Genomic DNA, 72,089 nt, shown 5'->3' on the forward strand with positions numbered 1-72,089 from the left:
GCAGTCTCGTGCTGTCTGCTGTCTGACACACACGTGCGCACAAGCCATTCTTTTTTTCGTGTCCTGTTACACACTCAAACTGTCAATGCTTTCTTTTTACAGAAAGAATGTGAAACACAAATGAAAATACTTTTTAAATATTTTTTTTTAAATATAATTTAAATAGATTTTACACACTTAAAGCAATATCGTATCGAATATCGCATTATTTAACAAGGATATCGCATTTTTCTTCAATATCGCACAGCCCTAATATAAACCATGTTCATGCTGTCATTCACTGCGAAGTCTTGTATGTTGTCTCACTGCATTTCTGAGCATTCTCCTTGGTTTCGTGTCTCTTGGTTTTGGATTACTCACCCGTTCCGTGGATTACCCTTTTGCCTGTCTCTCCTGTCTTGTTTGCTTGTTTGGACTGCTTGCCTGTGTATGACCTTTTGCCTGTTTTTGACTACGAGTGGGGATTACCCTTCATAAAGCTGCATTTGGATTCTCAACCTTTGTCTCTCGGAGCAGTACGTTACAGGTGGAGAAGATGCTTATATACCCCTGAAAAGGTGACAAGCTCCTCCCAACTTGCGTCATGAATTTCATATGATGCTATTGCAAGGTTGGTACAAGTTGGAATTGAGGTATGAGTTGACTTCTTTTTATTCTTTTCTTTTTTTGGTAATCAATTTGTATAATAATGATTATATTATATAATAATTATGTAATCCATAGACTGGTATATTTAATCTGATGTGAATGAAAACAGGTGCAACTTTTGCATACCATGGTGACTGTGTCAACTGAATAAAATAAATGTGGAATTTAATCTCAGTAAACTAGATCAGTTAACTCAGCTATAAACTGTTAATATATGAGTACTAGTCTTCAAAGGCAATGATTCTTGTAAGTGAAGCTAAAATACATTTGACTGTTGTAGCCCTAGAGCAGGGGGGGCGAACGTTGGTCCTGGAGAGCCAAAGTCCTGCATAGTTTTGCTTCAACCCTAATCAAACACACCTGAACAAGCTAATCATGGTCTGAAGGGTTACTAAAAAGCTACAGGCAGGTGAGTTTTTTCAGGGTTGGAGCTGAACTCTGCAGGACTGAGGCTCTCCAGGACCAACATTCGCCACCCCTGCCCTAGAGGATTAAAGTGTACCAGTTAAGAGGAGACAGCATGCATATGTTCACAGTCGTCTTGCTGCTTTTATGGTTCTTTTTGGTCAATTCATTTATTTTCTTCCTATTCCATTTAGGACAATTATGAAAATAGCTCCAACACACTCTCAGCTTCCGGTTTTCCATGTATTGGCCGAGCCAAAGATGAAACTCCGCATCTTCAAGCAACATACAGTAGTGGCATTCCTGACTGAATCAGTTGGGTGAATGATTCAGTGAATCACTTATAACGAAAGTCACTTGTATGAATGAATCCTGAATCCTGAATGAATCAGTGTCGCTTTTCTGCAGCCTTGATGACATATGCGGCCGACAAATGCAACCTCATTTAGACTCTTGTTTTGTTACTGAATGAATAAGAGTTTCTTAACTAATCTGTTGAATACTTGATTTAATGACTAATGATTTAAGACACCAACTACTACTGTAATGATGCAACCTGCAGAAAGAGTGACTGAAAAAACCCACAACTAGACTGACATCCTGTCTAGATCGCGAGTGAAAAAAATTATAAATATCAGTAGCAACACTTGGAATGATGCTTAAACAAATTCAACAAAACTAGCTTGTTCTTGTTCTTTTTACATTGTAAAAAAATTCTGAAGAAGATTATTATTAGAGTACCTTTTACAAGAAAATACTGTTTCAGTCTTTTTACATACAGTATATGCCTGATGAAGGTCATGAGACTGAAACGTTGCTAATAAAGATATTTTTGATACCTTTGTAAGTAGATAGTGTGCAGGTTTTGATAGAGTGTGATAGAACCAAAAAAGTAAACAAACAAAAAAACTTTCTCCTACACACCTATCCATTACCTGCAGGTGTGTGAGGGTAATTGTTAATTAATAGTCTTTTTACTTGATTCTGTTGTTTTTCTCTTTTTACCAATTTTTCTCTATAAAAGTACAATAAGAAAGCTGCCGCAGCATGGTTCACACGGCCATAACATTTGGAACAAAATGTGAAAATGTTATAACAGCAATACATGGAAAATCTCAGTGGTGCTTTTCTATCTACACACCAGCCTCCACAATCACCTGTGACATCATGGCATTATTATTATCACTCAGTGAAGCAGAGCGGGGTGGAGCATTCCCTAGCTTCACATAATCATGATGGATGCAGTGGGGCAATGCACCCGATAGCTCCCTTCTCCCATCAGCACACATTCCCTTAATCACTTCAGACACCAAGATGCTCAAGCCAGTCACGTCTAATAACCCAACTAGAAATAGATGATGCAATGTTGCCGCTCTCTCTCTTCTGTGAGCGAGTGTCAAGAAGTAATTGCTGTATGAGGTAGGAAAAGTCATGCAGCTTTTCCTCAGCTTGGATTCGGTCACGTTCTTATGGCAGTCGTTGGCGCAATAGGTCACAGTCCATTGCAGTGCAGCAATGTCATTGCTATAACCCAGCAGAACTCACAGCTGCCCTCCTTGTCTACACTCCACTCCTCTGCATGCATATGCAGCTATCTAAACCTGGATGATTTTTATGGGTTATGTCTGAGTTTAATTCAATTAACCTTCAGAAGCTGCATGCAGGCAGGCTAATGCCAACAGACTTTCAGTTAACCCTTATGATAGTGTGCAGGCATTCAGACAAGGAAAGGTTAATCTAAGCCTCAGGACTGAACCTGCCAGAGCTTCAAATGGATAGATGATAGCAAGAAAAATACATCAGTGTTTCATTCATCTGAAGTTCACTCTTGTTGCTAACCCATTTCCTTTAAGTATTATCTTTGAGCTAACAGTTTGCGCAGTACAGTACTGTTAAACATTTTTCCTGGCCAATACAGAGATCTCTCAAATTCTGTTTGGGTCTCAGAGACTTCGAGGTCCTTTAGATTTGGAAATAGCTTGGAAAAAGCAACATTGCATCAGGTTGGATCAAGTATGAGGATGGCACTTTATTACTTTATTTCCTAATCTATCTTTTCCTATTTTTTTTATTCCTGTTATCTAGTCTTTATTATTATGTATGTATTTAAAGGTGCCCTAGAATGAAAAATTGAATTAACCTTGGCATAGTTCAGTACATGGACATCACAAACACCATTGCTTCCTCCTTCATATGTAAATCTCGTGCGTGAAAAAACACCACGGAAAAATAGGTGAATCTAATTCTGTCACTGTTGGGATCATTAATATGTACGCCCCCAACATTTGCATGTTCAAGGCCAGGCGGAACTGCACAGCCGAATCATCGGAAGTTCTGCAGGTATTGTGATGAGTTAGGTATGAGTTGACTTCTTTTTTTTTGGTAATCAATTTGTATAATAATGATTATATTATATAATAATTACGAAATCCATATATTTAATCTGATGTGAATGAAAACAGGTGCAACTTTTGCATACCATGGTGACTGTGTCAACTGAATAAGAAAAACAAATGTGGAATTTAATCTCAGTAAACTAGATCAGTTAACTCAGCTATAAACTGTTAATATATGAGTACTAGTCTCCAAAGGCAATGATTCTTGTAAGTGAAGCTGAATGACATTTGACTGTTGTAGCCCTAGAGGATTAAAGTATACCAGTTTAGAGGAGACAGCATGCATATGTTCACAGGCGTCTTGCTTCTTTTATGGTTCTTTTTGGTCAATTCATTTATTCATATATGAAAAAACACCACGGAAAAATAGGTGAATCTCAACATAACACCAACTGTTACGCAACAGTCGGGATCATTAATATGTACGCCCCCAACATTTGCATGTTCAAGGCCAGGCAGTACTGCACAGCCGAATCATCGGAAGTTCTGCAGGTATTGTGAACAAGCGTCACGCGAGGATAGCGAAAATAGCAGATAATGGAAATAAATGTTATGTTCCAGGCTGTGCAGGGGATGTGAGGACTTTTCATACGCTTCTCACAGAAAAAAACTGTCAACAGGCATGGTTGATGTTTATCTATAACCATACCGCACCAATTTAATTTAAAGATGTTCGTTTGCTCGACCCATTTTACCACAGACAGTTTTTCTAACCTGGGACAATATCAAACAGGCTTTGCTCAGCGTCTGTTACTGGAGAAGGGGGCAATTCCAACAATATTCCCGCAAGCAGTAAGTAGTGATTTTATCCACTTATTGACTGTCTAGTAATTCTATTAAATAAGCATTAAATAAGTTATTATTATTATTATTATTGTATTGCTTTAATTTGAATTTCAGCTTGATAGCATGCTTCAACCATCCATAGAAATGTTACATTATTATATGTATACCCCATTTATACTAAATTGAATTAATCATACATTTGTAAAAATCGGAATGGTGAAGACAATAGAGCTACACTAAACTTCTGCCCTTTTATTGTGTTCTTCTAGAATGTTTCCCCCCCCCCCATATCAAATTTACCCCAAATGAAACAATGTTTCTCTAATAAATACATCAGATTTTCAGTAAAGTGCTTGCCAATACTTTGTGGTAAAACACAAATACTGCATACTTCATTTTGATTAGGCCAGAGGAATTTATAATAATTTGAATGAGAAATAAGATTAATGAGATTATTTCAAAGTGACTCTCTGCGTCAATCAGAATAATGAGGGTTGATTATTATTGACCTGGATTTTCCTTGCTTTACTTGACATCACAGAATATTCAAGGCGCTCAAAGATAATATAAGCGCTTAATGCAGCATCGGACATTTTTCAATTCTATACACTTTTCAGACTTCTTTTCCATCACGATCAATAACTGCATGAAAGCAGTGGGTGGCTGAATATGTTTTAGCAGATGTGATGCATTTAGGCTTTACTGTTTTTGTGTAACAATAAGACAGACACTAAGTGGTATTATGTCCTTGGTACATGTGGGGCCAATGCCAGTAAATCCCAGAGAACACATTTTGTTTCTTTCTGGCAGCCCGTACAATGTTTGTGCTGGTCGGAGATAGATTACTCCCCTCTCTCTTCTTTCTCCACGCTCTCACACAGAATCAAAATGCTTGACCAGCAAAAAACGGCAATCATCCTCTCTCTCTCTCCCTTTCTTTTCGTAAGGCTTTATACATGTTGTTAATAATGTTTTTAATTACATTTCTGTTGATATTTTCCAATTGAATCACATAATGCTTTTGTGTTGCTGATGAGCTTGTCTCACTCATTATTTTTAATGAACCAAAAGTCTCTCGAGACCATCGGTTTCTCAACTCCAGCGCTGCAGCACCAATTAAACAGTGCAATCTGTGAGTATGTCAAGAGATTGGGCAAAGTGGCCTCCACTGCTTCGGGTCACTATTGGAAACAAGAAACTGAAAAAGAAAAGGAGTGACGAAGAAAAAGAAAGAAAGAGAGGGAGGGAGGTCGTCCTAGATTAGTTCATGCTGTACAGCAGTTTGCCCTCTGAGTGCATGGCAACCTTTCCCGACGGCTTTGTTACAGGCTTTTTGTTCTGTACCACAGGGAATCTCACCTCAGTTGTTTTTCTATTACCCACACTCTTATAACAGAGCTTTTTGCTCATGAGAAAAGAACTACAATCCCCCTGGATTACTCACTGCCAGCCCAGGCTGCTTTACCACTCGGAGTGTTGTGTGTGATTGTGCAAGCATGTGCGTACGGGCCTATCCATCCATTTTCCAAACCACTAGGATCGTGTGATGTGTGCACGGTATGGTGTATAAGCAACGTTTGGAGATCATCATTATAGACTGAGAAAACAACGGCAAATCTAAGCAAATACCACCCATTTTTATTTCTCTCTGGTTTTCTCCTTGATATGGCTGGTCACTTGTTTATATTTAGAAAGATAAATCGTGTTTAAGGTGATGAAAGGTGTTTTTTTTTCCTCCTCCATTTCAGAGTTTGGGTTCCTTGCCACTGTCGCCTTTGGCTTGTTTAGCTGGGGTTTAAAAGACACTTAATATTCAGTAATATTATTGACACTGTGACACTATCAGATGTGAACATAACTCGAACTGAACTGAGCTGGATGATGAGCTGCTTATCAAATTTGTTTCATAATTGTTGAATTTCACAACATTGACACTGTTATTGAAATGAATTGAATCAACAATGAACTGAAGGTAACACTTTATTTTAAAGTGTCCATGTTACATCTACTTACCATAGTAATAACAGTAAATGATGCATAATTACATGCAACTAACCCTCAACCAAACTGAAATCTGAAAAAAGAAACAGAGTTATCAAGCTGAACTGAATCAACACTGAACTAATTTGAGCCGTATTGTTGATTTTGTTATTTCCCTGTGAAGCTGCATGAAAGAAGACTCGAGACAAAACTCCTCTTAAAATGGGCACATTTTACTGTAAAACAGATTAGGAAACATGTCCAGCGTTCACTGCTGTGAAGAGGTTGTACAATGAAAAAGAGAACAGTTTTAGAGCAAACTACCTTCCTGAATACAACGTATCATTGTAAATACTGTGAACACTGACCTAAAGAGATAGAAACTATGAGCTTATTGCTCGGTCATTTAAAGTAGCAAAATGACAAGATGAGCTCATTTGCTTAAGAAATATTGACCATTTATCTGAACTAAACACTATATATCGTGTCATGTTTTTGGCTATGTAGCCAGACTAAGAAAACCAAGTGTTCATGTTTACTGTCAGCACTCTTTTTTAGAAATTGTAATAGGCTATATTAAAAGTATTATCATTGCTACTGACAATGCTTTAAAGTGATTCGTTTCACCAGCTAGGCTTTGCAGAAAATAAAAGACATTGCAAGACTTAAAAAAAAAAAAAATGCATTTCTCTTAAAACTACCATGAGGCAAAGAGTCTAACGGTGCAATCATGTTGTTGTCAATCATTCAGAATTTAATCTAAATCAACTACTCCATATCAAACAGCAGGGCAAGAGACACAAGAATACATTTAAAGCGGTGTAATAAAAAAAAGGATATTTTTATATTCTGTTACACTTTATTTTAAGGTGCCCTTGTTACAGTGAATTTATACAATTAAGTTAATTAACAACACATGCTTATTATATAATTAGGGTTAGGATTTGGTTTAGGGTTAGTTGCATATAACTATGCATGATTTACTGATGTTAGTAGCTACATGTAAAACGTGTAACAGGGACACTGTAAAATGAAGTGTTATCTAATATTCTTCACATATTAGGTCAAAAATTCTCCTGGAGGAATTTTCTCTTCCCCAAACGGGTAGCACATCAAATCCACACCAGAACCATATGAACATTCTGCAATATTTTTCAAATTCTCTTTAAATCTCAACATATCAGGCTTTCAGGCTTTGCTCCACAAAGTCCAAAGGGAACTATTAGTAATATTGAGTTTTCATTAAACATATTATTCATCTCAGTGCCTATTAGCATCAAAACTAACCATTTTGTTTAATTGCTTTATATATTGGAATCATGAATAATTTGTACAGTCAACAGAGAAAAAACTTCCCGAAGCCTTTAAAAATGAGTGCCCGAAGCTCAATAACTCTCTTCATTATGCTGCAAAGCCATTGGCTGTGGTAAAAATAAAACGGATGCTGTTGGAAACATAAACAGCATCCAAAAGATATCCAGACAACCGTGGCCTAGAATCAGCACAGTCTGTCCTAGAAACAATACAGCTCATGTTACAATGTCTATTGCTACTGAAAATAGTTTAGAGATGCACGGTTGGATTTATTAGGAATGAGACACATGCATCTTTTAAAATGCGTTCTTCCACCAAACTCTCTTTTCAATTTCCTAAATCCCACCTAACACGACATAATGACTATATGAGCTTTCTGATGCATGATACAATCAACATGAGGCCATATACGGCATACACTTATTGCAAGAGTAGGGAGGTCTTCACACATCATGTTTCACACCTGACTTGCCATAGACCTTCAGCAAATCCAAATGGCTCCATGATCCTCAGAGCTCTTGTAGAGTTCTTATGGTTCTCATGTGCCATTGGCTTAATCAGAGACAACACACAATAAATCAAATTCTATGTTCTATTGCACCCAAAGATCATAACTATCTATTTTACTCTCTATTATGGTATATTATAGCATACAATGACTTTGGTAAAAAGGATTATATGAGTTTGGAAACCAAAATACAAATCCATATCAAGACATGCAATAGTCTAAACGTATCCTCAGTAAAGAAGCGGTCGGGCTGTTTTGATTTGATCTAATCCAAACACTCCGTTCCCCCGATGGTCCTACAGATACACAGGTTTTGTGCTTTATTTGATTTTCGGGCCGTCTGCATGAGTGGTCCGAGATGAAAAGAGATGTGATGGATCAACACAAGGACAACAGATATGCATCCTCAGTTGACAACCCAGTGCTCCTGTCCACACCTTCAAAGCTAAAACTCACTCACAAACACAGACATGGATATACGTGTAATTCTGCACATATACTCTCCACGGCTTTAAACTCTTAATATAGCGATATTAGGGATGTTTTCCCTGTTTGCTTCCATTGGATATTGCAAACGTTATTACACCAGTAAGACTAACCACATTGTACTTTTTTATCTGGCAGCTTTTGATGAGATGCTTTGGACTGTCTATTCTATTGCACCAGCTGCTGCTGTTTTGCACTTGAACATCCACTCGTGATGATTAAAGATTACAACTATCTACCGTTTTATCGGTTTGGTGCATCCAAAACACACCTACGCACCAACTACAGAGATTCGAGAACATTTTTCTCCACAGAAAACCACTTTAAAGGCTAAATGTACTATCCAGTATACTAGGAAAAAAGTAACCTTCAGTACCACTTACTATTGAACAGAGAAATACTGCAGATACAATTGCACTTTGACTTGTCAGAAACGGTAAATGATAAGTTATCCTTTACCTACAAAGAAAACATCACAAAACAGAGTGTGAACATCACGTCAAATACATACAGACGCTTATGACAAACAAAGAGACAGAGAAATACACAAATGTGTCACGATTTGAGCGTGAATTCACTAACTGTCTTACATTGTCTATATTTATTCAAATGTAATCAATTTTAAAATCGTATTCAATGTTTTCTTAAGATGCTAGAAATTTTTGAAAAACGTTGAAGGTAAAAGACAAAATCTGCTGATCTATAATGAGCTTTATCTACACATGCCTTAATGTTACACATACAGTGTGTAATTTTATGGAAATTTAAGGCAATGAATCTCTAAGTCTATAGAATTCTAAAACGTCTAAATGCACACAAAGCCCCTGATACAGATTTCAAGTGTTATTTCAACCCTACTCAGCTAGCTCAATCCTTTGGATTGAACAACTTCCTATTGGATTTTTTATAAAAGTTTCTCTTTCGTCTCCTCTCTCTATCTAAAGATGGTACAGTACAGAGGGAGGTCAGTTAAACGATTAAAACCTGAGTTATATTCCCTCTCATGAATCCTAAACAAAAAACACCATACTTTAACAACCAAAACAGTGCAATATTATGCTGAAAGATAAATTACAGTAGTTATTTTAGAGTTAGAGGGAATATGTACATACAACATTAATGTAGTTCCACGGTTTATCCTGCACCTGTAGATAGTAAATAACATAAGAACCTCTAGTCCTGTTTAGTAAATGGCCTTGTTTCACTGTCCCTGCTAGTTCACCACAAAAACAGCTACTCAAATACTAAAAAAAAATCTGTTCTTATTTTTCCTTCTTATCACAGCTTTTTCAATTCTCAGAGAAATTGAACATTATTTTCTAGAATTCTCACACAGGCTAAAAGATAAGACCTGCTGATATCTACTAAATGTTTCTCTTTCAGGCTGATAGCTCAAATGGATGGGGTGAACACAAAGCACCTACAGTAACAGTAATGGCTGCTTCCCATCTTGTTACGTCTGAGGGCAGAGAATTTGAACGTCTTCTCAATGTCATCCATCCTCATCCTCAACCTCATCCTCCTCCTCCACCTCAGGGCTTTTCCACCCAGGCTCTCTCTCTCTCAGGAGGGAACGTTGCCGCGTGGGCACTAAAGTAAGCTACCTGCCCCTTGGGCTGCTTAAACCAATGACACAATGTCACAGAAGGTCATCGTAGTCGAGAAGTTTGGAGTGCTGGCGGCTCTTCCACAAGCGGTAGAGGCGGAAGTCGAAGTACATTTCGATCATCTCCTTACCTAAGAGTGGAGAGAGAGCACAACATTTTTAGCTCTCCTTTAAATATCAGACCATAAAATCACAGGCAGCACATCACACATCTACTGTACCATCCGCTGTGTAAAATAGGTCTACATTAGGAAGCCTTTATAGTCATTTGTGGGTGTTTTAAATACAGTTCTCTATTTAAAACAGTGGTAATTATCCTCAACAGTGCAAATCAAGCTGTGTAGAGTCCATAGGGGACAAAGGAAGACAGAAGAGGAGGGAGGGGAGCAAGTGGGCCTCCTGAGTCCAGGGAGGAGACAGAAACAGTAGGAGAAGATAATGAGGATTTAATTAGGGAATAATTACTGTCAAATGTCAAATCAATAGCAGTGGCATGGATGAAAGTTGGGGTCAGAGTTCATGTGGCACACAGAACTCTCCATAATGTATGTGATCTGCCATGCAAGTGTTTATTTCACGGACCACCAAAGCCACATGTACAGATAACATTTACATTATTGTATTTTTTTTTTTTTCAAATGCATGTTTCATAGTTTGTTTATCGCATGTGTGTCAGAATATGTGAGTGGTCCCCTCTGTTGTGTGTGTGTGTGTGTGTACAGTACACTCACCCTGAGCTGACAGCTCCAGAGGAGACTTAAATTCAATAGCATGAGGTTTCATCAGTCTCTTGAGGTTTTGAAAAAGCTGAGGATGAAAGAAAATGTTGCCGTTTCACTACTTATCACTTTTCACAATCGTTAAAGGGATAGCTCATACAAAAATGAAAATGTTGTCATCATTTACTAACCCTCACGTTGTTCCAAACCTGTATGAGTTTTTTTTTTTTTTTTGAACACAAAAGAAGATATTTTGAAGAATGATGGTAACCAGAAAGTTGACGGTAGCCACTGACTTCCATTTTTTTCCCCTTCTATGGCAGTCAATGGCTACCGTCAGCAGTCTGGTTACCAACATTCTTCAAAATATCTTATTTTGTGTTCAACAGAAGAAAGAAACTCATACAGGTTTGGAACAACTTGAGGGTGAGTAAGTGATGAGACATTTTTTTGGATGAACTATCCCTTTAAATCCACAAATTTTCAAAAGACCTTTGGTATTACTCACAATATTCCCAATAAAGACTATTACAGATATATTTTTCAATGATGATGCAATATTCAGGGAGCAGGGAGGTTGATTACAATATAATACAGATATAATATATAAATAATTTACAACCCCAAATCAGAAAAAGTTGGGACAGTATGGAAAACGCAAATAAAAAACAAAGAAGTGATTTCTCAATTTACTTTGACTTGTATTTCATTGCAGACAATATGAACACAAAATATTTCATGTTTTGTCTGGTCAACTTCATGTCATTTGTAAATATGCATCCTTTCCTGTCATTCAGACCTGCAACACATTTCAAAAAAAGTTGGGACAGGAGCAATTTAGGCCTAGTAATGAGGTAAAATGGTTAAATAATGATGTGATTTGAAACAGGTGATGTCAACAGGTGATTGTAATTATGATTTGGTACAAAAGCAGCATCCAAGAAAGGTCTAATCCTTTAGGAGCAAAGATGGGCCGAGGATCGCCAGTTTGCCAACAAATACGTGAGAAAAGTATTGAAATGTTTAAAAACAATGTTCCTCAAAGAAAGATAGGAAGAGATTTGGATATTTCACATTCAACAGTGCATAACATAATTAAAAGATTCAAGGAATCTGGAGGAATTTCAGTGCGTAAAGGACAAGAGCGCAAGCCTAAGCTGAACAACCATGATCTCCGATCCCTCAGGCGGCACTGCATCAAGAATCGTCATTCATCTATAAGCGATATCACCACATGGGCTCAGGACTACTTTGGCAAACCTTTGTCAAGTACCACAATACGTAGTTACATCCACAAATGCCAGTTAAAACTGTACTGTGCCAAAAGGAAGCCCTATGTTAACAGTGTCCAGAAGCGCCGTCGACTTCTCTGGGCTCGGAGGCATCTGGGATGGACCATCACACAGTGGAAACGTGTACTGTGGTCAGATGAATCAGTATTTGAGGTATTTATTGGGAGGAATGGACGCCGTGTGCTCCGGACCAAAGAAGAAAAGGATCATCCAGACTGTTACCAGCAACAAGTCCAAAAGCCAGGGTCTGTCATGGGGTATGGGGTTGTGTCAGTGCCCTTGGCAAAGGTAACTTGCACTTCTGTGAAGGCACCATTAATGCTGAAAAGTACATAGAGATTTTGGAGCATAATATGCTGCCTTCAAGAAGACATCTTTTCCAGGGACGTCCATGCATATTTCAACAAGACAATGCAAAACCACATTCTGCACACATTACAAAGTCCTGGCTGTGGAGGAAGAGGGTACGGGTACTTGACTGGCCTGCCTGCAGTCCCGACCTGTCTCCAATAGAGAATGTGTGGTGCATTTTGAAGCGCAAAATGCGACAACGAAGACCCCGTACTGTTGCCCACCTTAAGACTTGTTTGCAGGAAGAATGGGACAAAATTACACCTGAAACACTTCATCACTTGGTGTCTTCAGTCCCTAAACGTCTTTTAAGTGTTGTGAAAAGGAATGGCAACATTACAAAGTGGTAAATGCGTTACTGTCCCAACTTTTTTTGAAATGCGTTGCAGGTCTGAATGACAGGAAAGGATGCATATTTACAAATGACATGAAGTTGACCAGACAAAACATGAAATATTGTTTGTTCATATTGTCTGCAACGAAATACAAGTCAAAGTAAATTTAGAAATCTTTTTTTTTTTTTGCGTTTTCCATACTGTCCCAACTTTTTCTGATTTGGGGTTGTATTTGATAATTTAGTGAATGCAAATGAGAGATTATCAGATTTTTTTACATAATAATTTAGTATATTATATAGTGTGTATATTTAATTTGTATTATTCTTATTATTACTATTATTTAATACTTGTTATTTTTATTGTATTCACACAAAAATGTATAATAATTATAATTAATAATAATAGTAATTATTATTAGTATTGGCTTACAAAATAAATAATAGTTTCTAAAAAGTTTCCAATAATAATAAAAAAATTTTAATAATAACAACAACAACAACAACAACGTGTTATTTTAATACAAAATAATATTTTATTATTAATAAAACTTTACTGATTAACTATTATTATTATTAGTAGTATTATTATTATTACCCATTTACTCACTTATAATAAATTAGTATTGGCTTATATAACAACAATAACAACAACTATTCAACAACAACAACAACAACAACAGCAAAGCAGTAATATATTAAAATAATACAATTATATTAAAGTAATACATTATTATCATTAATATTACCCATGTACTCAAACTTAAAAAAATAAATAAAAAATAAATAAATTTAGTTTTAACTAACTAGGCTGTCTGTACATTTCAAAATGGCCAGTCCATAACTGCTATAAAATTCTGTAACTACTAAAAGCTAACCAAAATCCTAATCTTAATCTAATCCTTTACTCTGGTCGAATTGATAATTTCACTGCACAGGCTGCTAATAAACTAGAGGAAGCTGAACAGGGCAACTGGTAGAGTGTTAAACTGTGTGTTCTGCCATGCTGTGATCGACCTCGGCTGGAGGGGGGTCTGGTAGTGTCAATGAGAATCCTTCATATCAGGACAAAGCCTGTCAGAGTGCATTAATTGCCTCCTGCTATTCTCCTCCCAATCCTTCAAACTTCTGTTTCTCTGCTTGCTGTCAGCATAATCTCTCATCTGGGCATCTTTTCTGAGAGCTATTCCTCACCTCTCTGAATCGATCATGAAAGCCACAGAAAGCCTCATGAATCCAGGCTCAGCTAATCAATCTCTTTCCATTGTAGTGAAGGCCAGGCCATTTCTATGACGTTACTAAACCACAGTGCTCACATTAAGAATCCTCTTTCATCAGCATATACAAATATGACTCATAAAGCAATATCAACAGCTCAAAATCAAACAATAAACAGCAAAAACAGGACACACGAGGAACTGGCTCAAAGCTCATGGTTATAATGATGCTGCGTAAATTAAGCCCTTCCTTTATCCAGTGCAACATTACATGTGCTCAGGCAGTCGTTACAACCTTATTAGCTTTCTGATATTGAACACTCAAGACATATGGCTGGCTGCTGCCGCCTTGGCATGGCTAATAGAAAACAAATCACAGAGACAGTGTGCGTTATCTGATGCTAACACTACATCAAAAGCACAAAGGCAGGAGTTTAAAGGCGCAGTTCACCCAAAAATGATCTCTCATCATCATGCCGTTCCAAACCTGTATGATTTTCTTCTGTGAATCACAAAAGCAGATATTTTGGTAACACTTTACAATAAGGTTTATTAATGTATTAACTAACATGAACTAACCATGAGCAGTACATTTGTTACTGTATTAGTTAACGTTAGTTAATACAAATATAGCTGTTCATGGTTTGTTCATGTTAGTTCACAGTGCATTAACTAATGTTAACAAGATTTTAATAAAGTATTAGTAAATGTTGAAATTAACATTAACAAAGATTAATAAACGCTTTATAAGTGCAGTTCATTATTAGTTCATGTTAACTAATGTAGTTAACTAATGTTAACTAATGAAACCTTATTGTACAGTGTTACCAATATTTTTAATAACACGCTGGTTGCTCTTTTCCATGGAATTAGCTTCTAAGGCTCAAAAGGGACACAAAAGCTACAAAGTATCTTTAAACAGTCCATACGCCTTGTGCATGCTATTCCAGATCACTCTTTAGAATTATCTCTTAAATTAATTTGATATGGTTCATAAAACGTATCTGAATGATTTTTTCATGGATCAAACTGATCTGGTTCTCAACTCGTTGACTCATAACCTGTATGGCCTACTCATATGACACTTTTATGGAACTTTTGAGTCTTTTTTTGATTAATTGTAATTGCATGGAAAAGAGCAATGCGTAAAACAATACAATTTCATACAAGTTTGGAATAATATGAGGGTGAGTAAACGATGACGGCATTTTAAATTGAGGGGGACTATTCCCTTAAAAACAGAGAGAATGAATAGAGCTGTTGGGTTGCTTTCTGCACCTGGTCAGAATCTATATATAGCAAGTTCGCTGAAGCTTGTTCTTTCCCCTTCAGAAGAAGCAGTACACTGCTGAGAGGACCATGGGGGGAAATTGCTAAATGCAGCGAAAAAGCCTCCATGTTTCTTTTTTCCCCTTTACTTCAGCTATATTCTCTCTGTAGACCTACGTCAGAAACGACTGGATGAAATGCTCATGTGGCAAATTTTTGTGAGACTCTAGTTTCGTGCATGGTTATGTGCACTTCAATCAGGGACTGTGTGTACTTCAATCAGGAGACTGCATCCAAATTTGTTTACCAAGTGTCTGTCATACAGGTGCACCATGGCGTTGTCAAATCTCAGCATAGTGGTGTTGCAGAGCACTAACTATGCTTAAAAAGATCTGTGTGATTTGCAGGAATACTTTGCATAGAGATCTGGAAAAATAGGACAAAAAAAGCGTTTGCCTCCGTGGTTTAAAACTCAGACATGCGTGTCAGAGACCATTACACTTCATTCACCATTACAACATTTAGACACATTTGTTTGCACGCCTGTGATTTATTTATGATCTCACAGTCAGTCATGCAGCATCCCAAATTACAATAGCGACTTAAAATCTGATCTGACCCTTCAGACTTCATATTTCCAAAAAACAGATTTTTTTGTTTTTGGCTAGTTTTGAGTAGCAATTGGGCGGGTTTTGTTATAAAAACTTGGCAACCCTGTCTGCACGCATGCTGGAATAACTTACGTTAGAAGAAAAAGATGAGTGTAAAGGATCTTTGCCGGTGTTGTAAAAAAAAGAATTTAAGGATACACAGAGTACTTCCCAACACGATCATCATTTCTGAGAGAAATAGTAAAGGTGAATGCATATACGAACAAGTTCGTTTAGGATTAGAACTAATTCAACCCAAGCGCCTTTGATGACGTGGATGATTACGTTACTGTTTATCATCTGTCCATCATCGTCTAAAGCCCGCCCTGACAATTTCATTGGTCCCGAACAGTTTCTGTTCGGGCATAATTACTTCTCTATGGAGAAAGTCCAGACCGAACTGCCCGAGCACAATTGTTGTGGGCGGGGCTAAGTTTGGCTGGCATCCAGGCTAGATATTTTCAATAGATAACCAAATTACAAGCAATAGCACAAATACAATAAAACAAAGACGCAAATGAAATCAATCAGTGCTTTTCAAGTTTTTTAGGTAGGTTTAAGAAGTTTTCAGGAACAGACATTTAAAAAAGCAAGTGTATAATAACACTGCATAGTCTTCACTGTATAAATTAAATATACATTTATAATATTACAGTTATAAAAGTTATTTAGTTAAGAGAAGTGAGAGATTTTCTCCTTGTCTTTTGCTGTTAGATTAATGACAGACAGTAGCAGGTTTTTTAGGCTGCTGTCACTTTAAGAGCAAATGCACTGATCCATGAATATACTGATACACATGCATTTTCTGTCAAGCCCAGGTGAGTTTACCTGGCTAATGCGTGCACACATTTAATGCATAGATGGACATTGCGCAAATATGTGGAGAGTGTCAAATAATGGTGTCTCTTTAAAAAAAAAGGTATCATTTTTTTACCCGTTGCATTGATACATCGTATCGTTAGTCATTTAATCAATATATCGATCCATATCGATGTATTGTTACACTCCTAGTAAATACCATGGTAATTATTCAGTGCCATCTGATACTGTGGTATCGCCACAGCACTTTTCTGAAAGCGTGTATCATTATAAACCTACATCTAGCTTGGCACAACCGAATACATGTCCAGAGCTGTGGTGGCCAGAGGCAACTGTCAGTATGTGCCACTGATAGACTGCGTGTGTGTACATGTTGGAGTGTGTGTGCGTGTGTGAGAGTATATGAGGCAGAGAAGTACGAGGGTGGAGGGGTGACAGACTGTCTATCTGTCAGTCACAGAGCAGTTGCTTGTCAATCCGACACCCTCATCTCCTGCCATCATATCCCTGCCTCACCCTGAACACACTTCCAACTGTCTTCCTCTATTTCTCATGCACACACCTGCCACAGCATTAACGTACATGAAAGTATGAGGCTATACAGTAGCGGCAGCTCTGCAAGGGTACTGAAACTCATGAATTAGTATGAATATAAAGAGTATGACTGTATATACAGACCCATCTTTCCCTCATAATTTCCTGTCTTGTCTTTATGACAAAAATCCTTTGGCATGAAACAGTGGTTAAAACACACAGGTTGGTGAGTAGATATTATCTACCTTTTCTCCATTAGCATTGCCGAGCACATAGCAGCCCATAATGTGGATGAGGTTGGGCTCAGGATTTAATAAACTCATGAATCTGCCGAGTCTCTTCCAGAACCTGCACACAAAAGGCTCAGAATGATTAGAAATTAGGGCTACACGGTTCACGTTTGATTATTTATCTTGATATTGTTATCACAGAGAGTGATCAATTTCTTTTTATTGAATTCACATTAAAAATGTATTCAGTGCAGGGAAACAGAATGTCATCTTCAAGTAAGCCACACATACAAAATAAACTGAGCTGTGATCTTCAATTATTAATCAGTAAATAATGAGGTCCTCTTTGCAGCATGAAAAACAATCATTCAAATTTTGAATGAATTATACACAGTGCACAACGTGATATTAAACATGCAATAATCAATGAAGTCATTGCATGTTTACATAGCTTCACGTAACTATTAGCGCAAGCTCATTGACAGTCACTGACCATTATATTTAATTAATTGGTCTACAATGAACAATAAATTGTGGCTTGTTGATTGTAATGGGAGCATTCTAGTTTTGTCGCACACTGTAAATAGAAAACTTTGACGGTACAGGAGTGGACCAAAAGCCCATTTTTCACATTTAATTAACATGGATGCAAACTTATCAATGGTAAAAAGGTGACAAAGATGTCCTTTTTTGTTTTGATCTTATTTATTTTATTACACTTTATTTTGATGGCCCCCCAACAGACATTACTGCCTATAAAGCCCTTTTCACACAGAGATTACAGAAAATACACTGATAATGTGTCCCAGGACAGTTTGACTCTGGTCAATTCACACTGCCAGTGATTTTCTGGAATCTATGTATGTGTTCACACACATCCCGTAAAGACATCGATGTGATGTATAATGTCTCTGCAGCGTCTTAGGTTTGCTTATGATCTGTGATTTCTCTCTTGAGAATCTACACTCCTGCATTGTTTTTCTGACATTGATCATTTCACAAGCTGGCGAATGATCTCAGCTTCAGCATCATCACTACGGCACAGCCCTTTACGACATTGATCCTGCCTTTTGATCACACAGAGCGCATCCCGGGACAGAATCAATCGCGGGACGTGTTTGCGTTCACACAGAAGGCAGTGTCAACTTATTCTACTAACCTGAACCCTAACACCTCACCCTAACCAAACAGTCTTCTAATAGTTAGTTAACATGTAGTTGTAAAGTTACTTATAGTTAGTAGAGTGTATAAAGTGGACCAACGAAACCAAATATATTACTTCTAATACTAATAAATATACTAAAACTTATATTCATCTTTTGTTTTTTATGTTAAACCACGTTTTTTTGTGTGGTGGAAATACTGAAGAGAGACCTTAAAGTTTTGTTTTTGTTGACAACAGGTTTGGGAAATCTGGGAAATTTGTTGCACGTGTTGCATTTTCAAATTTTAAGCCTAACTCACAGCGCTCGCAGAGATGCGTTTTGTGTGGAGAAGCATTTACTGCGAACTGAGTAAAAGCTTGCTTGTAAAAGCTCATTGGATCTACATGACTCACACAAATGACCTACAGTATTTTGGAATCAATTTGGCGATTTTTGCATCGGGAGCCACCATTGTAATCTTTTTGTTTTGTTTATTAATTGTGCAGAGCTATTTGCATTCACAAAACTGGTCTGTATCGTTTTGTTCTATTTGTAACACTCACTGTATCATGTCCTCCTCCTTCTCTACTTTAGCAAATGTGGCCACTTTGTTCTTCAGAAGGTAGAGATGACCTGGACCTCCCTGGAGAATACAGACAGCCAATTACACAGTGAAAAATAACATGCACATAAATACTCCACAATCACACTCGTGAAAAAGCAAGATATGCAAATAATCACACACATATTTTTCCAACCTGACAGAAGATGAGCATGTTCCAGATTTTGCAGCCTTTTCTGTAGGCGGTGAGTTTCTTTTCAATCTCCTCTGAAGAAGAGAGAGATGAGAGATGAGAGAAGACAGATAGCAGAGAGGTGGAGAGGAAGGCAGCAAGGGAATCATATGAAATTACAGCCCAGCTTTTTCATAGTAAACAAACAGCAGGAGTAAACATTAGGCATTCTGGAGAAGAAAAAAAAAACCTTTTTGGGCAATTAACACGTACCTAGTATATCATCGAAGGTGGCGTGTTCATGGTCCTGAGGGCAGAAAACAGGGCAAGCTTAAACAACAACAAAAAAAAGCTGCACAAATGTAAGATAGGAATTATCAGTTGCTAAATATTACGTGGCGTTTTTCTTTTAACATAATTTAAGCATAATATATGCACTAAATCACTAGCTTGGCATTACAAAGCAATTATCAGCAATCTCGAACAATGATGATTTGCACTACTAAAACTGGCACGCGAGAGCTGACTAGCAGACATCATTAGTGTTGCTTAACACAAGGGGCTTTATACTGATGATCAAAACTTTGATTCTCTTTGATCCGGTGTATGACTGCATCATTAACTATACTCACATAGAGAATGGGGATTATGGAGGGGTCATCCCTGCGGATGATGTTGGGAACGTACTCTGCCTTTGGTACTTTTGATGAAATTAGCTGTTCAAAAACAAGGATGAATAAAACACACTCGTATTAATGCACCCATTGATGATCAAAAAGCTTTATTTTACATTTAATGAGAAAATGATGATGACTTCACAAGAAGGCAGTTGGCCTGTGTCAAAATGGATGTGGGTGATGCACGTACCATGATTTTTGGTGGGATGAAGTCATCGTCCTCACAGGCTGCTCTTTCCGATTCTCTCTCTTCCTCCCAGTCGACATCATCACAGTCTTCTTCATCCAGATTGCCAGACGACGCCTGGAGGTCTCCACCTGGGGAAAAGGTAAATTGCAAATACACAGAAACAACACAAGCACATAAATGACAGATGAAATGACAGGTCCTGTCAACAAGCATTCTGTTGTTCATGTCGGAGAGGTTGGCCTTTCTAACATGACCTCTCCTGCTTGTCTGTGAGGAGAAGGTCTTACAAAGCAAGGCATTTAGTGCCATATAGGACACCTATAGACCGCAGAGTATATCTGTGGTAAACAGACATTTTACACATGCACAGAAATGCTGATGTGTGTGAGATATGAATAGCACGATTTACGAATCTTGTTCAATGCACAAATGAAGCCTCTGAAGAACATGTCCATTTCATATTTAAGATTTCTTTTTTTATTTAAGACATTAAATTACAATCTCATAATATTAACAAAATCTAATTGTTATTACTGTAAATGTAATAAATAAATAAAAAACACTACAAATGTTTGGGTTAACAGTAAAGACATTTAAACTTTTACAAAAGATTTCTATTTTAAATAAATGCTGTTCATTTGAAATCTTTCTATTCATCAAAGTATCCTAAATAAATAAATCATCCTGAAAAATCAATAAAATTTGGTTTGCACCAAAACAGTAAGCAGCACAACGGTTTTCAACATTGATGATAATAATAAATGTTTTTTGCAGCATCAAATCAGCATATTAGAATGATTTCTGTAGGATCGTGTGACACTGAAGACTGGAGGAATGATGCTGAAAATTCAGCTTTGCCATCACAGAAATATAATACATTTTAAAATATATTCAAATAGTAAACAGTTATTTTAAATTATAATAATATTTCACAATATTACTGTTTTTACTGTATTTTTAATCATATAAATGTAGCATTGTATTGGTGAGCATCATGAGACAGTCAAAAACATTTAAAAAAATAAAAACTTTACAGACCCCAAACTTTTGAACGTTAGTGTATTTAAAAACATAATCATGATAGTAACTGTTGTACTTCCTTTAATCAAAGTTCCTTTCAAGGCAAGTCAGTCCAACTCCTATTCACTTCAGATGGCAAAAAGTCAGTCCAACTCCTATTCACTTCAGATGGCAAAGACAGAAATCTCAAACAAGCTTAAATAAGACTAGGACATGATCTTGACAGGCATCATAAGATTTGTGTATGAATGCTTTGTGTGGGTGACAAATCATGTACTACATGTACTGAAATCAGAAAAATAGACAACATGGCTGTGCGTTGTGTGTGTGGACTCACTGTCTCTGGAGTCATGGAGAGAGTCAGGCTTGACGGGTGTGGGGTCACTCCAGGAGCGGCTGAAACTCTTCGCTTTGCGATCAGCAAATGCTAATAACGAAGCGTAGGAGGAAAGCATCACACACACTGCTCTTCAACACACGCACACACACACACACTCTGGGCTCTTGTCTGAGGTTGGGATGTGACATGTTTGAGGATTTCTCTGCTTTAGGCTGACTACCTCTAAATATTAGAATCCATTTCACTCTGTATACTGTAATGTTTATTAATTAGAGAGAGGCAAGGTGTTCAGAAACTAAGTCACATTGCGAGTTGTATATCAGACAAGATCATCGTTTTCAGCCTTTTTACGAGATTCTTGAAGCATCTGTAATCCCTGAAAATAATCACTGACACCATAATCTGACACCATGAATTATTGTCAAGTAATGGCATGTTCACATATTTGCATTGAAAAATTGCACAAATATACAGATGAAATCAGACAAACATACTGACAACATACACACAATCGTACAAAAGCAGTAACAAACTCACACATACACACACAGACGTCTACAAACAACTCACTCTGGGTCTTCACCCTCCTGCTGCCCACCATCCTCAAATGTTTCCGGAAATTTCTGGGATAGAAAGGATTTGCAGAAGCACAGTGGATTGGAAAGAGGTATAAAACGGGGGGGGGGGGGGGGGGGGGGGGGGAATAACAAGAAGAATGGGAGATGGAGGAAGAGGAGACAAAAATGGAAATGTTAAACACACTTTCAAACGATCCATTTATACATGGTAGCATTAGCATGGCAGATTATGGACAGGGATGAGTGTTTGAAGTTATACAACAAGCTCAATGCACTCCAAACAAATCTCCAGCCCTTACAGTTCCTCTGCAAAAAAAAAAAAAAAAAAAGGCAAGAATAAACAGTTTGTCCCAGTTTGACACTGCTTCAGGCTTCAGAAACACATTTACTCATCTATGTAACTGCATTTACAGATATTTTAGCACACGGTCCGAGCTTTTAGGTTAAAGTCACCAAGAACATTTCTTATATTTTATGGACTATTGCAGTGTTTATTATACCAGATTATTTATCTGTGGACATATTTTTTTAAAGTGATGTGACTTCTTTAATCAAAATTTGCAACAACAACTCTTCTCTGACTCTTCAGGACAATAATTTCTCCATTCCATCAAACTGTCACTCACATGAGATCACGGCCATTAGCAAACAACAACAATATGAACCAATCAATTCCCAATGGACAAAATCAAGTCCCGTCCAACATCTTTTCTCAATCGAGAAACCGCTTCACTCGGATATATGTCACTATAGGGAAGATCGCAACTTCAGTTTCATAAAGACTAGAATAGAAAACTGAAATGTTCAAACTTAAATGTGCTATGAGCCTTTTTTCCACCAAAGTGTTTTACAACTCCATAAATAAATAGTACTTTTAAATATACTTAAAATTATGAATATAAACGTGTTAAAAGGAGAAATTACTTTAGTAAAATCAGTGGCAAGTTTTATTCTACATAAGACAGGTGGCCGCCTCATGGAGGCTGACATTTTGTGAGATTACATGATCTGTGAAATACTACTCTACTTTATGGGTGAAAAAAAAAATGGGTAAATAAGATATTTTTACAACAGCATTGGTAACCAAAAACATTTGATTTTGTGTGATGTAACATCCACACATATGGAATGATTATCAATTTGTGCACACATATGTTGTGACATAACGGAAACACAAATGTAATGTAATTGCAAATACAATTTGCAATTGTTTTTGAAAATTGTCCAGAATATCATTCCATACACACAGATAGATGTCAGTATAAACACTGTATTGGCCTGCGAAACAAATGACCTACACTATATAGTAAGTGAGTAGTATATCTGAATTCTTAGTATTCATAAAATTGTCGGTGAAAGTACCTGGATGACCTACTGTACTACCTTTGGCGAGATTCTAAAGTGCACATCCGATGGACACTTTACTATCCCATGAGGCCACGGAAGAGGTGAATGACAGTAAAGCAACCCACGGCGTAGATCACATGACAGTGATAACACGGCAGATATAGTATGTCTGAATTTCATTCATACTACACACTCTCATACTATATAGAACATCATTTTGAAACAGTCGTGACGTAAGTTTCAAATGTAGTACATTCTATACAGTATGTGATTTCGGACGCAACCTTAAATTTGCCTGTGTGTACGTGTTAGTGCAGTAAATCTTTCTACCAATATGAATAACTTGATAGAAAGTGCAAAATACAAATGTTTTCAATGTTCTCATTACGGAGTTCTGGTGACTCTCAAACCAGAAAATCGCTCACAGAAAATTGACTACTACAAACTGCCTCATCAGAGAATGAAAGCAAGTTCAGTTGACCCACTCGTTCAACTGACAGCCTCCCTTATCGTTAGCACTCTACACTTGTTCTCCATGCATCATGTCACCATGGTTACACCGTAGCATAGTATTATAGAGTGTGGAGAGGTAGGTGGTCTTTCCTCATTTGCAGCCATAGAGCAGCTCACACACTCAATGTGGAGCCTTTAAAATAAAGGAGAGCTGGGCCAGGGATGAAATAATGAGGCAATTTGGCTTGTACAAAAAACAGGATCAAAACCGCCACAGTGTAGAGTAAGCATTTTGTTTCTGCAGGCATGATGCAGTTACACAGCACCACAATATTAGAGAGAAGCACTGCTGCCTAAGCCAGTAAAATATACTGCGGGAAAAAACTAATATTCCTGAGTGATGCACAGCAGAGGACATTTTTACAGCATGTACTGTAGCTGTGCCACTATGAGCCTCTAATCAAATCCACCAACGTGAACATTTTACAAAAAAGAAAAGAGCTTTTTTTTAATATCGCTGTTAAATTTGAGATGGCTATAAAGAGTGCGGTGACAATGCATCTGTATAGTTGTCAGATCTGCTTTTCTCCTTATGTCCATCTTGCTGACAACCTTCTAAACTGCTGTCAAAGTCAATGTGCCGGCTGACAGGAAAAGAGCGCAGATCTTCATCAAGTTTCAAAAATAGTAGCGCATATCAAGAGAATTATGTCTTTTCAGCAGCATTTTTAATTAGACGCTCTAATGATCTTAATCCTCATTTGTGAGCGTGCTGAAAATAGAGTGATCAGTCAGATCGCCCAAGTGTGACATGTTGATCCTCACAGATATATATATATCCATTGCTTTTTATGCCTAGAATATAACATCACACATTTCTTAAAAAGCACAGCCATTCAAATGGGAACAACAGAAAGTTTAAATAAAACAACTCAACAGTGCCAGAAGATTTAGTGCATGTTCTACGTTTTTATCAGATAAAGAAACCCAGCACAATTAAAAATACTATGAGCTTCAAGGGATCGTTCACTCAAAAAAATGAAAATCCTGTCATAATTTACTCCCCCTGATGTTGTTCCAAACCCATATGACTTTATTTATTTTATGGAACATATAAAAGTGCTTTTGAAGAAAATATTGGCCACTTATTTCAAAAATGAGGACTGGGGCTGTCAAGCTCCAAAATGGAAAAAAAAAAGAAGGCCTGCCCTACGTCTCTTTGATGTGTTCACGAGAAGTATAGAGATATCGGATTTGTGAATGAATAGATCAACTGAATCAGTTCACAAATCAGAACTGTGTGTTGTTCACTAATTGAACTATTCCAATTCAACTGTGAAGTCAACTCACTGACACAGTTATTCGGTTAAGAGTAATATAATTAGTTATAATCAGCTTAAATGTTGGTCTGTTCACACAAAGCTACTGTATTAATCATACTTCAAAAGACTTACAGCACACAAATCATATAGAAATGAATTTGTCACCATTGATTGTGATTGCATGGAAACAAAGGACCAAGTTATTATCATTATAATAAAACTGTTCATTTTGTGTTTGATGGAAGAAAGAACTCATAAGGGTTTTGAAAGACATAAAAGTGAGTGAATGATGGCAGAATTTTCATTTTTGAGTGAACTAAACATTTCATGTGCAGTTGTTTTGTAATCCTAATGGATGCAAACGATTATCTGCAACCTTCCAGTCAGAGGACAGAGACAGGCATCTACAGTAATGTTGTTGAGCAGCATCATGGGACCTCTGGAGAACACTAAAAGCTACGTTCACATTCTGCTCTCTTTTTTTTTTTGTTACACCTCTGCTGGGAAGATGAGAACCAAATATGTTCTTTCAATTTTCCTTCAGTGCACTGCATATTAGTTCTCTCTAGCAATTCTGTATCATGCTGGAAGACTTTTTTGATGATCAGCCAGCAGGCCAATTAGGTTTTACTGGGCCAACAAATGTTTTTATATATGTAAGCCAATTTGGCCAGGTGGAATGAGATTGGCTGTTGTTAGTGTGATGCGTGACACAAGACTGATAAGTGAACCTCTGAAAGTGTTCAGTTGTCAGCTGTATCGATTAACACACTCTGACCTATTGATCCAAGCAGCCAAACATAGACAGACACACACAAATACCCAGGTGCTTTGTGTGTGTGTGTGTGTCAGGTTTTGCTTTCAATCAAGAGCAGTAAACCTGAAATCACTTATATTGGGGGGGACCAGCAAATAGCTTAATAAACAACAACATTTTAAAAATTTAAATCCACAGAGGTTTGTGTGAGGGTTAGGTTGAGGGGTTTGGTGATAGAAAATATCACTAGCTCTGCATAAAAATGGAAACTCCATCATTGGGGAGGTTTTTATAATGTTTTTGGGGAAAAGTCTCTTATGCTCACCAAGGGTGCATTTATTTGAACAAAATAAATACAGTAATACAGTAATATTGTGAAATATTATTACAATTTAAAATAAAAAAGCTGTGCTGCTTAATATTTCTGTGGAAACCTTTTTCTAAGATTCTTTGATTAATTGAAAGTTTAAAAGAAAAACATTTATTTGAAATAGAAATATCTAAGTCTTCACTGTCATTTTTTATACCAATTTAATGCTTTCTTGTTTCTATATATCTAACCATTGTTATTTACTGTACAGTAACTGGTTTTATTTTTTTACTGTAACGTGGAAACAGGCTTCTGCAGAAAATTCTAGGTTTAGATCAATAAAACTGCTTCTGGCTTTCTGCTTGGTAAGCCTAGCCTGACAACTCCACAGGGAAGTGTGCAATGAAGGAAACAGTTCTTCATGTGTAGTATTCAGGATTGGAGTGTGGATTTTAAAAAGATCTGAGGCGATACACACACACACACAACACTACAGTAACACAGTACAACACAAAACACCATCTCACCACTGTCTCACTCTACGTGTGAGTGTGTTTGGGGAAAGGCTTTGACACATGGCATTAGGGTCAGTAGACAGTACCTCTCCATCAGTGCGGTGGCCTCTTGCTCTCTTTTTCTCCTCTTTCTCTCTGCAATTCCACGGAACGCCCTGCTGGGACCGGTCACAGTGTTATAGGCTGTGGGTGTAGGTGTGTGTACAGGGGGCAGTGCAAAGGGAAAAGTCTAGAGTGGCCACAGGACAGTTCAAACCACAACAGGTGCTGATCACCACCCACAGGTCAACAGGACACGACCACACGCACGTACACAAACTATACATTACGACCACAGCAAAGTCAAGTGTAACAGACACTCAGTCACCAACCAGCACAGAGGATAACTTCACAGAGTGGTCCTCTTATCTAGCATGCTTTCTATTGTTTTTGACAGGGTGACAGAAGATATAGCCATCATCATTGACAGCTTATGTTAAATCAAACTCCTGTCCTCAGCGGATGAGGTTAATGACAGCCCAGAAGCTACTTTCTGACATTGTGTGTGTGTGTGCATTTATTGCATGTGGGTGTATCCTGAAATCCTTCAGAGCCTTGACAGACTGGCGATGGTCTTGGAACTCTGCGTGGAAATCTTGAGATGAGTGACTTTTCTGGGGTATACCCGGGCTATATTTAGTTATTCTGTGTGCAATATTCAACAGTGATGGCAGCAATCGCCATATTGCTCCTAACAAGGGCAATCCACCCTTTTGTCAAAATTGTTAAAATATACCATGCATTATAGTCAAAATACAAGCTTTGTTCCAAAGTCTAGTCAACTGTCTACCTTCTTTTCCAAAACTTGCTTTTGTCTTACCCTGATTCACCCCGAGATGGTTTTTGTGGGAAATTGCATATATTTGTCACTCGCTTGGGCATGTCTCGTCATAACCGTAAATAGAGAAAAGTTGCTCCAGCTACTTTGACGTGAGTATGGTGTGGGAGTGGCATAGGTTAGTTAGAATAGGTTTAATCTAGGTTAAATTACCTGTTTAAAAAAAAAAAAAGAAAGAAAGTAAAAAAGTCTGTTGGCAAAAAGGGAACGTGACAGAGCTCATAATAAAATGAGAACCAACATTGGCTTGGCATTTTGGAAATGGCGAGAACTGAGGGATTTGAAATTGCGACATGGAGATGGGGTTTTTATTACTCAACAGGTGAGTAAGGTATTTTATTGAACATATAAATTGCTATATGTAGCTCTCTAAAAAGATTTTGTTGAAAAGCATTATCTATTGTGAAGGTTCATTTCATTTTGACTGTTGTATCGCTGTGCTGGAATTTGTTAATTTATTTAAAGGGGTGGTTCCGTGTTTTTTTTTCAAGGCTTGGTTGTGTTTATGGGGCGCAGTATAACATGTCTTAATACTTCTTTTTTTTTTAAACGCCATATTTTTCTTATATTTTACCTTTATTCCACACCGCTGTCTCCACTGTCCTTGGAACGGCTCGTTTGCTTCCTGCTTCTGTGAAGCCCATCCCTCCGAAAAACGCAATGGTCTAAGATTGGTTAGATGGCCAAATGTAGTTTGTAGTTCTGCAACAGCTCTCTCTCTTTCGTAATGACTGCGACGTGGCCTCGCCCACTTTGTTGCGTGTTCGCGGGGGCAGTGTTTATGTTAATAGCAAGGGTTTATGATGTCACTAACCCGGGAAGAAGCTTGTTGTAGTCCAAACTGGACATTTTTGTAGACAATAAACTGCCATAACTTTAAAAGACAATATCTCCGTTTGCATTGAACTTTCAGCGCTGTAACTTTGCAGATACTGTTTATGCTCAAGCAGCAACATTACACACAAACTAAAGTTAAAAAAGTGAAATCGCATGCAACCACCCCTTTAAGGGAAGTACTGTGTCTATTAAGAATAGGGTTGGGCATCGTTTTGATTTGAACGATTCTGATTCCGATTCTTAGTTTCGATTACGGTTCTTTTCGATTCTCGATTCCGATTCTTTGAGGGGTGGAGTCACAACATGTCACAGGCTCATTTCACAGAGGAAAATTGTATTTTGATTCAATAATGAGTTTTAGTTTTGGGACTTTCTCCGCTGGCATTTCCACTTGCTTTGCTGCAAAGGTGAATGGAGTTTCACACCGAGTCCCGACTTAACAATAGCATTAACAGCAGTCATATTAGGACGGCTACTAGCGTGGGCAATTTATATCTACATTTATCTACGAGGGGGGGGAATAATTTCGGTAACGTTGTTGTTCACCACAATTCGCAATTTGGTCAAGGGCTTTGTTATTACACTACAATCACTTACCTGATTATGACGAGGTGGGATAATGTTAGTTCACCCTGAAATGAAAATAAAGCCATCTTTTACTCACCCAGCTGTTGTTCAAATGCGCGTGTTCCTGTGTGTGCGCACTCCAAGCCGCAGTAGCCTCGTGCAATATTGTCATGACAACCGGTACACAATATTCACTTAAGGAGGTTATATTATTAGTATTATTTCTTATCATATACGTTATAGAAAAGACGAGAATCGCGTTTTTTTCTATTGAGCTTGATTTCTCAAAATGGTTATGTGTGTGTGTGTGTGTGTGTGTGTGTGTGTGTGTGCTTATCGTGGGTGCAATGACAACAGTGCGAGTTATTATAGTAGGCATGAGCGCCTCATAGTGCACACAGAGGAGCGCGCTCAGAATAACGGCCGAGCTCAGTGTTTTGACTGAATAATACGGTTTCTTTCTCGCAAAACCAGTGTGCCCCCTGAACACTTTCCATATGGCGCGCGTCTCCCTGTATCGTTGCGTGATACATTTGTTTATTTTTTGTAATGTTTTAGCTGATCGCCATTCACTGCCATAATAGGAAGGAGCGCGTGCAGGAACAGTATTTTAAATGTCATAGGACATAGGGCACTGGGACAACATCAGGGTAAGTAAAATAAGGCTTTATTTTCATTTCAGGGTGAACTATCCCGTTAATAACGTTGGTTAGCGCAGGGTTGCCCAAGGAGGACAGACCTGCGCAGCATTTCAAACACGCTACACTCGTTAATGTATACACCACATATTTGTAGTGCATCCTCCCGTGCAAGAAATAAGTTTGTCATATGTGTTGCACTGTGCCGACCCAGGCTTTTTTTTAAAAAGTGAAATAAAGCCACACTTTTGAGCGCCGCTTACCGTGCTCCATGGCTGTAACAGAACAAACGGGCGCGGCAAGCACTTCCGAAAACTTGCGCGTTTGGAACCGATGATCGGAATCGAAAACAAAATTTCTAAACGATTCCAATGGCATCGTTATTTTTTAAACGGTTCCAAGTTGGAACCGGTTCTCGATGCCCAACCCTAATTAAGAAGTATAGCTACAGCAACATCTTCAACCAGTCAGCTTGTGATCCTTTCCATCTACACTGGTTAAAGCGAACCAAACAATGTTCTTCTGAAAAATGCATCCAGTTTTGTTTTTTTAACCGCTAGAGGGCCAAAAGTTACATAGTGTACCTTTAAAATCCTTTAACAAGCATGTTAACATCAAACACTGTTTTATATGTTATGGTGATGTCTTATGTCTTATGTGTTATTTTGCATTGGTTGTCTTTAAGACACATCCAGCGTATAGCGTTAGTTCTGGCAGGGCACGTTAGTCAAGCTTGCATCAGCTGACTGTCAGCTGATCACGTCTACCTATAGGAATACGATGCCTATCACAGCGTGCATATATAAGCTCCTTCAGTATTATCAGCTGCTATCACGTTTCTCCGGAGCTAATTACCCTCCATCCCCAGCTCCTCCTCTCGTCAGTCGTTATTTGGCATCTGATGGCATCTGAATCTGACTAAATTCCCGAATTAGGTTGTACATTTTAATATTGACATTACTGCTATCTGCAATACATCGTGCTTCTCTTCTGTTTACCCTTAGGGGGTTTATCACTGCTCTCCCTGCTCTTATCCATGCTAGGCTGCATGGATGCGCAGGGAGTTCTTGCCCAAAACAGGACCATACCGCCAATCTAAACTATATGCAAATTGTCTATTACTTTGACGATAGTGTTCCTGACAGAAATTTAGAATATGTTCTGAGTTAGGCTCAATTAGGTGTAGTAGTATCCTAGTATGCTATTCTGAATTCTGTCAAGTTCAACTGTACTAGAGCAAAGGCATATTAACACATACTGCTGTTGGATACCTGCACCTTTATCCAGATCAGTCACATGAGTTTCCATTTTAGTTAGAATGTTAGGAATGCACAGCAAAGCAGCTCACTAGGTTTTGGAACAGAGCTTCAGTAACTATTTTGTGGGCAAAAAGTGGTTAAAAAGTTAGGTCACTATAGTAGTACAACAAACAAGGTCTTTCTCTTACACAGCAGCTGAAATGTGAGTAGCGATACCGACCTGGATGAATCACTATTGGTAGAGCAGTATGTGTGCTGTATGAGACAAGAGTTCCTCCATAACTTCAAACACTCTGTCCAATGCTGGTGGAGTGAGAGTTAACACAGGACAGGAGAGGCAACAGCACAGAGGAGCAGAGGGTGGGGATGGAGTGGAGTGTTGACTTTTTAAAACAAAGTTCTAATGAGAAAGGAATACTCACGATATTCTTTAGAGCCAAGGAAAGATGCATAATAAAAAAGGTAAAAAGAGGAAAGTGAGAACAGTGCTTTAACCATTTCAAGAAAATATGAAAGAAATGAAAAGTAAAAAAAAAAAGGTAAGGAACACAGGAAATAGAGTGTTTTTCAAATATAAACACTGGGCCAGGTCTTATGAAAGAATCACCAAGTGCTTTATCACTACCTATAATAGTCAAATTACTAAATGACAGCTCTACAGCCAATCACAAAGGACAGGGAAAGAAAAAACTGAAAAGATGAAAGTGTCAATTAAAACCCAGCAAAATGAGGGGATGAATAAGTCAGAAAAGAACATGAATTCAGTATAGTTGCAGAGATAGCTAGTTATTCGTAGACAGGAAGCGGGATAGAGTGGAGGATAGCATGATGAGGTGGGAGGGCATAGTAAGGTTGAGGGGGAGACAGCATGCATGTAGGCTGGAGGGAGATGGACTGCACCCTGGTGGGGGAGGAGGTGGGCTCTGTGATTAAGACTTCTGCCCGACAGGTGATAATTAAGCAGTCAAGCTGAGCGAAAGCGTCTGTGCACAGAGAAAAATGAAGCCTAAATTCACTCAACTGAAAAGTTGAAGAATAAACAAAAGAGAAAGAGGGAGAGGGAGAGGGAGAGGGAGAGGGAGAGGGAGAGGGAGAGGGAGAGAAAGATGATAGGATGGGAAAGAAAAAAAGGCAAAGAGGAAGGGGAAGCTAATTGAAAGAAAAATGAAAGATGAAGAGAAAGATGCAGAATCAAAAGGAAGAGACAGGAAGTGAATGAAGAAGGTAAAGAGAAAGTAGAAAGGAATCTGAAATGGAAAAAGAAAGATGAAGAGTCAAAGGAATAGGAAGAGGATGTGGAAGAAGAAGAAGGAGGAAGGGGAAAGGAACAGGAACAGGAGGAGAACAAAGAATGCAAAGGGAAAAAGGAGGGAAACAGTAATGGAAAGAACCGGAAAGGGCAAAGAAGAAGGGAAAGAAGAAGAGAAAGAGGAAGCAGAAAGCGAAAGAATACCTCCAGTCCTCCCACATGCATGAGTCAGGATAGCTTAAATTACATGTCTGCTTCAGAGACCAACCCTACTTCAGAGGAAGCCAAAGGGATGAAGGGAAAGATTGATGAAATGCAATCCCATGTGTACTCACGCTTGCATGGTGGTGGTCGCAGTCTGAAAGCTGAACATGTTCTCTTTAGGGAACCAGCTGTTCCCGTGATCCTCTGCAAGCAAAAAGAGCAAAGGAAGCAGGTAGTGAGTAAATCTCAAAATCAATAAACCAATAAAAAGTCATTCTGTGATTGGGATGTTCTCCTTACCTCGTTCTTCAGAGGACACACGGTCCTCACTGTACATTCTCTCCAGCTTTTTGTGCTGTTTGCCACCACCGTGAGGTGACGTATCAAGGTCCAGAGAGCGCTGACTCTGGCAGTGTGGCCGAATACAGGCAACACAATCTGGCGTGCAGTCCTCTCTAGACCTGCTTCGTCTCGACCCCCAGTCCCGGATGTTATGGGCACTTCCTGAGCTCTGCAAAGGTTGGGTCAGAGGTGCATGGCCATAGTGTTGCTGGTGGGTGGGGCCGCTGTTTCCACGATGGTGACTTCCTTGATGATGGCTGCCACGTAAACTGGAGGGAGCATTGGTTCTTGGAGGGTCTGTGGTCCTCTTCAACACCTCTAGCTCCAGGCTCTCTTCGCTTCCCTGGCCCCTGAGCATATCTCGCTCCCTGGTAATGGTGTAGACACGTGCTGGCTTCAAAGAGCTCTCTGCACGTTTTTGACGCTGTTGGTCCTCAGAAGAAAGGCTGCGCTCTACGGAGAGACGACGCTTGGAACTGGTGTGAAGGGGAGCAGACTGGCTGCCTGGCTGAACCTCTTCTGGACTGGGCTTGACTATGAGAGTGTGTTGGGCATATGGCTGGAGGCTGTTATTGTTGTTCAGTCGGCTGATGTCAGGGGAGTCTGTGTCTTGACCAATGTAGGTGTCAGACAGCAAATGATCTGAAGTGAGAGACACCAAGAAAACAAGAAAAACTGAGATTTTTCATCTTGTCTTGGCAAAGCAACAGGTGCCAATAAAGCTCCTCTGTAATGATCAATTGAAAGATGACTGGGTGAGTGGTCAGAGGTGGAATACAATCGGTGAATGGAAGGAGAGGCAAAAGACATGAGAACAAATGGAGGTAGGGCATGAGGTGGAATGAACCTAACCTGCTCCGTTGCGGTTCTCAGGGTGTGTGTGCGAAAGATACTCTCCAAATGCTCGAGCTGCTCTGCAGAGAGACAAACAGAAGACCAAATCAAAGCATGGAGATAAAACTCTCGGTCTTGACGTACTTTCGCACGCTGATGCTTTCAGATCTCGGTACAAATTCATAATCCGTTTATTAAATGTTCTGCGTCACTGTTTTCGGGTCCAAATGCTCTTTCGGATCCCAAAAGCAAACAAAAATGTTCCTAATATACAGTAACCGTGTGCTGTAGTACTACCAAAAAATCCTAATCCTAGCCTTTATTTCCATACCAAAATCTCAGTTGGCCAAATTGTTAAAATACTGGTGTCTGGGACACGTGAGCCCAGAGAATGTATTGGACTACGAATGAACACTGCTTATAAATGGCTGTTGAGACAGTATTCTCACTTGAAATGGAGAAGCTTGGACCCGGAAAAAGTATTTGATACACCACGACTTGACAAGAAGATTGTTTTTCATTATAATATTACAAGCAGCCTCTATATTTCATATCCGTTTCAATGGACCTGTTCTATAGAGTTACACAGAGATATTTACAGACCACTAACTTTATCAAGCAATTTTAGATTCTCCTATTGGCCACTAATGTGCACGAGTGATTTGGTTTGGCTTCGCATTTAAATATAATGTCTGCTTTATTCAACTGACTATATTTCTCACCTGAACACTGTGAGATATCTGGTTTTCCCACAAAACAAAGCAAATTGGAAATATTGTCATATGTCACAAGATATGCCTCTAAATTAAACTAAGCCACCACAGATGTCAGAAAAATGCTGAAAAACTCCACATCCCATAACTTCTCGGGGCAATGAGGTGTAAAGCAGTGAATGAAATATAGATGAATACACTACAGCTTCCTGTGTGAGGCCACTTAGCTGCTGTGGTAAGAACATATTAGTCCCTAATATGACTTGCTGTATGAAGGGAGGGAGCAATAGCTCAGAAGTCAGGAAGCATAGTCAGGAACAGAGGTTGTTCGTCACTTTGATGGATAGTGTTGTAAAAATACCGTCATATTTTTAACCGTCATTTTAATTTTCATATTTTAATGATAATAAGACTTTTAATAGCTCTGGTTTTCATTCACATTTCCATTTTTCATCATGAACTTACAGGATGAGCATATAGGCAAAATTATGCATTTATTTATTTAAGAAGCGAATGGATGAACAGAGACTGTGCTTCACTTATGTGTTCAACACCACACAAAGCAGATGAATTGGCAGAGGCCAATAAAACACACTTGTGCCTGAACATGCAAATATGAACAAAGCAATATTACAAAATACAATTCTGATTATAATATGAATGAACAAAATGTAAAAAATGAATTGAACTAAACTCTATCAATGCTCTGCCTGACGTCAAATCTTCCTCCTGGTCTGCATCAACTTAAAGGGTTAGTTCACCCAAACATGATTTACTCACCCTCAAGTCATCCTAGGTGTATATGACATTCTTCTCTCAGACGAATACAATCAGAGTTATATTAAAAAAGTCCTGGCTCTTCCAAGCTTCATAATGGCAGTGAATTGTTGTTTTGTTAAATAGATAGTCCATAAATATGCATCTATCCATCATAAAACAGCTCCACACGGCTCCGGGGGGTTAATAAAGGGCTTCTGAAGCGAAGTGATGTGTTTGTGTAAGAAAAATATCCACATTAAAACTTTATAGACTAAAATAACGGACCACTGTACGTATCGATTTACGGCAAAAGAGTTACCCTTGACACATGCGTATTGACGAACGCGGAAGCACAGAGGATAGAGCAAAACAAAACGCCGTTCATGAATTAGAAGTCTAAAATTAGATTTTTTAAAGAGAAACTGTGGAGGATTGCGATATAAGAGAAGAGGGGCTTGAGTTTGTTGCCCAGCCCCATCCCTAGGCATCAAAGCTTGCGATGCTCCTATACATCGCGTCAGGTGTTACTCTTTTGCGTAGGTCGACTTGCGTACCGCTGACCGCCGGAAGCTAGTTATTTTAGTCTATAAAGTTTTAAATATGGATATTTTTCTTACACAAACACGCCACTTCGCTTCAGAAGGCCTTTATTAACCCTCCAGATCCGTGTGGAGCAGTTATATGATGGATAGATCCTTTTTATGGACTTCAAAAACTAAACAACAAGTCACTGCCATTATAAAGCTTGGAAGAGCCAGGACTTTTTTAATAGAACTCCGATTTTATTCGTCTGAAAGAAGAAAGTCATATACACCTAGGATGACTTGAGGGTGAGTAAATCATGGGATCATTTTCATTTTTGGGTGAACTAACCCTTTAAGCTGAATGCTCGCCATCAAACTAATCATGGGAGACTGATGCAGAGGCAATTGTCATTAAATTTTTTGTCTTTGCCTTGGACAGGCGACTTCTCGTGGCAGTTTTAATTTTGTTCTGGAGGTTGAACCCACGCTCTGCTGACACACGAGCACTCGCCACCAACTTGACAGGGGGTGGGAATTACATTTACAAGTTAAAATAGAATAGATAACTGTACAGAGTGTAATAGGTCAAAATGACAGACAGCCTTCAGATTTTTCTGTCACTGCTTTAAAAAAATGATATTTCTATTACAGAAAATGTTCTGTTAACGTGACCTCTGGTAACATGAATGTGTTATAAAGAAGGAAAAAGAAAACACCTTTATGAGTAGAACCATGTGTTCTTAGCAATAAAAGACAGGATTCAAAGAACTCTATCTACATTGCCATACCTTCCACTCATTTAACCTGCACAATGATCTTTATGCAATGTTTTCACTGCGTGTGTGTGTGTGGTTATGCCACTGAAAATGGCTTCCACAATGCTTAAGTCCATTGAAAACAAACAAAAAAATGCATGCATTTGCACTCCCAATGGCCCTTAAAATCAGCATAGATGATTTATACAAATCATTAACACATTCGAAGAGCTGCCAGATTCCATTATCAAATGCATCTCTCCACCTCTTAAGCATGGGAAAGATTTAGACAGTATTCCCCTCCTGTGTGGCCCAGCGAGAACACTACTAATGCAGCCTAATCGCTCGCATATGCTGGGGGAGTACACTAACTAGCATGCACAAATAAAAAATAGCATCCAACCCATTTTACTCGCCTTGTTTTTAATTTAGTTCCCAACTAATGATGCCTTCCCACACAAATGTTTCTCCTGCACAAGCTCACTAAATATGTAGATTCTAACGTGCATAAATAGACTCTTTAGGCCCACCTCCACCCCTGCACTTTGAGAAACGTGCATGCTACACAAATTCACACAGATGAACGCTGTGAACTGACAAGCACCTCTACAAGCACACAAACCCATAATCAGCACACTATGAGCAAATTGTGCAGTCTCTGCACCTCTCTAGGGATGCTGGGAAATGGGATGGCGCTGTTGTTGGAGTAGCCATGCTTTCCTGCAACGACACTTTAAATAATGAAATAGCCAGCATGTGCATCTCTCTCTCCTCACTCAACAAACTCAAGTTCTAACAGATGGGAAGAATAGAGCAGAGTGCAATCGTCCAATCTCTTTCTCATCATTCTTCTCACGGTCTCACTCCGCAGTGCCTGGAGTAGGTACAAGCTAAGTGTTTTAAAGTGTGATGGGCCAATCAAAAAACATTAGAGGGCAGGGGTGGACTAGAACTAAAAGAGAGCACTGGACCAATGCCAACTCATCGAAAACCACAGCGTTTGTGTTATGATTGTACAGACATGGACATTAACTTGAAATGTACTCTATGGTGGTTCTAAAATAACACATTCAGCTTCTAGTCGGTGAGGAGAGGTGTGTGCAGTCAGATAGCAGGACAAATGCGATGGGACGCTCGCCGGTAGAGAAGGAAGTACAGTGCAGGGGGCTGCTCGGAAAAAAAGTTCCCTGCTAGGACACAAATCATTTTCAATACGATTGGAAGGCAGAACTCAGAGCGGGAGCAATCCCGTAAAACTGCTGTAAATGTGTGATAGATAAGTGGAGTGGGTGTCTGAGGGCAGTACGCCAGGATCCGAAGCTTAAATGGGATGGCCTTGTGTAAATTACTCCCTATAAATCGTTGTATATTACATCTTGTAAAAATTTTGTTTTCACAGCCAATGTCATGAGAAATCAGGTCCTGCCTTGAAATCGGGTCTCCTCTCCATAAACTACTAGTTAATAGTTTTATCAAATACAGTAGTACACACACACACAATATTATTTCAAAATATGTGTAAAAATGAAGATTCATACATCATCTGAAAGCTGAATAAATAAGCTTTCAAATGATGCATGGTTTGTTCGGATATGACAATATTTGGCCAAGACAACTATTGGAAAATCTGGAATCTGAGGGTGCAAACAAATCTAAATATTAAGAAAATCGCCTTTAAAGTTGTCCAAGTGAAGTCCTTAGCAACACACATTACTACTACTACTATATTTTTTATATATTTATGGTAAATTTACTAAATATCTTCATGGAACATGATCTTTACTTAATATCCTAATGATTTTTGGCATAAAAGATTGCCACAAATATACCTGTGCGACTTATGACTGGTTTTGTGGTCCATGGTCACATATAGCAGATAATAAATTTGACATAATGCAATTTCTTTTACTTGACAAACTGTTAATAAATAATAATAATAATAAAACATGATTGCATCAGTCTTTTAATAACTGAAATATTCTGACATTTAACACTTACGTAATTACATTAAAGATTATTGCGAATACATGTAGGTTAAGTACAAATGCGTAGTGTATAAGCTAAGCGATCAGGCTAATCTGATATCTTTATGCTATGCAATACGCAAGCTTACTAAAACTGACATTAATTGTCACTATAATAGTTTAAATGAAATATATCATAACATGATTTAGTAGTAATTATAACCAGGTGATAAAGAGAGTTCCATTAAGAGTTTTTAGAGCCAGTGGGATAGCTTGCGGTCCTAATGGAAAACTGATTTCTCTTGACACTGACCCACAAATCAACTGGTGCACTGGAAAATGTCCAAGTACTCTCTATGGCAAGTCGATTCCTGTAAGAGGGTTGGAGAGGACAAACTGAGAACACACGACTGTAATAGACAAGGACGGATTACGGACCATCCGTGATGGGTAATAGTCGATATGTAATGTCCAAATGACAAGAAATTGCATCGCAATTTTATATGAGAAATAAAATTGCAGTTGTGAGAATAAACATGCTGTGTGTGCAATACACCGCAAAATGGATGCCCCACAACCAATATTCAAAATCAAATCGGCAATAAGGTGTTCAAAATTAATTTGTGGTGCTAAAGATGGTCCAACATTCCTTATTTCTTCATTTATTTTGTTATATATACACACACATGCAACTGGCACATATTCAAGAGCTGTTCATTTATATGAATTTTACATTGGCAGTGGCTTGTATCCTGGGGTCAGGCCACCGTGGGCCTCTCCGCTGGAGGTACCTGACACACTCAGAGGCCCCCAGCACTGGCCCCATCGGCTTGTTTTATAATCTATCCTTTTTAAAGATGCAAGGAGTGAGGCAGGGAAAGTGATACCTCACCCCTCACTTTCATTGCTGAACCGCTGAACTTCAAAACTGCCTGCTTATCCACTCTGCGATTCAATCCAATTGTTCTTGTTGTGAACTTTTATCTTCTAAAGTGTAGGAAACTCAGAAGATAAAGACCAGGAGACTTCGGGGTCAAACAGAAGTTATTCTTTTAATGAGAACCCTCTGTGCTGCAGGTCGTCCGAAAACAGTCTGACTCAAACAGCATACCTGATAGGCAGTGTTGGGCACGTTACTTTAAAAAAGTAATTAGTTATAGTTACTAGTTACTTCTTACAAATAGTAACTCAGTTAGTAACTGAGTTACATCATTATAAAAGTAACTAATTACCAGGGAAAGTAATTACTGCGTTACTTTTTTTTTTTTTTCAAATGTTCAAATATGTCAAATAACTTGGATGCCCCCAATATTAGATATGTTAAATGAATGAATTGGACACTAAATAGAATAAATTATTATTATAAAACATTGTACATTAATGTACACTATTGTAATGTTGCTGTGGGACAATGTGAGAGACACCTATCAAATTCAATGCATTATTGTAAATATTATCAGTAGGCCTACTATAGTGTAAATATTGTGTAAATATTATCAGTACTATACTTTCCTTTGGTAGTGGAGCTCACGTTATCACTTGGGTTTTTAGCCACTAATTGTGTGGCATATGATGATATGAGGCGCTTCAAAATCACTTGCCACCGGCGTGGAGAGACTCTTTCTTCCTGGGCATAAGTTGCATGTTACATAAATATTCTTACCTTTCACCTCAACGAGGGAAAAGTAGCGCTTATACTTCCAGTTTGCGAAAGCTACCTTTGAAGTCGTTGGACCATCGCTGAATGTGCATATGCGTGTGCGTCATAGGTGTGTGTGTGTGTGTGTGTGTGTGTGTGTGTGTGTGTGTGTGTGTGTGTGTGTGTGTGTGTGTGTGTGTGTGTGTGTGTGTGTGTGTGTGTGTGTGTGTGTGTGTGTGTGTGTGTGTGTGTGTGTGTGTGTGTGTGTGTGTGTGTGTTATGTGTGTGAACCATAGACCGTGAAAAGAATAGGTGTGAACTCAACCTATCAACTTCAACCTTCCAATGGGGTCTCCCACCCACCAATCATCATCAGTTATGTGTACCACCGCACCCACCCCCAACACGCATGGCTGGTGCGCGCGCACACGCACACACACACGCACACACGTTGCAGGTCTGACTGACAGAGAGCCTGTTCGGATGAAAAGCGCTCCAGTGAGCTCAATTATAGTAACGCGACTAACGGCGCATTTTTTTCCCTCAGTAATGCTAACGGCGTTGTAACGGGAGAAACAGTAATTCGTTTGATTACTCGTTACTGAAAAAAATAATTCCGTTAGTAAGGCCGTTTATCTGTAACGCCGTTATTCCCATCACTGCTGATAGGTTATATACATTCCAAAGGGGGAGGGATTTACATTGAGGTTGAACAAAGCATGTAAATTAAATATACTGGTTTTGGGAAAACCCGCCCAGACAGAGTATCACCAATCCTACTCCTAATCAACATAACTATTCAAACGCATAGAGGCAACGACGGTGAGAACAGGTCCGGCAGGAATCTCCTGCTGGAAACTCAACAATCTTCCTTTATACCTCAAATGCTCACTGTAAAACAGGCCCAGCAGGAAAAAAAACAGAATTATTATCTATACCTTAAATGCTAAATACAATGTACTTTCTTAAATTTGTAATCTTACATTCTGCATACATTCTGCCTAAGAGCACAACAATTACCGTATTAGTGTGAGGATAGTTTACGTTTTTTTTTTAATCGAAATCTTTTTTTCAAAAATCTCCAATTAAAAAAAGCAAAGCTACTCAGTTGGAGAGAATTAAATTATGAATAATAAATATTGAGAAGCACTGTTGGTTATCAAAGGGCCAAATCACTCACAAACAGATTTATCTTCTCTCTTTCGCACACAGACTAGCCTTCGTCTCATGCCACTTTGTCTGAGGGTGTAGTAGGGTTTTCATCTGGGAGCATCTCTCATGTTTTCAGCCATGTGACAGTACAGGGGGAAGGGGATGAAGCAAAGAGGGAACACAGAGTGAAGCGTTTTAACCATATTAACTAAAGCAGATGCTTTAACCAGGACTGCTAGACGAAAGCCCTGTGGTGCTCCAGGAGAAGAGGCGGATGACTAGTCAGATGAACAACATGAAGAAACAAGCAGATGTAAAAACAATAACTGCCCATTGTGGACACAAATACACACTGGCATATAGATTGAAAACATGAGACTAAAAGTGCACAAAGGCAACATGGGTAAAGGAGAGTAGAGATAGCACACCCTGGAGCTGTTCGTGCACTGCTGTTTTCATGCGTCCGTTCACGCACAGAGCCAGAAATGAGTGCTTTTGCCCTGGGTGACTATGACTTCAGCAGACAGCTTTGGTGTGCTACACTAATTTAGTAAAACGCAAGTACAATTTGTTCTTGAGTGCCTCAGACGCATTAACCAGAACACTCATGTGTGACATGAGTCCTTTCTCTCGCATCAGTCCTCTTCCTTGTTCGCTCGTATTGAACTGACAAATTGTGTGTTCTCTTTGCCAATTTGATTTCTTATTGTACGTTCAGATCCTCGTCTCACACTGTCCTCACTGCCAGGTGCCAACTAGGAGTTTTTGTCATTGACAGCAACAATTTATGTAAGCTTGAAGTGTGAACTAAACACTGAGTCATATTCGTCTCTGAAAACGCTCAACATCTGCCATTGGCATGCAGATTTTAAAATCTCCTCATTAGAAATTCATTAACACGTAATGAGAAGGTCTCTAAATTAGTCGCACTAGCAAACATTGCGGTTCCAAATGGCAATCGACCAAAATGTCCCAGTTGATCCATTCCAATTTTTCGAGACCTTTCAGAACTCAAAACTCTTCCTGCAGTACAAAAAGGACATTTATTGGAACTAAGCCTGCGCAGTCAGTAAAATAGCAAGAGAATGGAGGATTTTATTATTTCACACACAAAAAAAAGATATTGCACATTATTACAGATGATATAAATAACTTAGTAAAGAATGACTGAAGTTTCGTTTAAAAAGTCCCTAATTCTAACAGTCTGACCTTTATAGATTGTGCAGCACATTTAATTATTTGTTGAGCAGTCAATGTAATGCAGGCTTTCTACAGAGACAGATATTGAAGGACGCGACAGGGCCAACAACCTTAGACCCAGAAAATCCTCAGTCTGCCAAAAAACGCATTTAGCATTAAGATTTAAAAAAGCAGCTCAGTACTGTGAAATAAATAAATAAATAAATAAAACTTTGACTAACTTTATAGGAGGAAATAAAACACATGATAAATAAAAGTCTTTAATTTATTGGTTTCCTAACTCAATAACTCAACAAAACATCTAGTAAAAATGACAGGAAAATGCCATGTCCCAGCCTTACCCAAAGCATCATCACACACATATAACCATATGAGTTTTCATATAATCTGGGCCTCCCTCCAGAACGACTGCAGGTGGTCTCAAGCTCTAATTAGACATTTACATGTCAGCCTGTGAGACTATGGGGAGGCTTATAGATCTATAGCCATTCACTGCATAACTCTAATTGGCATTGGGCTGTCATTTCAGCGTGGATCTTACTTTGGATGCGGGAGAAATTTTAAAGGGCTGAAAAATGTGGCACAACAGATTCCTAAAGTCATCCGTTTATCTATTCATCCATCAATCCATCGATTCATGATCCATCCATAATGATTGCAAAAGTGTAAAAACATACTTTTGGAGTAAATCTTTTGTCATCTATTTAAGGTTAATTTATTTTATGCAGAACAGACACTGGATTGCACTCCACCATAATGATTGATCTGATATCCAACTTTACACTATAAGGAAATATGAAGAACATCTCACAAACAAGATATACTGTGGTCAAGTAGCCATCAGGCTCCGTCCCCTAAGGCCTGTGTAGTGCAGTTCAGTGTACAGTACATCCAGTCTGTAAATGCATCTAACACAATAATAATCCATCTGAGAAAACTAGTTTGAAGCAGCAGCAGAAATGCAAATGCAATGGAAATAAAACCGTATTGAAATACTTAAAAAATAATATATAAAAAACATTAATAATAATAATAATTATACAACATTGAGTAAAATTATTGATCAGGTTGCATTAGTTAACTAGATTAGTTAACATTAACTAATAATGAACTGCACTTCTATATTTATTAATGTTTGTTAATGTTAATTTCAGCATTTGCGAACACATTAATAATAATAATAATAATAATAATAATTTGTTACATTTATATACTCAAAGCCCTTAATACTTTAACATGATTAAAATCCAAAGTTGTATTTGTTAACATTAGTTAATGCACTGTGAACTAACATGAACACACAATGAACAGCTGGATTTTTATTAACTAACATTAACAAAGATTAATAAATACAGTAACAAATGTATTGCCCATGGTTAATGTTAACAAATGAAACCTTACTGTAAAGCGTTACCAAATGATTTATTCTTTATTATTATTATACAATATTATTGTTTGTTTAGGCTGCTGTAAATTGTTGAATTCAGAAAATAGCTTTATAATAATAATAATTTTAGCATAATCATCACCACCAGTTAACGTCACAACAACAACAATCCTCATCATCATCAACAACAACAACAACAATGCAACAGCAAAAACAATAATAATACTACTTATAATAACACTAAATGTGGTCACACTGATGTCATCAGCTCAACAGTAAATAACTAAATGTCCGATTGTTCCTCAAAAACAGATCGATGCTGTCACGACTAAACCAACACAAATGATTAACATTTAAAAAGCCCTGAAAAAGTAAACTAATTTAAGTCGAACTGAAATTTTTTGAGATACAAAGTTGCTAGCGCGCAGTTGATAAAGTGCCGTCAACACGATTACAGCACCAGGAGCTGTCACTGATACATTTCTGACTAATTTGATCTGTGTTTTACAGTCGTCAACAAGGAAACATGTGTTATGTTATGATATGAGGTGTGATGAGATGTGTTCCTCCATGAGACGCGTTGCTCGCGCGCCTGTGCTGCTGCAGAGACTCACCTAACTTTAGCGGCAACAGAAGAAATCGCATCGTTCCTTAAATTCTTCTTCTTGGATACGGCAGTTCCCATGCTGCAGTGAAACGACCAGTGTGTAAAAACAGCTCATTCCACTCGTCGCATCTGCAATGGAGGAAAGAAATGCACAATGCAAATAAATCCTCCGCAGAGTGGAGATACGATCGCCTCCTCTCTTCTCCTTGATTCAAACCGCTGCTCAGGGTCTCTCTGTCAGACGTTCCGTTTGTTCCTCATGTTTAGGAACGCGACGGCTAGCTGAATTTTTACTACGTGAAGTTTATGGTCTCTAGTTAGGGGAGTTTGAGTTAGTACAGCAATGTGAAGTGTGACCTGGTGGTAGTACGACAGAATGTGCTCGCGCGCCACTCACTTACAAACTCTCTCTCTCTCTCTCTCTCTCTCTCTCTCTCTCTCTCTCTCTCTCTCTCTCTCTCTCTCTCTCTCTCTCTCTCTCTCTCTCTCTCTCTCTCAGATCCAGATAAAACGAGTGACATTACGGAAACTAGTGCCATATAAGGGAGAAAGTGGCTCAGCTTTTCCTTTGGCGTCAGCTTAAAGGTGGACAATCACGAACCTCTTTTTTTGTCTGCAGTACTGGTAATTTCCACCAGCAGCCTATTTTGCCCAACAAAAAAAAAGAAAATTTTGACCCCATTAGTGAGGCTAATTTTCTCTTTTCATCAGAATTTAAACAGCCAGCTGATTGTAACTAATAAAATGTGTAAAATTAAAATAACATTTACAACACATGCAACAGTCAGACAGTTATAGATTCCAGTTAAAATCTACAATACTTTTACAGAACATAGCTACTTTTTTAGACTTAGACTGTCTGAATGTATAGCAAAGTGTGTTTAAAGAAAATAATCAGTAAAAAAAAGGGCCCAATGTATAGGCTACTATGTTAATATGAAAGCCACATTTTGAATTAGGGTGATATCATTACCTTATAAACTATTATAAGGATGATAAATCTATAAAACAAACAAACATGCACATAAAAAAATATGCATAATATCTGTCTTGATGGCATCCATCAGAAATAATGCTGTTAGTTTGTTATATGAACATACTTTTTGGAAAAGTGATGTTTTTCTTGACGGCCCAATTTACCTTAACCCACTGAGGTAAAATGGGCCACATGGTTTCATCTAAAATGGGCCAGCCTCTGTGTCACTCACAAACACACATACATGTGTGAGTGTGTGTGAGTGTGTCTGTGGAAGTGTGTGGGTGAGTGTGTATGTGTGTACACACACACCCACACACTCGCACACCGACACACACACACACACACACACACACACACACACACACACACACACACACACACACACACACACACACACACACACACACACACACACACACACACACACATACACACATATGTTGGTGCAACAACATTATGAGGACTCTCCATAGGCATAATGGTTTTTAATACTATCAGTGTAAATGTCATTATACAAATTTGTGTCCTCATAAATCACATAAACAAGCACACACCGACACACACACACACACACACACACACACACACACACACACACACACACACACGCACACACACACACACACACACACACACACACACACACCACTGACCAATGATCTATGCTGTTCCAAAATTGACTTTTTTAATTGCACATTTGAATATGTGGGGTTGTTTGTTTAATGCAGTTTAAATGTATGTGGCTACATAAAATAAAAATGTATGATAAATCACTATTTCCCTGCAGTTTGACTGGCCCATTGGTTACCTGAAACAGCGGCCCATTTTACCTGAAACTGCTCATGCAAAAAAAATTGGCACAGCTGATGTTTTAAGAGCTGTAGGGCCTAAATAATATTTTTTTTAACATAATTTCAACACAACATTATCAAAAACAGTCATTAATAATCATAAAAACACATGGAAAAGGCATATATGGTATTGTATTACTGTCCCAAGCGATTTACCAAAAAGTGGCCCAATTTAGCTGATATCACCCTACACATTGCATTGTGTTGTATTTTAGGGTTAACGGAAATGATAAACTTGACGAATAATGTCTTTGCAGAAAAATACCAGCCTCCATTTTCTGTTTTTCTACGAATTTTTTTTTTTTTTTTTTTTTTTTTTACAGTGTATAGAGCAGAGGTAATGCTGAAAAGAGAAATAGTACAATACATAGTAAGACAGTTGTGAACTATAGGTGTTTGAAACCAGCATACAAAACCACTCCTAGAGAAAACAAATTGTGTAAAGCTTTTAGCTACTTAGCTTTTACCCTTTCTTACCTAGATTCTATACTTTGTCTTTCACAGCAGTGATACATGTGTTGAGTGGTTAATGGAAGCATTCTTAACCTCCTAAGACCCAGGAAAAATTACATTTTATTTATATGTTATGCTTTGTCCTCGTAAGTGGACACCAGGACTCATCCTGAATTGACATGAATTGACATGTATAGGCAAAAACAATTGGATATTTTTTTCATTAACCATTTTTTGGTTTCAGAATTTCCAAACTTTGTTTAAAGATGATTCTCAACTATCTTATTAAAGATATAATGGAATTAATTGATATAACATTTTACTTTACATGGGTTTTCCCATTCAATGTAATGTATACACTGTCTCTAATTTGCATATTAATGTGTTCTTGGAGCAACATGTAATGAAAAAAGAAGTTTAACAATGGAAGTAATAGTTGGCAACATTTTCATAATAATAACTAATATTTTATATAGGAATAATGATATGTAATTAATTTCCCTATTCACTTGTTGTGTCTCCTAAAATGCCTGAGAAACAAAAAAAAAAGTCCTGGTGTCCTCTACAGAGGACATGCATGAAATATTGAAATATATATATTTTGATTAGAAACCCCATAACATTTTCCTGAGATGTTGATTTGGCACCTAGGAGGTTATATAATCTTAAAGGCAGCAGATAGTGCAAATAGCGATAGATGCTATTTATACCAAGTGTAAATAGCAACTAGATTCTAACTACACTAATTGAAAATAGCATATTTTCATAGCGATAGATGCTATTTACACTATAGTGCAAATAGTGATAGATGCTGTTTACACCAAGTGTAAATAGATTATGTTTACACTAAGTGAAAATAGCAGTAGATGCTATTTATAAGTGAAATAGTATTCGAAGTGAAAATAGTGATATATTACATACACACCATGTAAAAGTAGCAGTTCTTTGCAATATGTGTAAATAGTAATTAGATGCTATTTATACTTTATTTTGACAGATAGGCCTACATATTATTTGCACCTCAGTATTGTTGGTGCCACCTTAATGGGACAATAAAAGCCCTCCCTATACCTACACCTACCCTAACCCTACCCAATTAATACTTTATTATTATTAAAGCTACACTGTGTGATATTTTCCCCCATCTAGTGGTGAAAAGGTATATGACCATCCAGTGAATTTTAGTTTCTGTTCCTCTCAATTCCGATTTCGTTTCAACTCCTACGGTGGCCGATTTAGTCCAAGATTAACATGGCTTCCAGTTCGACCTCGTCCACATTCGACACGGTGCCTGTGGGATATTCTGTGCGCAGTGGGATGGTTGGAATTCGGCTAGAAAGAACTGCAGCTAATCCAGAGTGAACTTTGATGATAGTAATGTTTATTCAGTCATCCAATTGCAAGGCATAAACAGGTTTGCGTGGATATGTACATAAATGTGGTTTCTGTGAGAGAACAAATAAGGATGGTAAATATACATGATAATGACATGACAGAAGATACACAGTTAAGAACTGTATAAATATACTTATAAGTTACATTTGTATAATGTAACCGTAAACCAGAGCTTATTGTACCATATATAGGCGCTAAATGCAGCTGCATTAAAAGGAGCGGAGCTGCCGCTGCTGCTGCTAACAAGCTGTGTCCGGTTACAAAAGTGTGCGCAGCTTTAGCACTGCGCTCTGTATAACAATTGTTAATATGCCGATCAGACCTGATACATATTTCCATCAACATACATTACAAGCAAATATTTTCTAAAAACGAATAAACATTGTTGATAACAAAATAACTGAATGATTATTCAAATAGGTGAGCATTATTGTTGACACAAAAATACTTCTGAGGTGACATCAACTGAATTACGCGATGAAACACTCTGAAACACATCTACAATGACAATAACTATTATTACTTACGGAGTTATTAAAGCACAGAAATACCACACAAGGAAAAACAGACTTTTGAGGAATAAACAAGCCAGGAAAACTCCGTATAACTCTGTTAATGGACGCTGCTGAGATGAAAACTCTCTGCGCATGCACCAGACAAGTCTGAACAAGTTGACGCGCACATGCGCGAGGCAGAGAATTTTGTACAGTGACATCGAGTATTAAAACCGGTTAAAACGCGAAAGGCGAAGCTTGAATTTACGGGTATGTCCCTCTTTGGCTAATGTAGCCTACTTTCAAGATGGAGGGGCAACATGGCGACCACCGTTAGATCCCATTACCTTATGTATTTTCAATGGCATATTATAAACTTACGAGAATACTTTATTACTTGAAAGAAGTAAATATACATTAATGAGCACATATATTTTTGAAAGAACTAAGTGTTTTTAGCTAAGAATAGACTAAAAAAGTTACACAGTGTAGCTTTAAATTTGTTGTACTTATACAGATTTTAATTAAAAACATGGGTAAAGTTGGGATCCCATGCACAGATAAAGACAAATCACAGATGAGACAAGAGAAAATCACAAACAACTAGGAGACTGTTGTATAACCAAGTCCAGAAGCTTTAATTTAGTCATTAATAAAATAAAAAATTTTTTTACAATCAGTAGGAAAAAAAGTTTTTGATGGCATCCTTCATCTTCTTTGTCGAGGGGTTGAAGTTTCTTTAATGTGTGCCCCTTGTTCAACTAAAGTTATTCCTCTTTAAAAGCTGTTGTCTGTATCTCCCTCATCATTTCTTCTCATTTTATTAGGGCGGATGAAAGCTTACTAAAAACATTAATTCTACAACCTTTACATTCTAAGACAAAGCCAAGGCAAATAGCAGAAGATATTCTTATAGCTTCCTGTTACAGAAATATTTTATTAATTGTTAATTGTAATATTTTTGCAACGGGGAAATGTTCTATTTAGGTTACAAGTTGTGAAAACATAGTATATTATAAAAACTTTTATATGCACTTCCCTTTGCACAAAGCAAGCACGAATATTAGACACAGAGAATAACATCAGAAATGCACATTTAGTCACAAATTACTAAAGATTTCCTGCAGACTCGGTTTCATTCTGATATTGTTGTGGCTGGTCTGAATCCTGTCTACTTCTGGATCGCAGCGCTCGAGCAGAAAAGGCGTAAAGAAAGGGGTTCACGCAACTGTTAATGAAGAAAAGAGCACCAGTTACATTGTGGCTGGCCTCTAGTTCCCATGGCACTACCATTAAAACAATGTTGTTGATCATACAGGGGGTGGTGAATATGAAGAAGGCCACTACGATTCTGATGGACAGTTTTGTCAGCCTGTGGCTGCTGAAGGCAGCTGATTGACTTATCCGTTGGTGAAGTCGAAGGTAGAAGCACAACAGGCTGAGGAAAGGCACAACAAACATGACTAGAGTCTCGACAAGTAGAACAACAATTTTTCATTGAGTATTCTTATAATCCTGAAAACAGTGTGGAAGCCCATCCTTCTTCTGCTCAACGCTTCGATAATAAAAAGCGTAAGACGCCAAAGCTCCACTTGATATCCATATCCCAGAAATCAGCCCCTTTTGACCCTTCCCTCCAAGCTTCGCCCATCGCTGAGAATGCAGCACCTGCAGGTACCTTTGCACACTCATCAAGGTGACAGAAAGCACACTACTGTACAGGCTCCAGTACACTGCATAGGAAAAAAACTTACATGCACCTCTGCCAAAAACCCAGCCGTTCACAAGGGCATAGATCCACAGAGGCAGAAAAATTAGACTCAGTAGATCTGAGACAGCCAGACTCATCATAAGTTTCGGGGTGAAGCTGCCCTCCTTTAAATGTTGGGCGAGCATGACCATCACCGCTAGATTACCTGGTACACCCAGCGCACAGCACAATCCCAGAACAGTGCTGGACATCAGCACGTCCATTGAGGTACGGGCAAACAGAGAGCCATTAGAAATGTTCTGGTACTCCATGTCTGGTCCTCCTGCCAACTGCTGATGAGAATGTAAAGTTTGACATTTGCCCATGCATTAGGTGAGGATGTAGTCTCAGGAAGTGAAAGTGACATCTGAAGGCCAAGTATGGTAACCCATACTCAGAATTTGCCCTCTGCATTTAAGCTATCCAAGTTAGGAATACTGAGTAGTAGGCTACACACACATTGCAAACACACACCCCGAGCAGTGGGGGTTATGTGCCTTGCTCAAGAGCACCTCAGTCATTTCCTGCCAGTATTGAGAAATAAACCCGCAATCTTCGGGTTACCAGTCTGACTCTCTAACCATTAGGCCTTTATCACAGAATTGTGGTCTTGTGGAGAGACGTTAAGATTCTAAATGTGAATAAACGAGTATGCAAATGTATGAAAAAATAGTGCAGTCGTAAATGTTTAAGAACTTATTTAAACGGTCAGTCTGGCCATATAAGGCTGTACATGAATGGGCTGTTTGTTGAGGTGTAATTAGCATTTCTTTCTTCCTTCAACATCTGTTTTTAATGCATTGTAGTAATGTGTGTTTATAAGCTGATTTGCCTTTACACTTGATTTATGCATCAGCTCTGTATGCTACTGTATGCTCTGCATGCTAGTTGTGGTTAATGCTGCATGCCTGACTGACCTGAAGCACAGATAAACACATTTCCCCTGGTAGCAGCTAGGCTATGTGTACGCACCCCCACACTCTCTGGAAATATAATTTCAACCAGAAAAGGCAAGAAACTAGAGATGCACAACATATTAATTCCATATAGGTATGGCGACTGAGACATGTCAGATGTATCCGATTTTCCCATCTCGTTATTTTTATAGGGTCTGACTCTGGCCTATTAATTCAAACTCTTTCCTGGGGGCAGGGTTTATGTAAATTTTAGTGGTCAGGTCACTAACCTGTGAATAAGTTCCTTAGTCCCTACCAGCCATTTGTTGTAGTCCTTAAAAAAAGATTTATTTAAAATAAATGATCTCCCTTTGCTTTGAACTTTAAGCATCGTAACTTTGCAGATGTTGCAAACAGCAACATTACACTCTAAACAATGCTGGGTTAAACACAAGAGTGTATGTTACACTGTAAAAAATAAAAACGGAAAATGTACTGGTCATTTTCTGCCAGGACATTATCCAGTAATTTTACAGAAATGTCCGTTAACCCTTAAAACACAAACTAATGCAATGTGTAATTCAAAATACAGGTAAAACACCTGAAAAAAAAACAACAAAAAAAAAACAGAAAATACCTTCATATTTATACAGTACATTGTGCCCTTTTTTACAGACTTTTAGAGTGTAGATCAGTCTAAGTGTTTAGTCTTGTTAATAAAGTCTTGTTCATGTCACATTTAAAGTTTTTTTGTGGTTCACGCTCATATACTTGAGTCCCTAATCATGCAGATTTTGGCTACATACTCTTACTGTACAGTAAAAAAGTTTTTTCTCTTACCCAGGAAATTAACTTTTCTTAGAATGAATAAATAATCAATACGGAGTGTTCGCTGGACAAACAGGTTCGTTTATTGAGTTATTAATTCTGCTACATCAAGTTAAGGCTATTAAATTATCCAAATATTTATAATTAATTATAATGAGTGAGATAATTTGCTACATAGGCCATCATTAGTGCTTAGTGTTGGTTAATACAGAGAATTGGGGACTATCTATTGTAGTAGAAATTAATTTTATTTTATGTATGTATGTGCTTGCATGACAAGAAACAACTGATCTTAGTGGAATTGTGCTATTCCAAATGTCAGCTGAAACGAGCTGAAAGTTTCTTTGCAATGTGTTATATGGGTACCGGACATCCTGCTGTTTCTTAGAAGCGGTTCCTCTTGCGAGATGAGAGATGCTTTTTTCTCCTTATCTTCAATTAAACTAACATAACAGGAAAACAGCAGGGTGAGTTAAGTTCAAGTTTTAAGTCTAAATGTCAGTGACAATTTGCACATTGAAATGCTTAAGTTGAGGCATTAATATATAATACTAATATATAAGTGCAATATACAGTACAATTTAGAGAACAATCTCCATTACAGCGTGTTTAGAGTTCTAATGGCCTGCAGGTAGAAGCTGTTCTTCAATCTGTTGGTTCTGGATTGAATACTCCTATACCGCCTGCCTGAGCCTTCCTCAGACATCGTGTGTGGAAGATGTCCTGTAAGGTGGGTAGTTTTGTGCCTATAATGATTTCAGCTGCTCTCACGAGGGCCTTGAGATCGATGATGGAGCAGCTTCCATACCAGACATTCAAGCACCCTGCAGGATGCTCTCAATGGTGCATTTGTAGAAGTTTGTGAGGATTTCGGGGTTGAGGCCAAACTTCTTCCTGACGTTGTGTGGACCAGGACAGGTCATCAGAGAGGTGCACACCAAGGAACTTGATGCTCCTGACTCTTTCCACAGAAGTTCTGTCAATAGTAGCGGGGCGTGGCTGTCCACCTGCATCCTCCTAAAATCAATGATCATCTCTTTGGTTTTGGTTTTCATCTCTGTAGGCCGCCTCATCGCCGTTTGTGATGACGCCCAGGATGGAGGTGTCATCAGCGAACTTAATGTGGCAGCCCGCACCAGGCAAGGTTGTCCTGCCCTGCAGAAACTTTGACTGTAGATTGTAAAAAAATATTGCTGCCTTACATTTTTAAGTACAATCAACTTGGATGTTTAAGTAATTTCAACTTAAATTACATTAAACTGACTTAAAGGGTTAGTTCACACAAAAATGAAAATGCTGTCATTAATCACTCACCCTCATGTCGTTCCAAAACCCGTAAGACCTCCTTTCATCTTCAGAACATAAATTAAGATATTTCTGATGAAATCAGAGAGCTCTCTGACCCCTCCAAAGACAGCTATTTAATTAACACTTTCAGGGTCCAGAAAGGTAGGAAAGACATTGTTAAAGGGATAGTTCACCCAAAAACGAAAATTTGATGTTTTTCTGCTTACCCCCAAGGCATCCAAGATGTATGTGTCTTTGTTTCTTCAGTAGAACACAAATTAAGATTTTTAACTCCAACCGTTGCTGTGTGTCACTCATATAATGCATGTCAACGGAGACTAATTCTATTAGAGTAAAAAAAACATGGACAGACAACTTCAAATTAAACCCTGCGTCTCGTGACGACACATTGATGTCTTAAGACATGAAACGATCGGGTTTCATTTTATTTACCACCCAAAAACGTTAGGAAACACTGGTTTATACCAGAAGCCTAAACATTTCTGAATATTTTAATATTTTATTTTGACATATTTTTGGAAGTGACCTATCCTTTTCTTCATCTGCTTCCTGTTTAGATTCTTCATTGCAAAATCCTTTTTGCCATTTTTAGACTTCATAAAAATGCACGTGTGTTTAAATTGAGATTGGTGATGCTAATGCAAAAACCCCACTTGACTTTAACTTGCAGGCTATACTAGACTTGATAAACAGCCTCCAGCAAGGCAAGCGGACATGTTATGATTACTCACACGGCTTGTTGGGACAGAGTAATGAGATTTAGCTTTGGAATTGTGACAATTTCAAATTGAGGCCTTTGTTTCAGCACACATTATACATTCGATGCAGCAGGTTGCAAAAAAACAAACCAAAAAAAAAACACAGAGAAGGAGAGAGACAGTAAACAAGCAGAATAAATTGGTGCCTGAGACAGGTTAGGTGTGGTTAGATTTCTCTGCAATAATGCAAAATTAATTTTCACTGTGCCAGAGATGTCTCTGGTTTACAGTTTGCTGAATTGATACGGGTAGAATCTAAAGATAACTTAGTTATGATGAGAGACCTGTTCCTAAATCAGATTATGGTGCATACTTGTCTAATTTCATCAACAGAATGAAGTGTGACTTTTACCATGACCTTCAAGGGCAGAGCATATACACTGCTGGAGGTTTTCAGATGCAATATATCTTGGCATGTCAACTTAAAGACTTTCTTATTGAGCAAACACAATTGATTGATATGCAACGTCAATAACCATTTGAAGGGTGATCTGTTTGTTGGCATGACCATAATGATTGCTCTCAAGTGATTGGCCGGTGAGAACCATGAGGCAGGGTATAAGGCAGAGAAGGAGTGGAACAGATATAAAGACATGTGATGGAAAGAGGACAGTCAAGGAGTAAACAGATGGACATGGAAAGAGGTGAAAAGAGAGACTGATGAGACAGGTGGAGGATGAATGAGGAGAGAATAAAGGAGTGGGCAGCAAATAACGAGTAGCCCGTTAATTGGATTGGTACAGTTCATTGAATCAGCCTTCTGCCCTGTTGTGGAGATACTGACAGATCGATGTCAGCATACATATATCTGTCAAAGGTTTGGACACACCTGACTGAATCTTGTTCATGATTTTAGGTCCTTTTGTACTAAAGGCTTATTCTTAAAGATGAAGTTCAAGCTTCTTAACAAATCTATTTTGTTTTACATTGATGAGAGAGTGAAGAGAAAGAACCCAGGAAACTAATGATCATGATGTGTAGTTGATTGAGAAAATGCCTGTAATCTACAACCCCAAATCAGAAAAAGTTGGGACAGTATGGAAAACGCAAAAAAAAAAAAAAAGAAGTTATTTCTAAATTTACTTTGACTTGTATTTCATTGCAGACAATATGAACACAAAATATTTCATTTTTTGTCTGGTCAACTTCATGTCATTTGTAAATATGCATCCTTTCCTGTCATTCAGACCTGCAACACATTTAAAAAAAAGTTGGGACAGTAACGCATTTACCACTTTGTAATGTTGCCATTCCTTTTCACAACACTTAAAAGACGTTTAGGGACTGAAGACACCAAGTGATGAAGTGTTTCAGGTGTAATTTTGTCCCATTCTTCCTGCAAACAAGTCTTAAAGTGGGCAACAGTACGGGGTCTTCGTTGTCGCATTTTGCGCTTCAAAATGCGCCACACATTCTCTATTGGAGATAGGTCGGGACTGCAGGCAGGCCAGTCAAGTACCCGTACCCTCTTCCTCCACAGCCAGGACTTTGTAATGTGTGCAAAATGTGGTTTTGCATTGTCTTGTTGAAATATGCATGGACGTCCCTGGAAAAGATGTCTTCTTGAAGGCAGCATATTATGCTCCAAAATCTCTATGTACTTTTCAGCATTAATGGTGCCTTCACAGAAGAGCAAGTTACCTTTGCCAAGGGCACTGACACAACCCCATACCCCATGACAGACCCTGGCTTTTGGACTTGTTGCTGGTAACAGTCTGGATGATCCTTTTCTTCTTTGGTCCGGAGCACACAGCGTCCATTCCTCCCAAAAAATACCTCAAATACTGATTCATCTGACCACAGTACACATTTCCACTGTGTGATGGTCCATCCCAGATGCCTCCGAGCCCAGAGAAGTCGACGCCGCTTCTGGACACTGTTAACATAGGGATTCCTTTTGGCACAGTACATTTTAACTGGCATTTGTGGATGTAACTACGTATTGTGGTACTTGACAAAGGTTTGCCAAAGTAGTCCTGAGCCCATGTGGTGATATCACTTATAGATGAATGACAATTCTTGATGCAGTGCCGCCTGAGGGATCGGAGATCATGGTTGTTCAGCTTAGGCTTGCGCCCTTGTCCTTTACGCACTGAAATTCCTCCAGATTCCTTGAATCTTTTAATTATGTTATGCACTGTTGAATGTGAAATATCAAAATCTCTTCCTATCTTTCTTTGAGGAACATTGTTTTTAAACATTTCAATAATTTTCTCACGTATTTGTTGGCAAACTGGCAATCCTGGGCCCATCTTTGCTCCTAAAGGATTAGACCTTTCTTGGATGCTGCTTTTGTACCAAATCAAAATTACAATAACCTGTTGACATCACCTGTTTCTAATCACATCATTATTTAACCATTTTACCTCATTACTAGCCCTAAATTGCTCCTGTCCCAATTTTTTTTTAAATGTGTTGCAGGTCTGAATGACAGGAAAGGATGCATATTTACAAATGACATGAAGTTGAACAGACAAATCATGAAATATTTTGTGTTCATATTGTCTGCAATGAAATACAAGTCAAAGTAAATTGAGAAATCACTTCTTCTTTTTTTTTATTTGCGTTTTCCATACTGTCCCAGCTTTTTCTGATTTGGGGTTTTAGACAACTGGTGACTACTTTATTTTTTCAGCTATAAAATACACACAACATTGATTTATTGATTTATTTTATACTCATTTATTTCATATGTGTTGGTATTACTAGTTCAAAATAATTGATTTTGAACTAGTAATACCAATACCCCCTTCATGACACACTATAAAAAATAAAAACAGAAAATGTGCTGGTAATTTTCTACCAGGACATTATCCAGTAATTTTACAGAAATTTCCGTTAACCCTTAAAACACAAACTAATGCAATGTGTAATTCAAAATACAGATAAAACAATACGGAAAATGTTCTCATATTTATGCAGTACATTATGCCCTTTTTTTACTGACTTTTTTTACAGTGTAGGCTATATCCACTTTGTTTCTGTTTTTACTTCAGACAAACAGCCCTAAGAAGTACCATGAGCATGCTTGAGGAATGAGAATCCTCGCAGTCCTAGTATCCACCACATTTAGCAAATCACATCATCTAGAAAATTTTTCAATCAACAGTAAACAAGAACCTCATTTTATCTCCCCCAAGATCATGTTAAAAATATCCACTCCAGTTTTCCCCCTCTTCCAGTCGTGACGTGACACACTTGATCCTATTAGTTTCCTCTGAGTCATCAAACAGAAATCTCATGGTGCCTGAGTGACCTAAATATCTCCAGGAGACTGGCAGAATAACAGGTGAGGGACAAAAGAACCATATGAATGAGATTAAAGCTAGCTGGCAGGGTCTCAGACCTTACGGCCATCTTGGCTGTTTCATTTGGCCATGTGGACCAGGTGGTTATGACAAGAAGGCAGAGCTGAAATTGAAATGTCTTGTGCACTCAACAAGTTTTTGTTTAGAAGTAAGGAACAAATACATGGTCCCCTGTTTTCAGCAGCTCTTTTTTGTCCCATTGGTACTTTATACTGACAGGCATGGACACATTGAGCCTGTTTACCTTTTGTCATTTCACATCAAAGCTGTTTATCTATTGTTTTGTTCATTTTCATCTGTATTTTCTACACGCATACTTACTTATTGGAAATTCTTGGACTCAAAATCAACATATTTTACTTGGTGGTTGTTGGTACTCCACTAGCAAACTTCAGTAATCAAAAGTAATTAAAATGTGCTCCACACACATATCTTCTGAATGGCTTCAGAAGATTTTGATTATTAGGCTACACAATATGTGGCACAATAAAAGTTTAATGAAATTAAGGGCCCTATTTTAACGATCTAAAGGCCTGTACACACCGGGACGAATATCGCTCGCGCTTATCGCCAGCGTTTTTCGTGCCGTTTTTCGGCGCGTCTTGAGTGTTCACACCCAAGCGATTTTCACTGGCGCTGCGCCGAGTGAACGTGCACATTCAGTAGATGCGCTCCCGGTACACAAGATGGTGCTGCGGCACTTTAAGCCTCTGACACTCGCTTGTCACACAGAAGGAGAAGAGAGACAGTATTTACGTGCTTGCCAAAACCATAGACATATTATGTATATGGACAAAACCATTCACACACTTTTTGCTAACTGGCAAGCAGCATTAGCAGTTCATCTTCTTCTTTGTCTACTTACTACTTCTTCGTCGTATCAATGTGTGCTCGGCAAGACTGTTTTGTGCTTGAGAGCCACCAAGTCGTGTTTTACTGTCACTTCAGCAGCTCCAGGCACGTGAACAAAAGCGCCGATCTCATTGGTCGGACAGTTTTTTACGCGCCGCGTCAAAATAAAAAAACGAACCCGAGGCGTTTTTTTAAAAATGACGCTTTTACGCCTGGCGTTTTGCGCGTCGGTGTGAACACTCACATTGGCGCCCATTGTTTAGTCCCGAGGCGTTAAACGTCGGCGATAAACGCGTGCGAAAATCGTCCCGGTGTGAACAGGCCTTAAGTGCATGGACTGAAGCGCATGACGCAGGTGCACTCAGGACGTGTCCGAATACACTTTTGTTAGTCTAACGACAGAAAAAACGGTCTGTGCGCCAGGCTCATGGTCCAAAAGGGCTGTACATAGTCTCTTAATGAATAATGGGTGTATTTTGGACGTAACGTGCAATAAACCAATCAGAGTCTCATCTCCCATTCCCTTTAAAAGCCAGTTGCCCTTGCACCATGGCCTATTCGTTATTTACACGGCAGAATGTGCGATCGGAAAGGCGCTTCTCCAGAGAGGAATCCTTTTAATTTTAATATTTAAAAATGTTTGTGTTCTGTGCGTCCTTGTGTGTGTGACAGAGTCTACATGCTTTGTGTACCCGCCTATAGGCGCATATTACTAACGCACCCTTTAAATAACACAAAAAATACTGGGCTATTGACTTTAAACCAGGGTTTTTTTGGTCAACGCAGTCGTTTTCAGTTGCCTCGAAATAGCAACACATTATGTTCAGACCAGCACGCCCATGGGTGAACAGATGGGCATGAGTGCATTTGCTATTTAAACAATGTGGCGCAGGATGTGAAAATGATAACTGCGTCGGGCTGAAACTAGCAAAAAACACTTGCGTCGCGCCTGGCGTCGCATTGTGCTGGGTGTATCATCCGGCCCTGAATGTAATGTAATGTAATGTCTAATACAATATAAATCCAAATCAGTTGGCAAAACTAAAAAAAAATTAGGCAGTCAGTTAAATCAAATCTTTTAAGTTAAGAAATTCTAAATTTAAGTAAGCAGAACTGGCAGATCTAAAATTTGTACTCATACATTTTAATTGGTTTTAACTTTTTAATTTTAAGTAAGTTCTCAAACCAAGCTCCAATCTCCACTTGTCACCATAATAATAACATTACCAGTACCCCCCCCCCCCCCCCCCCCCACACACACACACACACACACACACACACACACATACACACACACACACACACACACACACACAAAATACCGCCCCAAGCACTTTCTAAATTCTCACAAAAGTTCATTTGATTAAACTAATTTGTTTGAGTTTGGCCTACTCAAACCAATTAATTATTTTGAGCTTTATGGTTCACAGTGTCATATGAGCCACATTTACAAAAAAAAAAATGGTGAATTTGTGTCGTTTTTAAAGCTTGAAAACTTTAGTCATTCATTTAACTTTTGTGTTTGTATTGAGACAATGTGGATGAGAAAATGATGACAGAATTTTGAGCTTTGAGTTCCCATTCCTTTTGGACAAGCAGACCATCTGCATGTGGTAAAAAACTATGAGAAAGGACAACATAGATTCGAACTTCGTGAACTTCACATCCCCCACATATTCATCACAGTTCACACACAGACCTGTTGTTATAGGATCACACGTCTCAGAAATGCTGATGAGAAACAACCAGGACACTGAGAGGTGTTTTAACACCTCCCACTTATAGGGTCGTTGCCCTTGCAGAAGTGGGCCGTGTATTAACTTGTGAGGCAGTTCTAGTCACATCTCAGTACAGAAAGCGTCATGTGATCGTTTTGAATTCCCAACTCGAGAGTGCATTAGTGATGGCACTTTTAAATACATCCTCATTATCCACGATGGACCTTGAATAGAGTCTTTAGACCGTATCTGTCATCATGTTCAAAATATTAATAGCAAGCTGAGCTTTTTGAAATGTATGAATCCAATTTTGTGTTCTAGCTCGTCAAACCTCCAGCTTTGTCTCATCCTCTGAGAGAAAGCTTATCATAACAGAACTATTAGCTCAGGTCTAGGCACTGTAGGATGATTTTAAGGCTGGTGTCGTGTGGTTTTTACATTTTCTGAGCTGTTTTTAGAGGTCTAGGTACTTGGTGACGCACATCCTGAGATTAATCCCCGTCTGCCCACCTAAACATCAGTGCATATAAATAGCAAGCTTGTCTAGGTGCTATTATTACCTGCAACCTCTTCCCAGAGCTGAAATTGTGGATTGATCCAGCTGTCTCCCCCTGAGAAGCAATAGGAGGGCTGCCTAGAGGTCAGGCCACTCTTTTTAATTGCATACTGCTCAGGTTAGATGGGATACTGACGTAAATGATCAGTTTAAACGGAATGCAGATCTTATTTAGAAATTTGATATTTATTCATTATTGTACATGATGAAGAAATATAAATGAAGAAATATATTTAAATGAAATATAAATGAAGAAATATATTTCATAAATGGTGGGATATCAAGAAACGTTTAGAAGTATAAAATAAAAGTATTCATTTAAAATAAAATCTTACCATACTTTTGAACTGTATTGTATGTCACTAAAACAAGGATATGAAGTTAATTTATGTAGAAAGGGGTGCGCCTTCTTATTTTCTTGGGCGTTTATGGATAATTTGTGATAATTTGATAATTAAACATATATTTTGAGAGATAGATATATACAAGATTGACAAAATTAACAGAACTTTTAAACCACATCCATGCAAAAATGGTAAATGGTAGAACATCAATTGTAAAGGATTATTTATCTTTTTATGAACTACACTAAATTAGGATGTTCTGAGCCTTTCTAAACAAGTGTAATCATAATGCTGTACAGTATCATATCTGAAAGTTATTACTCAGTTTAAATTATTGATCTGTGACTATGATTCACTCTTTGCTTCCTCCGAGGCTTCACCCACAATAACCTTGGTTGGTTTATGAACACAATTCCACAATTCCAATTGCTCACACCAAAACCACATAAATGTAATTCAGTCAGGTCCACTTAAGACAAAAACACCACAGACAAACTTTTAGTTAACTTTTTTTTTTGGCATATTTTGAAAAAACATTACATTTGCCGATATGGTTCTAAATTCCCCATCCTTTTCATGAGCTCCATGAAAAGCCAAGACTGGGAACAGCAACAGCTTCTGGGGACAACCTCCCATTTTTTTAAAATGGGAGGGCAGCATAAATCCCCATTGAGAACAGAGCATGCATCAATGACAACAGAATGACATTGATTAAGTTAAACACAGTTTAAGGAGGAGCTGGGGAGGAGGTAGGTTGCAAAGCAGCGTGCAGTAGAAGCAGCCAAGCAGGCCCAGTTTGAGAGTTGCCAATTGAGTGCATATGAATCGGATCAGCTGATATGGGCGGAGTTGGAATTGTGCCAATCACCTGATAGCGGAGCTTGACTCGGAATGCTTGATTTCTTCGATTTATCTTTTCCATTCCCGGCATGTATTCATACAACCAATAAACACGTTTCTTAAATAGAATCTCATCTTTGTCCAGTCATGCCCATGCACCATGAATGTGCAATGATACAAATATATAAATTAGGCCTATATACTGTACACAGTTTGGGGTCGGTAGGTTTTTTATTTTTATTTTATTTTTAAGAAATTAATACTTTTATTCAGCAAGGATGCATTATTTTGATCAAAAGTGACAGTAAAAAATATTTACAATGTTACAACAGATTTCTATTTCAAATAAAAGCTGTTCTTATGAACTTTCTATTTATCAAAGAATCCGTTTAAAAAATACATTACGGTTTCCATTAAAAGATTAAACAGCATATTTTCAACATTTAAGTATTTTCAACATTTCTAATAAGACATTTTTCTTGAAATCAGCATATTATTATGATTTCTGAAGGATCACTTGACACTGAAGACCTGAATGATGTAGAAGCAATCGACCGACAGGGAGAACAACTACTGTGTGAGTACTGTATCCATTTTCTCATTTGATCTTTAGTTCAGCTGTTTTTTTGTCTGTGTGGTGTAGTGGGCTATTTGTTTGTAGTCGCGTTTGTTAACGTGCTGACCATGTGATCTTGCGCGAGTAAAGGCGTGGCCAGCTGTATTCAATAACGACACTTAACGTGAGTATAAATTGAGTGGTACTCCGCGGCAGCCCTTGTGTGAAGCCCGAAGAGTGTAAAGACCATTCGACTCCACTCTGCACGACTCCACTCGAGCAAGGACACCGACAAGGCACTTGAGTACAGCTTTCACTTCTCTCTGACACTTTTGTGTTTAGCTTGTTGTTTTCCTTCTATTTTTCTGACCTGTATTCGCTTTGTGCTTCCAAATCTCTACTACTACTTACACCCGTAAATCACGCTATGTACATTCAAGAAGACGTAATCCTAATAATCTGCGTTGTTTACCTATTTCCTCTGCTTCATTAATGTCCATTCCAATTGGTCTCTGGAATTGCCAGTCGGCTGTAAACAAAGCAGACTTTATTTCATCTCTCTCCACTCATTCACATCTCAGTCTCATGGCCCTAACTGAAACCTGGATCAAACCAGAGGATATTGCCACTCCTGAGGCCCTCTCTACTTATTTCACTTTTTCACACACCCCTCGCCCAATAGGGAGGGGTGGAGGTACTGGTTTGCTCATCTCAAATGATTGGAAATTTGAGCCCATTCCTTCTCTATCTGGCCACAGTTTATTTGAATCACACTCAATCATTATCACTCACCCTGCTAAAATCCATGTTAGTTATTTATCGCCCTCCAGGTCAACTAGGTAACTTCTTGGAGGAATTGGATATGTTACTCTCTCACTTCCCTGAGAATGGCACTCCTCTGGTACTGCTCGGTGACTTCAACATTCACCTTGATAAAACCCAGGCTGCAGACTTCTCCACTCGTTTGACCTTATTTGACCTTAAGCGAGTATCTAGTTACTCACAAATCAGGTAACCATCTGGACCTTATCTACACACGCTACTGCTCCACAGACAACACTTTAGTTACTCCATTGCACACCTCAGACCACTTTCTCATCACTCTTAACCTCATACTGACTCCTGATACAACACACACTCCTCCCCAGATCACCTTTCGGCATAATCTACGTTCGCTCTCTCCCTCTTGTCTATCCACTATGGTTTCATCCTCACTCCCTCCACCTGCTCAGTTCTCAGCACTAGACACTAACAGTGCTACTGACACTCTTTGCTCCACTCTAACATCTTGCACATCTTTTCACCGTGAACATTGCTCCGGACTCCGGGCGGCAGAGAGGAAGTGGCGAAAAACTAAAAATGCTACTGACCTTACCCTTTATCAGTCTCTTCTCGCTTCTTTCTCTGCAAATGTCTCCACTGCTAAAACTACATACCATCGCAACAAAATCAACAACTGCCCTGACTCTCACACACTTTTCAAAACATTTTCTTCACTCTTTTGTCCCCGCCCCTTCATCAGCTCTTACAGCTGACGACTTTGCATCATTCTTCACAAACAAAACCTCCTCCATCAGCAGCCAATTCTCCACACCACAAACTGACACGCATATCTCAACAACCATCACACACATGCTACCCTCTTTCTCTCTGCTCTCTGAAGATGAAGTCTCCAAACTCATCCTTTCCAATCACCCCACTACCTGTCCGCTTGATCCTATCCCCACACACCTCCTTCAGGCCATTTCTTCCTCAATTACTCCTGCACTCACTCACATTGTCAACACCTCTCTTCACACCGGGACCTTCCCCACAGCATTTAAGCAGGCTCGGGTAACCCCACTGCTTAAGAAACCCTCTCTGAACCCAGCACTTTTAGAAAACTACCGACCGGTATCCCTTCTGCCTTTTATTGCAAAGACACTTGAGCGAGTTGTGTTCAACCAGCTCTTTATGTTTCTTGAACAGAACAACCTCCTGGACAACAATCATTCCGGCTTCAAAAGCAGCCACTCAACTGAGACTGCCCTGCTCTCGGTTACGGAGGCACTGAGACAGGCAAGAGCAGCTTCCAAGTCCACAGTACTTATCTTACTGGATTTGTCTGCTGCTTTTGTCACAGTTAACCACCAGATCCTCCTGTCAACTCTCATGAAGATGGGCATCTGAGGAACTGCTCTCCAGTGGTTCAAGTCTTCTCTCTCAGGTAGGTCCTTCAGGGTGTCATGGAGAGGTGAAGTGTCTAAGTCACATCATCTATCTACTGGAGTTCCTCAGGGCTCAGTGATAGGACCATTTCTCTTCTCCATCTACATGTCATCACTGGGATCTGTCATTCAGAAACATGGCTTTTCATATCACTGCTATGCCGATGACACTCAACTCTACTTCTCATTTCAACCGGATGATCCTACGGTTGGTGTTCGTATCGCTGCCTGCCTTACAGTCATTTCTCAACATTCCTCTCTTCATCAGTCTGCACTGGCTACCAATAGCTGTTCGCATCAAATTCAAGGCACTGGTGCTCGCCTACAAAGCAACCACTGGCTCTGCACCATTATACTTACAGTTTTTCTCAAATGCTAAAACACAAAAACCAAAGCTCTAAACCAAATGACCAGTTGTCTAAACACATTTACTAAATCTAGCCATCATTTTCCAATATCATAAACACATTTCACATAAAGACACAATTCACAAAACACAATCCTCCATTCTCATAAATCTTAACACATTTTTCCTTGCTAAAACACAAGTTGCAAAAGAACTCTGCTCATATTCTCAAATGAAAGCTCATGTGATGCAAAATGCTTGCCACAGTCAGCAATATTTGAACACAATGAACACACCTGGCGTCATTCATTACACACAACGACTCAAAATTGAAGATACTTGTTGCTAATGCTGTGACCACATGTATAAAAGCAAGTTCAGAGTGCACAGTTTGTTGAAGATTCCAAACAAACACAATGGATGAAGGCAGAGTCAGGGGAAGAGGAATTCGAGTCAGAGGAGGGAGAAGAGCTGGCCATGGAAGAAGAAGAGCAGGCCAACAAGGGAGAGGAGGAGGCCAACAAGGGAGAGGAGAAGGCCAACAAGGGAGAGGAGAAGGTCTAGGAGGGAGAGCAAGACAACCTCGCACCATCATTACGGACGAGATGCGAGAATGCCATATAGAGGTGGGAGGGTTGCCATTTTTACAGCGACACAAGAAACCCTCATTGTGGATATGGTTCGTGAGAACAACCTCATCAGACTGCGGGAGATCAGAGACAAAGTCATTGCCGATAAGGTCAACTTTGAGAGCATTGATGTCAGCTTGGCCACAATAGACCGAGTTCTCCGGCGCCAAAAGATGCGGATGAAACCGGTCCTCCTTATAGGGTTCCCTTTGAGCGCAACTCTGCTCGACACAAAGACCTACGTTACGAGTATGTGCAAGTAAGTATACATCCATGTTCACAGTAGAGTTAGTGGACATACTGTGTTGCTCAGTGGCCTACATTACTTCTGGACAATACTGTGCTACCTGATTGACTGTTGTTCTGAACACCTGTGCACTTTCACATTTTCACAGAGGATATTACAGTTGGACGTGATGGCCAGACCTCATGAGTACCTCTTCCTGGATGAGGCTGGCTTCAACCTGCAGAAACGAAGGCAAAGAGGCCGTAACATCATTGGCCAAAGAGCCATCACTGAGGTTCCTGGCCAACGGGGGGCTAATATTACTCTTTGTGCGGCCATGGGTTTGGAGGGGCTTGTCCACCGGCATGCTGTCCTTGGGTCTTACAACACCCAACGTCTCCTCACCTTCCTAGAGGAGCTAAAACACCATCCTGGGCCCGCACATCACATTTATGTGATCATTTGGGACAATGTACGCTTCCACAGAACAAACCAAATCAGAGAGTGGTTCACCACCAACAGTAACCACTTTTTAAACGTCTGTCTGCAACCCTACTCCCCTTTCCTGAACCCTATAGAGGAGTTCTTTTCATCGTGGAGATGGAAGGTTTATGACAGACAACCATACACTTGAGAGAACCTCCTAAGGGCAATGGAGCTGGCCTGTGTTGACATCCCAGTGGAGGCCTTCCAAGGATGGATTCGCCATTCCAGGGCATTTTTATCCGCGGTGCCTGGCAAGAGACAATATAGCCTGCGACGTGGATGAGGTGATGTGGCCTGATGCAGCTCAGCGACATGATGCCGCACAGTGATTGTGGTGTGTGTGTGGTGTGAATAAAGTAAATAAAAAACTTCACACCCTGATCATGTTTTCAAGAGTACTGTTGTGTGCAATAGATTCTGTTTTTGCATTGAGTTGTGTTACAGTAGTGTACATGCAGAATTTACTATAGATTTATACTCTTCATATGAAACTCACAAATCTAAATGCCTAATCCTCTGCAGAGATCTAAGAAGACCCATTACTGTAAAGTTTCTAAAAATATGCATTGGCAGTTATGAAACAAAGAACCTTCTCACAAATTGAGCATTGTGTTTTCAATTGTTTTGCTGTAGTGTGTAATGATGTGTATAGTGTTTACATTTTTGAAAGCTTCGAGCTGCTCTTTTGGTGTGAAAGTTTGAGTTTTGAAGTGAGAAGGTGTGGTTGTGTTTATGTAGCTTTAGAAAAGGGTGTTGTGTTTAGACATTGGGGAACATGGAGGAAACGTTTGTGAAATGTGTTTTAGCATTTGAGAAAAACTGTAAATTCGCTTGTTCAGACTTACACACCCTCCAGGAGCTTACGTTCTGTAAATGAATGACGCCTTGTGGTGCTATCCCAAAGAGGCATGAATTCAATCTCACGGACCTTTTCCTGGACCGTTCCCACCTGGTGGAATGACCTGCCTATCTCAATTCGAGCAGCCAAGTCTGTAGCCCTTTTAAAGAAACATCTAAAAACACATCTTTTCCAGCAGCACCTGACCAATCAAGAATAGCACTTATCACTCTATTCATTTTCTGTTTGTCTATTTAATAATTAAATAAAAAAAGTCCTATGTGTTCTGTTCTAGATTAATTGAGACTTGTTACAGCACTTGCATATTGTTGCCCTTGACTGTCCTAGTTGCTTCTATTTCACTCATTTGTAAGTCGCTTTGGATAAAAGCGTCTGCCAAATGACTAAATATAAATGTTGAAAAATCAGTTTTTACTGTATTTTGCTCAAATAAATGCAGCCTTTTTCAATGCTGAGTTTTTTTCAAAACTCTAGCCCAAACAAATTGGCCTTGAAGGTCCAAGCACAATGTTGATGACTAATGTAATGATAACCGGCCTGTCATGATTAGTCTAGATTCTGAGACTTTATTTAACTTCAATTCTAGAGACAACCAATCAGGTCAGAACTGTTGGGCTTGGTTTCACAGCTCAGTTGGAGGACCAGCTCCTGTTCCCTAGGAGGCAAATGGGAGGATGGGGAAAGATCCATAAGGAAAACTTAATTTAGCTCCTCATTTTCACTTTTATGCGCCCTCTGTGCCACCTGTACGTCAGAAGGGGGCCCAGTGGTGGGTAAACGCGTCAGGCCCAGCTGTCATTTACCCAAGCCTGTCTGCTGTGATCCCTCCATGGGCCACTTTAATTACTCATCACCTCCTCCTCTGTCCCTGTGCTGCTTTTTCCTCCAATCGGTCTGGTGAGATGGGTCACACAGCAGGTGCTGGTAATTACTCATCCAGAATCCTTCAGTGTCCAACAGCTTGAAAAAAAAAAAAACACCTTGGCCCTTTTTCCATCTAGTGCAGGGCCTGTCAGGGCCCAGATGACCTGCTTGTTCAACACGGTTGAAATATCATTCCTATAAGCTAGAACTTTTATTAGATTTATGTAAATTGTGAAGTACAAAGAACCATTAGAGGGAGACATTTACATGCACATTTGAATAAATAGAACATCCCTAGAATGGCTAGAGATTTTCAAAGAGGAGCTTTAAAATCAAGAAGTACCGTAAACCACCCTTTCTTGGGGGATAAACTGAACTTACAGCAGAAGTTTGATTGCTTTTGGCAGGTGCTTTGTTTGGGTCTGTATTTCTATGAAGACGCATAACTTTTTATCAACACCGTAAATATAGCCCCACACAAAGTTTTATTCAGTTACACCCACAATGTAAATGAGGTTGCATCTGGTGTAAATTAAGAATAACAAAACTTGGTCTCAATGGATAAAGATATGGATAAAGAGGTTTGGACACTGAAAATAAAAATAGTAATAAAAATGCAAACAAAACACAGCAAAATAGATTAGATGTATTTATAATTCTCATTATTCACAGTATAAGTCGTCTTTACATGAAAATATATATCTGCCTTTCCTTCGCAAGGGAATCAACATATTTGGGGGTCCTAAGCATCATAAATTCTCTGTTCTAAACAAATCTGGCCCAATAAAATTTACATAGAGGCAGCCTATTAATACAGACTAATTGAGCACTGTTTTGTGTTTCCTAAATACATATTCAATGCAACCGAGGAGCCTTCAAAAAGTAAACTTAAAATGTATTACACCCTGTGATTTCTGCTTCTAAATAACATGTATGGCTCATGGTAGTGAAATGTAAAAATGTTGCAAAAATAAAGTTAATTTATGGACTCGTTGAAGGCAGGAACACCCTTATTTCATGATAAAGATGTAATACACAACAAAGCCAAAAGGAGAACATACTTAAAATAGTCATATTTTTTGAAAGACATCATGATACTAATTCTTTATTTAAAACTTGCTCAGAATTTATATATATCAAATACATATCTCTCTAGATTACAATCCCAGAGTGAGCTGCAGTATGTTAAAGCTTTTACCCTTTTCAATATGGACATGACAAAAATCAATACATTTCAATTTCCTTTTTTACTGAATCACTTGTTCTATTGATCCTACATGGTCAATGTGTGCCGTCTTCACATGGGGAACTTAGGAGACCAATTGACCCTAATGCAATATGGCATTGAGCAGAGGCTGGAGATGAATTAACTTTATCTGGGCACTGACCGAATTACCTGCTCATGCTTGTATTATTTAAAAAAAGTACGGGATGCAGAAGGAATAGCTTATATGACTGATTGGATACTGAAGAAGAACTATTGAAATGCCCTTGACTGTGTGCAATTAACTCAGTCTACCTTTTTTGTCCCATTTATTTTTTTTTATACAAGTGCAGTTCAATTCGTATTGGTCTGAGGGTCAATATATCATGCCCCCTTTTTCCACATTCCCCAGTGTTTAAGCAAATCCTCCTCATTTGGGTATATCGTCTCATCTGTCATTGATCTGGTTCATGTCACGCTTGTGGAATATATTGATCTGTATCATGACCTGGTTTTCTCTAAGTGCCCGCTTAAATCAAGGATGAACTGCATCAACCCGAAGGATTTCAGTCCTGTTGCACTCGATTCACAGCCAAAGACAGCAACTAGACCCATCTTTCGCTGGAACTGTGCCAAATTGAATCCCCTTCACAATTATTCACCCAGCTTAAATTTAGCAAAGTTGTTTTTCTGAAAATAACGCCCAGTTTCTTTCTTTCCATTTCCCTCTCTGGTGTTTTTTCTCTAATCTTTTTTGTCTTTTTCTTGGATTGGTGGACAGCAATATAGCTCCATGCCAAAATCCTTCTTGGAAAAAAGCAAGCTGTCCCTCCTGACTACAGGACTGAAAGATGTCTTTAGATAATATGCATGTGTTGAGAATAGACCATTCCCTTATAGTAGAAAATGGTTACAGAGGAAAAACTTCCTCCATCATACACTAAATGACTGAGGATCACAATAGCACACTTTTAAGTCCATCCTGTATTCATACTCTATGTTCTTATTTTTTTCACGGTCACAAAGTAAATTCAAATTCAAATATTGTACCTACTCAGATACTATTTTGGACGCAGCGATAGTTTGAAACTAAAAAAATACGTGGAGTACTATGCAATTTTCTAAGACTTTCGGAAGTTGAGGAAAAGTTTTTTAAAAGTTCAAACTTAACATGTTAACTTAAAATCAACATGAAACTGAAGTTGCAATCGTGCAACTTGATTTTGTCAATTGGGAATTAATGAGATAGTTGTGGTTTGCTATTGCTGTGATCTCATGTGAGTGTCGAGAAGAGAAGAGAAGAGAAGAGAAGAGAAGAGAAGAGAAGAGAAGAGAAGAGAAGAGAAGAGAAGAGAAGAGAAGAGAAGAGAAGAGAAGAGAAGAGAAGAGAAGAGAAGAGAAGAGAAGAGAAGAGAAGAGATGTTGCTGCAAGTGGGAGGGGAAGTTATTTTGATTTAAGATAATGAGGGCACATGCATTTCAGAAATAATGATAAGCACAGACAAGACATTGTAATAAATACTGTATTATTCCATAAAAAATGTCTATTTGTATTTCATGCTGACTTTTAAAGCACTGTGATCAGTGCGAGATGCTGAAAAGAGAACGTCCGGTTCCACTGTATTTTTATTTATGGGATTTTATGTTCTCTCCAGCTCCTCAAAAATAGTACTTGGTGTGAGGAAGTAAGACACAAATCTTTTCTACCAACAAACCGGGAATGTGTGCAACAGATTTATTTGCCTTTCAACGCCCCACACTTTTGTTGCCAGATAGCTCGCAGAAAAGATTCTTCAGGCTCTCGTCTCATTGGCTGCAGATCGGCTGTTCTTGTGCCAACTCCAACTCTTCTTTCTAAAGCTTTAGCCTTTCAGTCCACACACAGATCTCTGAGACCTATACAGTCTTCCTGCACTGTTTAATGACCCTTTTAAAAGGGCTATAAACCATCGCCCTGAACCATACCAAATGACGTCTTTAGAGGCATTATTTAAAATGTCCCATTATAACTAAACCCATGGCTTCTCTCCTCACTTCAGCATAACTACTGAACTGTTATTCTCTCCGTTAAAAAGCTTTTGTGGGCTGGCCAGGGTCTCATATCTGATTAGATTATGACTTTAAGTGGAGCTCTGGGCTGTGACTTTGAATATGTTGCCAGCAGGTAGTTAATCTTGAAGATAGCTGGAGGTGAAAGGGACAAAGGAAGGAGAGATGCCTCAATACTAATCAGCTCAAAAGTCAATCAAAACCGAAGACTCAGCCACGGGCCAAATTTCACAGTGATGTGAGGCAGATTTTAGAGGATGTGTCCTCAGGCCAATAGAGAACCAGCCACTCATGCCAAACAGAAACACCCTTACAAAAAAATGTATTAAAGTGTGCTATTAGTATATTTCTTGTAAACTAAAAATAAGGTAAAATAAAGTACAGTGGTTCAATAAAGCGACGAGAATATTTTTGGTGCGCCAAAATAACGACTTATTGATGGTTGATTTCAAAACACTGCTTCATGAAGCTTCGGAGCGTTATGAATCAGCGAATCGAATCAGCGGTTCGGAGCGCCAAAGTCACGTCATTTCAGCAGTTTGACGGTTTGACACGCGATCCGAATCATGATTCAACACACTGCTTCATGAAGCTTCGGAGTGTTATGAATCAGTGTTTTGAAATCGCCCATCACTATATAAGTTGTTAGTTTTTTTTGGCGCAACAAAAATATTCTTGTCGCTTTATAATATTATTATATTAATATTGAACCACTGTACTCACATGAACTGATTTAAATATGTTTTTAGTACATTAATGGATCTTGAGAGAGGAAATGTCATTGCTGGCTATGCAGGCCTCACTGAGCCATCAGATTTAAACCAAAATATCTTAATTTGTGTTTCGAAGATGAACGGAGGTCTTACGGGTGTGGAACGGCATGAGGGTGAGTAA

The 72,089-nt window shown here is 38.7% G+C and overlaps 1 protein-coding gene and 1 pseudogene across 3 annotated transcripts; both read right to left on the minus strand.

The window, feature by feature from the left end:
- Nucleotides 1-6,427: 6,427 nt before the first annotated feature.
- On the minus strand, nucleotides 6,428-44,874 carry nsmfb (NMDA receptor synaptonuclear signaling and neuronal migration factor b). Of its 2 annotated transcripts, XM_079813959.1 has the most exons (15): nucleotides 44,447-44,819; nucleotides 33,758-33,819; nucleotides 32,864-33,547; nucleotides 32,695-32,767; nucleotides 27,019-27,087; nucleotides 22,221-22,273; nucleotides 21,648-21,737; nucleotides 20,291-20,418; nucleotides 20,056-20,139; nucleotides 19,697-19,730; nucleotides 19,448-19,518; nucleotides 19,253-19,332; nucleotides 17,560-17,662; nucleotides 10,861-10,936; nucleotides 6,428-10,260 (listed from the first exon to the last, which is right to left on the minus strand). In XM_079813959.1, exons 1-15 carry the CDS (start codon nucleotides 44,515-44,517, stop codon nucleotides 10,163-10,165), a joined length of 1,776 nt encoding a protein of 591 aa, XP_079670085.1. In that variant the 5' UTR covers nucleotides 44,518-44,819; the 3' UTR covers nucleotides 6,428-10,162. The 2 variants fall into 2 exon arrangements, with proteins under 2 accessions (XP_079670085.1, XP_079670086.1); XM_079813960.1 differs by lacking the exon at nucleotides 27,019-27,087 and having other exon boundaries at nucleotides 44,447-44,874.
- Nucleotides 44,875-49,721: 4,847 nt separating this feature from the next.
- On the minus strand, nucleotides 49,722-50,633 carry LOC307125423 (leukotriene B4 receptor 1-like; annotated as a pseudogene). The gene has a single exon. The product of its transcript is annotated as a leukotriene B4 receptor 1-like (transcript).
- Between the last annotated feature and the right edge of the window lie 21,456 nt (nucleotides 50,634-72,089).

The sequence above is a fragment of the Gobio gobio genome, assembly GCF_949357685.1.
Source record: "Gobio gobio genome assembly, chromosome: 4".
NCBI classification, from domain to species: domain Eukaryota; kingdom Metazoa; phylum Chordata; class Actinopteri; order Cypriniformes; family Gobionidae; genus Gobio; species Gobio gobio.

Bases quoted from the DNA above. Each gene is read 5' to 3' on its own strand.
- nsmfb (XM_079813959.1), bottom strand. From the start codon at position 44,517: ATGGGAACTGCCGTATCCAAGAAGAAGAATTTAAGGAACGATGCGATT. The intron at 19,731-20,055 runs GTGAGTATAGTT...TTCTGCCCTCAG, and splicing joins CCATAATCCCCATTCTCTAT to GACCATGAACACGCCACCTT. The intron at 10,937-17,559 runs GTAGATAATATC...TTTCATCCTCAG, and splicing joins GCAATGCTAATGGAGAAAAG to CTTTTTCAAAACCTCAAGAG.